This window comes from Gallinula chloropus, assembly GCF_964237585.1.
Source record: "Gallinula chloropus genome assembly, chromosome: 1".
Classification (NCBI taxonomy): domain Eukaryota; kingdom Metazoa; phylum Chordata; class Aves; order Gruiformes; family Rallidae; genus Gallinula; species Gallinula chloropus.
In genome coordinates, this window is record NC_140085.1 from 184,544,145 (window position 1) to 184,616,233 (window position 72,089).

Here is a 72,089-nt window from a genome sequence, read left to right on the forward strand (position 1 = left end):
CCTGCATCCTCCTTGGGTATGTGGCTTCCTACTGCAGCGAACTTCTGCCTTGAGTCACACAGCCCCTGTACACCTGGCAGATTGGCCACGTGGAATTTTATGGGAAGGATAAAATTGATGGGAAGGAGAGAAATGAGAGTCTAGACCCCCTTCTCCCCTCTGCCACAACAAAGAAGCCAGACTGATGCCATTATTCCAGCTGTGGCCCAAGGGAAATGAGGCAGCTGGACCAGTAGGACAGGGCAGGGCTGTGCAGGGACAGGCCAATTCCTATAGCATGATGGAGAAAAGATACACTTCAGTCTTATTGTCGTGAACAGGAGCTTCTTCTTCCTGAAAGGCAGAACATTTAAATCCAGCTGCATTTCTTCACACTTGTGAGCAGCTGGACTTCAGTTTGTGCATCAAATGGCCTGGAGTGAAGAGGTGCACATTAAGCAACTTTGATAGTTGGGCCTTGTCTCTTGACCTGTCTGCCATGACGATTGATACTCTTACCTTTACTCTTCCAGACAAGCCTTTTCCCCTGTATTGGGTTTGTGTGGCCTGCAAACCCAATCCATACCCCATCAAATCAAACCAACATTCTCAGAGAGGATATATAACCGCCCAGGTCTGTGCAGGGTGGTATCTATAAATCATGAGCAGCCAGCTCTAGGCAGTATCACTGACAGCCACTGGTGTGTAGGTCTTTATAAAGTCACCCACAAGCTTTTGCTACGTCACAAAACTCTGACTGAGGCATATCAGAGCTGAGGACAACAACCATTAGATGATCTGTCACCTGCACAGTGCAGCTTTCCATGGGGGATGAAATTACAGTGTATCTGCTGCCAAGACAGCTTTCCTGTTCTGTTAAGGTTCTTTTCCCCACTGCTAGCTATGTGATGCTAGCAGAACGCTACCAGAATGTGTGGCATCCACAAAGTCACACATCCTCACAGTCAAACTGTTACCACAGCTGGACAGAGGTGGGATAAGTATACCTATGCTCTCATCCCCCTTGCACACTCTTATGATCCCCAGCTTTCTTAAATATCAAAGTTGCAGCTTGAGATCTATCAGGGAACTATCATTAGAGGTTTGCCCCATCCTTATGCTTTTCTTAAACATCTGGTTTTGGTCACAGAATGAGACAGATACTGAGCTAGATGGATCTTGGATATGACCTAGTAGAAGCTATTCTTATAGCCTCTAATAAAAGAAGACTGCAGAGCAGGCAGGGATTCCAGGAGGCACTGCTGTTTGAAGGCAGGGCACTCACACGCTCCAGTGATGGGCAGACATCCAAAACCCTAAGGTAGATGGATGGCAATAAACTCTGGAGATAAGCAGATGGCTCCCAAGCTACAGAACGAGTTCATAACAACAAATACTAATGGTCCTAAGCCATTTTATGAACTTCTCACAAAACGCCAGAGCCAGCTATTACATGTCTGAGCTTCTAAAACATCAAAGCTATTTTCTTAAAGTTGATTTATACAAGCCAAAAGAAGTTATGTAATTTTCAGTTAAAACTTGCAGACCACTGAAATAGCATCCAGATTTTTTTCACTAATTATCCTTTCTGGCTAATATATTCTTGGGCCAAGTTTCTGCCCTTCATACTTTTACATAGGCCAGTTATTGCTCTGTGCACCCTTTTGGTGCAGTTTGAGAGCAGTAACGGAATATGGGCTGCTGTGGTCCTGTCCTCTGCCCTGGAGGAGCCACACACTGCCAGTCATGCCTTTCTGTCCCTCGCTGTTGCCTTGTCACTGGCAGTTGTGCAAAAAAACGGCGAGTGTCTCCAGGAAAGTAATTTGGTTGAAGATGAACCTCTTCTTTCTTTTGCTGGGCTAGTTTTCAGGTAGATCAGCTCCTTTGAATCTTCCAGGTAGTGTGGAGGTGAGGATGTGGATGTGCATGGGCAGGGACAGGAGATAAGGGCAGAATTTGCAGCCCCACTTCAGCTGACAACTGGCTGATGAGAAGCTCTGCTGCTAGCAAAAGTAGGAGACACCCTGGTTCTGTCGTGGATGCAGATTGAAGGTTTAGTTCATACTTTTAATTTGAGCCATAAACTCTCGGAAAAGGCCACCCTGGTACAAATGGATCAACCAGAAAACAGGGATGGTTTACATTCTTCCAGCGATTTGCCTGCTGTGAGAGGACATTAAAGAACTACCTGGCCCATATGCATGGCCAGAGTGTTTCCCTTCCTTTTAAGTCCCAGTGACGTTCTTTCTGTGGTTCCTGTACAAGACTCTGCTTTCCTTCCTTGCCAGCTTTTAATAGAAATACACATTCACATCAAGGTCGATTTCTCTTTCGCACCTGCCTCTTGCCATCCTGATCATCAGCGACGATGATGCTGAAGCAAAACGCTCTCGACTCACAGTTCACTGACAATCGTTGCCTCCTAATATTCTCAGTGCAGGTACAGACATCGTGTATATACAAGGTTGCTCCTGACATGACAGAAGGGATATTTTATTTCTTCTCTCACCATATCAGTAAAAGGAGCATTTATAGCCTCAGCCTAATGAGGGAAGGGAGAGGAAGGCTGTACAAAAGCCACTGGACACAGGAGCTCCTACACCAGACAGAGCAAATGGGACTTTGACACCTCCCTCCACACCAGTAAATTTATTCTTTTTTTACAGATAACAGAAGTGAAACAGAATCGAGTATCTTCTAGCAAAAGTTATTGAAGTTTTATACATGAGATCTACTTCACTATGTTTACCACAGCTTAGATTATGCATGACATAAGCATTCTTGCTATTCTCTTGATAAAATGGTTGCTAAAACTCACAACTACTGGATGAAGAGTTCTAGTAAAAACATTTAAATCTAATTGGACCGCCAGATTGTCAATCTTACGATTAAAAATTGGTATCACAGGTAATTCAAACCTGGATTTTAAAAAATGTGGTAGAACAATTAAGAAATAAAATCTCCCTTGGAGGTCCAACAGTGTTTAAAATGTAGCTGCTTTCTAGAGTAAAATGTTTTACTGTCATGAGCAGCTGCAAAGGAAAAAACCTGAAGACCGTTTTCCCTTTCAGGAGAGTCTCCATGTAAAAGCTGCTATAATGTTTACTGCTGCTGCCATAGGAGTTTGATCCTTTCTCTTTGAACATCAGTGGGTACAGGATTGGTCCTTGAAAATAAACATTTCCTCTGCCTTGTAAAGCACACTATTTCATGAAAAAAAATCATTTAATAGGAGTTGCCATGGTTACCAACATAGCAGTGCTTTTGTGAATATGATTATTGTTCACTGAGTATATGTGAAGGGTTCAGGATGCTCACCAGAAACCAGAACTGTCTCACTGACATCATAAAAGTGACACCAAGTCCATTGTTTGCTTTCCTGGTAACTTCTCACACGTGTGATGCCATATGACACTTGCTAGCACTCTGAAACATTTCCACTGTGCTGTAATGGATGTGTGCCAATACACTCTTAACACTCCATGGAGGGAGAAAACAAACACTTGAGCATCACCTAACAACCACTCCACTTCAATCATTGCCTACTCAACTCATCAAGTCCACAAAAGACAACTACATCCTGCATCCTTTGGCTGGCACAGATCGGAGTAGCTTCTAGCCAAATGGGCTAAGAGTAGCTGGAAATATGTGTAAAGTTGTAGGTCTACATCCAGCCATTGAGATCTTGAAAGCAGCTCTCCAGTACCAAGTCCCACATGGCCTTGTTTGGATTGTGCTGATGCACTTTCTCTTGCAGGAGAAAGTGAAGGAGAGGTGAAGTGTAGCACCAGCAGCTGATGAGAGGAATTCAGCTGCATGACCTTCACATTCCTCCATATTACTGTGCCATGCAGGCCTTGAACACCAGGCTTTCCACATTCATGGCTGTCCAAACTGGTGCTAAGCTCTTCTATGTTCCCTCAGATCAGTGAGGGCTGGGTCAAAATTTGGTGCAAAATCCCACTTCTATACTTGACCAGTCTGCTCACAGAACCTGGGTACCGATCCATTTATTGCTTGGCATGGAGCCACAGTCCTAAAGGCCACACCTGGGTGCTGATCCTGGCACCTACATGAAGCAAACCCACTGATTACATCTGTTGAAAGATCTGTCTGAAAGGGATCATCTGCAACGTGTGGGCAACAGGAATTCCTTGAAGTCCATGATACAGAGTCACCTTGAATTTACATCCCCTGAGAAGGGCTTTCCACCTCCCAGCTTTAGGACTGTCTAGTCTCCAACTAGATGATTGCCCAGAGATAGGGTGCAGCTCTGCTCCCCCTTGTACTCCATTGAGTTTGGTGCTTCAAGATGATACAAAAAAGGGACTCCAAATATTCAAGTTTTTATAGAAGTTGTTACTGAGTGCTAGAAGTTTTCAATAAAAATTTTAATATACTAGAATTCAAGTAAAAAGGAGCAATTTGCTTATAAAATACATATTTGCTGCACTGTACCATGAACTTTGGTAGGAGTGTGCATGCTAGGATTTTCAAATGAAACTTAAAAGAGTGGGACCTGGGAATCAAACTCCCTGAAACTCTACTGAAAACCCTTGCCTTGGTGCTTTGAAGAAACGGCTTTTTATTGCATAGTTGTATTTTACCTCAAAGTTGTAGAATTTTAGGAGGTTGTGTGTCTGGCTTGAGACCTACCACAAATGAAACTGACCTCATCGTAACCTTTAAAAAAACCCCAACAACCCAACAGTCTATGTGAGAAACTGCCACAAGTATTTTGGCAACATTCACCAGTCTGAAAGTCAGTCTTTTAGGGCTGACCTAGCATGAAGACAGAACCACATGCCAAGCCATAACTCCCCTCCGCCTTCCAAAATTGCAGTTGTCTCTGTTTGGTTTTTTTTTAATCCACAACCCAGTGTCTTAAGTCCAGTAGTGAATGTTAGCAAAGTCTTGACCCTCAGAGTGCTGATTTTCTCCAGGATGACTAGAAGAGAAACCCTTTTCTGTAAATGCCAGATCCCATAAACCGAAAAGTTCATCACTGCAAACACCTCCAGTGGGATGGAAAGTGCCAGGAACAGAATCCAGAACCCCTTATTAGAGGTGAGATTCTGTCTCCAGAGTCAGGTAGCAGAGGATGGAGACAGTGTGATTATAGTTCAATTTGGAAAGTTTTAGTTGGGAATGAAAAATCACATCCTTTAGCGCCTTAGAATTTTCATCTATGGTCCTGAATCCTTTGCTAAGCAAGGTCCATGCTCTGCCTCTCAAAACTAAGAGGAGTCTTTAATTTATAGTGTAGTGCCAGAAGGGACTGCAGTGGCAGCTGTCCCATTTTATTTTGGAATTGCACAGAAAAGGGGAGAAATCCAAAATGCTGCATGAAAAGAACTGAATTGAGTGGGGTTTTTTTCCACCAACAGCACTACTGCAATTTCAGTCACATGAAAAAGGACACATTTTTCTCCTTTCTCCAGTGAAGTTCTGCCACTGTACAGAAAGAAACATAAGGGAGAGGCTAGAAATATCCCATAAGTGATACCACAATCGGTAGAACATTCACATGGGGCAATGATCAAAACAGTTCCTTCTTTTAGCTCACTCCTCTTTGGGCTGGAGAGACAGACACACACTTCTGCTTATGCTCCCTCCTCACAGCTGGTGCAGGAAAGATGATAGCCCAGCAGGCAGAAAGAACTCAGGGAGCAGAAGAGATATTGAAATTTGAATCTAGCTGTGGATTCATCAAGGAAATGGATGCTTTTGCTTCCCCTTCTGTTTTAGCACACATGTGATCTGATGTGGTTCATCTTTCAGCTTTCCACCCTGCCTTTCTTCAGCAATCCCTCTCCTGTACCATGCCCTCAGCTACTAAGGCCATTTATGTGAGTGATGAGGAGGAGGTTCTACTGCCTGCGTTTCCTTCTGTGAGGACAGAGTTTATAGCAGCTGGAGGCTACAGTTAGGTGGTACCCAGCCTAGCTGATATGAGTTAAGGCAGTTAATTTCATGCAATCAAGACATACAGAATCACAGAATGACTAGGTTGGAAAAGACCTTTAAGATCATCAAGTCCAACCATAAAGCACCAGGCACATTTAAAATTTCCTTTGGAAGGCAGACACCTCCTCCTTATAAACTGCGTAGGACTTCTCATACTAACAGGTTTGAACACAGCCATAAAAATTCACTTTATATCCTCTTTTAAGTACCTTAAACCCTATTTTAGATCTGGCCCCAGGCAACTAGAAGCAAGAGGACTTTCTGCAGAGCAAGCATTAATTTAGGGCCTCGGTGTTAGTCTGTTTTCAACAACAGAGTGGTTTACTTGTTTGTTTTCTTTGAAGATGTCTTCCAACAGTTTTGTGCTCAAAAGTCTTTGTGACCACAGCTATTAAATGTTATTTAATGAAAGGCTCAAGACTGGAGAAAATTTAACCTAGGAATATTTTCACCATATCCTTATCTTTAAACCAACATCACAGCTTCGTAATTATAAGAAGGTCATTAAAACTTTTAATTTTCCAACAAGCACTACAGAGGAGCTAATGTGAAGCACAGGTAACAGAAAATCTAAGCAAAGGCCAGGACTGAAGACCTCACTCATTAGAATCTCTGAAATGTTTGAAATTTAATGCAGAGAAGTCTCCCTTTCACTATAATTATGTGAAAGACCAGAATAAAACAGAGAGAGTTAAATGAAGCAAATATATAAATAAGAGAGCCTAGAGTTTGTGGTAGCTTTACTTACTATCTTAATTGTACATTTCCTTCAAATGTTTCTTTTTTCCCTCCTTGGGGCAGATGGAATAAATTAATCTTAAATGCAGCATAAAATCTATTCCAGATCCTCTCATATGCCAGTGCTTAAACATAGCTAACTAGAATAATAAAAGTCAGAGATGGAAAAGATCTATTAGCTGACCACCTAAAATTTTACATACAGAAATGTATCCATTTAACTAAACCTATTTCTAAATATTTAAGGAGGTTTGGTTACATCTTAAATCAGTTCAACAGTGGCTAGAGTCAATTTATTTCACTTTGAAATCACACTTAAAAGCAAATGGAAGTGATCTGCTTTTAAACACAGTGGCACTAGCTAAATAAATGCATTTGTGTAGACTAAGAAGCAGAGAGACAGCATGGTCTGTCCAGTTCTGGTAACACAGATTACCAATACCCCTTTTGATGGGGCTCAGGGTCCTCCACTGCCATTGCAGCTGATGGACAATAAATATTTACCCATTCCTAAAACACAGGCCAAAGCTGGGAACCAAGGTGTCTCAGTTTTGCCTCTCCATAGCCTTGCTAATGTCTTAACATTGTATTACGTCTGAAAACACGTCAATGATCCAAACGTGAGCAAACTGAGAACCAGCTTGTGCCATGGTTATTTTCATAGCCAGGCACAGCAGTTTGGTCTCAGTCCTAAAAAGAAATCATATGCATTTAATTTTGTGAGTAAATTGGTTTAGATGGCAGTCGACACATCATGAAGCAGAGAAGTTTGTTTCTCTACATTCTGAACCACTACATAGGTGCCTGTACAGGACTGTTCTGTACGAGCATTTTTAACAGCATTTTGCTCAAACTAGCTACTAGCAACTTGTGGAGGAAAAGACAGAAGAGGGATTGTAATTAAAGGGGCTTATTCCATACCTAAAGACTAATATTTATGGTACTGTTTATGTTAAAACCTCCACATAAACTGAAAAATCATGTATACCGCTTTCATAATGCCCTGCAGGCAAACCTAGCCACATACTCTAAACAGATTAAGCATCAGCTTTCCTATACAATTTTTTTTTGTCTAATTCTTGATGGGTAATAGTGGCTAAAAGCTGCTTCTTCTAAAGATCACACAATAGACTGACTTCCTGTGATGCCAAGAGGACCGCATGCCAGCCCAGCATCTCTCCACGCCAGCGCAGTGGGAATTCACCAGTTTCATAATAAGCTTTTCTGGTCTTGGTGCCTACTGGTTTCTCTTACAATATGCTAAAAACATCCTGACAGCCCTTCCCAAAGTGTTCTCCTTCCCTTTGATTTTAAAAGCATCCTACCCACAAACAGATTATTTTAGAGAATCGGGGCCATACGCTATTAGAGACAGCAGTGACATGAACAACACTCAGCATGAGCCTTTTAAACAGCGTTAGATGTTACTATAAATTTCTGCTACTTTATGCCTATATACAGCTTAACATACCACTGACAAGCATGAATGTATCTTGAAGTGAAGGACATCAATGCCATGCAGTGCAGGCATAGCTAAACAAGTTCTGGTGGCAAACTAAAACAGTTTAGCACTTCTTATGCCAATGTAAGATTGTCTTGTGTGGCATATTTTTACATTCCAGTCCAAGAGCAATGAAACTGGTTAAGGGTCTAAAGTCACTCTCAGGAGCAACTGAGGGAGCTGGGGTTGATTAGCCTGAAGAATAGGAAGCTCAGGGGAGACCTTACTGCTCTCTACAGCTACCTGAAAGGAGGTTGTAGCCAGGTAGGTGTTCGTCTCTTCTCACAAGTAGCAAGTGATAGGACAAAAGGAAATGTCCTTAAGTTGTGCCAGGGAAGGCTTAGTTCATATATTAGGAAACCTGTCTTCACTGAAAGGGTTGTCAATCACTGGAAGAGGCTGCCCAGGGAAGTCACCATCCCTGGAGGTATTTAAAACACACATAGATGTGGTGCTCAGGGACATGGTTTAGTGGTTGGACTTGGCAGTGCCAACAATTTGACTTGGTGATCTTTAAGGTCTTTCCAACCAAATGATTCTATGTTTTTATGTATCAAATATTAAGATTCTCACTTTTTTTTCTTTCTTGTACAGCACAAGGAGTAAAATGTAGAAGAAAAATTATATATTTTTTTACTTTTGATAACTTTCTGCAAGTGTCCATCTCCTGTGACTGGTAGTAATTTAGTAGTTTGAAAAAATTTTATGAGAAAATTTCAATTCACCAAACCTGATATTTTCCAGAAAACGCTAATGGAGGGGGATTCCCAGTTTTAGGCTAGATTTATTATTGTAATTGTCCCACAAAATCTAGACTGTGGGGAACACAGAACACCACCTGCCAGTTCTGTGCTTGAACCTGATCCAGAAGAGACACAAATGCTGGTCTCCCACCTGGGAGACACAAGCTTACAGACCAGTTCTGTCCCCTTCTCTTGCCACCTGCTACAGCCTGAATGACCAAGTCGATTAAAGAAAGGCTAATTTTTTTGTCTGAGTGAGGGAAAGGTTCACACCACCCATCTGGGGGAATATTTGCATTTGTAGAAGTGATGGAGAAACAGAGATGTATTTGTCTCCAAATACAAACCAGGTGGGCACACACAACATGGGCAGAATAAAGGAGTTTTCACGCTCAAGTTTCCGTGCACTCTCACATTATCAAATAGGACTGTCCCGTTACCAGTGGGCTTTCCTACATCAGCATTTCTTCACAGACAGCATTCAAAACCGCTTTTTTTTTTGCACCACATCACTTTTTGTCATCGTTATGGAAATTCTCATGAGGCTGGGAAGCCATCCCCTGCCCGCTTCTGTGTGCCATGCCCAAAGATTACATTTGATGTAACGAGCAAGTGCCCGGCAGCACCACGGGTGACTGAAGAAGGCTCAGCGCGGCAAAAGACGTCATGTCCAAGGCTGTAACCGCGGATACTCCAAAAACATATGGGTACCGACTCTGTCTCAACTTTCACTCGTTTCGGGGCGCCGCACCGCTCAGCCCTTCTTCCAACTGGAAAAACAAAAGTGACATAACGAAGGTGTTGAAGCAGCTTCTAAAATACGGCTGCCCCATCACTGTGGCCTGCGGGCAAGCGGGGATGAGAGGTTTTCCCTGCGGGACCGCGAGTATTTTGCGGGGACCGGGCGAGGCAGGCGGTCCCCGTCCCCTCTGGGCGGGCAGGAGGGCGGCGGGAGAGAGGAAGGGGGGCTCGGCGGCTGCCACGGGCGGGGAGGGGGAAGGCCGAGCCGGAGGAGCGGCTCCGACCCGCGGGCAGGCGGGCCGGGGCGGGCCGGGCGGCGGCAGCCGCTGCCTCTCGCACACGGCGGAGCGGCGGCAGACACAGGTCGCGGCAGTAGCCGCTCCCCCGCGGGAGGGCGGCCGGGGAACCCCGCCGCCGCCATGGAGCAGCAGCCCGGCGGCGAGGACGACTGCGTGGACTCGGGAGCCGAGACGGGCGGGTGAGTGGCGGGGGCCGGGCGGGGAGGCTCTTACCTTCCCCTCCGCGCCGGGCCGCGGCGGCGCAGCGCTGGGGAGCTCCCTCCCTCCCGCCCGGCGGCTGCACTTGTTGCCGGCGGCCGCCGCCGAGCGCGTCCCGGCAGCGGCGGGGCCGTGGTCGCGGGAATGGCTGTGTCCTGGGCTGAGCCTCCCTGCGACAGACGGGGCTGCGCCCCGCTCAGCGCGGTGCTTCCTTCCCTCCCCTCACCCCGGGACTGGGGGTTCTTGCGTGATCCCCTGGGCAGGCGGGGAGAGCTCCTGCCGCGGCGCATCACCGTGCCTGGAAAGCCTCGGGGAATGCACCTTCTGTGACGGTTGAGGAGGGGATCCTCCTCCTGCACAAGGGGAGGAAGATACTAAGAGACTGTGACCGTGGGCTTTAAGTTTGAGCTGCAAAGCACGTCGTGCTGCCTCAGCAGTGGGGCCCAGCGCTGTACTTTGTGAGCTGGTCAGGACTCGGTGCTGCACCATCCCTGTATCCCAGGATAACTTGTGTTAAGGATAGTCTGGAAGCCTGCCGAGCTACCTATGATGTCCCAGTGGCAGTGACATCCAGGCACATCAGGCAGATCTGAGTCCTTAAAAGGACCATCAGAGAGCCACTAAAGCAGGTTAGATTTGTAGCCACCCTAAAACTGGGTTGCCATTGTCATGGTACTCATCATACTGACCTATGGAGTGCTGTAAACTCTGCTGGCAGTTGTCCGACCTTTAAGTGTCATGTAAGAGTCAAAGGAGAACAACATTTTTTCCCCCTGACTTTGTGACCCCACTGTCAAACGTGTGCTGTTTGTTAGTTGGATAACTTTTCCTAAGATCATGGAGCAGCAAGGAGGGGGAATAGATCCCCATTCAGCTCTCACCTTCAGCCCATCTCTGTGGGAGAGTGATTTGCTTTCCAGCTTGTCCTACCTGCTGCTGCTGTGTCAATCTTGTCAGGAACAACAGACTTTGCTCCTTCTCTGTCTCCAGAAAGACAAAAGAAGGTTGCCTACCCCAATTGACCTAGGAGAGAATAGTGTTTTCACTCTCCTCCTCCCTCCTTTCTTTCCCAACTGTATTTCCCCCAGCTTCTTGTGTCTTCTATCTCCTTTGGTCCCTAGTCTGACTGTTCCTTGGGCAGAAGAGTGTACACATAGACAGATACTGCCCTTTGCAACAAGGTCAGACAGCATTCCTGTTCTTTCTTTGACTCTTCCTTATACCTACTGTAGCAGAACACGCTGAGATTCAGGGGGAAAAGGCAGTAGCCTAATGTCAGACACACTGATGAGTACAGCACGTACTGTTGCATCAGGGCACCACGCTGGCATATGAAGCTGAGAGGATTAACAAAGCTCTAAAGACAATTCTTTTCTGCAAAGTGGTGTCAGGTGCAGGGCAACAAAACTGAAGCAATAATATTGCAGGTTGAAAAAAGAAAGAAAAGGAAGAGGACATGGAATATGGCAATCTTTTTCATACATCCAGCTATTCATTCAAATCCTGGCTCTTCTGAGGTCTGGGAAGTTAAGGACTTTTCCCATCACGTTAAATAATTGTAGTGTTGTGGAAACACCCAATGAGGAGAGTTTTAAGATGTTTTATGTGACATGAGCTAAAAGTCAAAAATCCAGGCCTCTTTCCAGACAGTGGGACAACAGGATTTTAGTTCGTCTTGAGGGATTGTGAGTGAAAGGAAGACAAAATAATCAGTGAATCTGGGGCTGGTTCAAAGCTCAAGAAATCCTAGATGGCTTAAGTCACTCCTAGTTTGCTGTATTTATCTGGAATAGAAAAACCTGGGTTTCCTCAGGAGGGACACTTGCAAGGGTTAGGCCCAGCTGGTGACATTAGCCTTTAGACCTTAGTGACCAGCACTGGCAGCTGCTTGTGCCTGGTGCTGATGAGGTGCTAAAGCCAATGATTTTATGAAGCATCCCTGTCCCAGGCTTGACACTGGAAGGTGTAGGACAGCGGAAGGGGCTGTCTGAGGAATCTGAACAATGACATGTGGCAATTAATAACTGCGGTGCTCTGCACGGAAGTTTATTTTGAAAAGCAATAGGTCTCTACAGTTCAATTATTATTTTTAGTTCTGTTTAGTGGCTATTTTAGTCTGATAAACATGTTGCGTATGTCTCTCACAATGTTTATATTCCAGCTTTCTCACAGCACTTGCTTTTCCTTCTTACCAGAAGCCCTACTTTTTGCTTAGTCTCAGTCTCATCATAGCTCGGGCACAATTGACCTGTTTTCTTTTTTTCTTCAGTTATTCAGTGGTAATAACAATAACAACAACAACAACAACAACAAAACCCCTGTTTTGAAGTTCAGCCATCATCCTCCCAAAGTACAAGGAGGCACAGCTGTCGAAGTGACGCAGTAACAGGTCTGCGTCACACGGTCCCTTTCTTACACTCAGGCCACACCAGTGGGTAGCGACCCTGGTAAATCCAGGCCCTGCAAACCCCTGTCATCTTGATGATCAGATGTGATGATGATGTGTGAGCTCCTGTAAGGAGCCCGTATCACTGAAGCTGCTTACAGCAGCTAACCAATCTATTACATCAAGTGCTCTACAGGCATATGTTCCGTAAGGTTTTGCCGTGGCTTCCAGCTACAAGAGCAGCCAAAACTCCGTGCTGCAGGCGAGACTGGTTACAGTTGAAGCTTTCATTTCCCTAATCCCTTGGAAAATGCCTTCCTCTTACTGCGTTTGCCTCAGTCAGTGGGGTTGGCAAAGAGTCTACTGAACAAAAATAGTGTATTTTGAGTTCCTAAATCCAATAAGAATGGATTGAGCTGGTGGTGTCAAGTACCTAAATAAAGGGAGAGGAACATATAAGCCAATTAGTTTATATTGGCTGTTTATTAATGAGATTTGAAAGAGTTTGACCATCCTTGGTCTTAAAGATTTTGCCTGTACATATTGTGTCTCCTCAGGAAATTTATTTTTGGTCTTTTCAGTATAAAACCTTTATTTGATCTGCTATGGAGATCTTTTAGCCCAACAGTATGTGAGACAGTGTTTTCTGTAGTAATTAAGTATAGGGTTTGTCCTATAACATATGAAATTTTAGGAAGAAGAAAATGGTCTTTCTTTGGTCTCTGATTAGAAAGCAGAGGAAAAAACAAGTGGAAGAAAGAAATCGAAGGGAGGGAAATAAATATGTTTAAAGAACTGTTAATAAATTGTAAAGAAAACCAAGAGAAAACTATAAAAAATAATGCTAAGCTACCTAAAAAGAGTCATTAAAATGTTAATTTCAAATTTTCTTGGTTTTGCAAGCCATGCAAATTTCACTATCATTACTCTGAATAGCAGAGCAAAGTTTTTAGGGGCTGGAACTTCTGAAATGGCAAACTAAAACAATTTGAGAAGTTGTTAGTCGTGTCATTTTGAAGCAATGAGGCAAATTCTTGCTACCACTGATGTCACGGGCAAAGCATCAGCTGGATTCATTGTATTCAGGACTGAGTGAGGCACAGTGAATGTGGAAAACAGGTCGTTTCTCACACCTATAGTTTTAAATTATTAATTTCTAAACTTTTATCTGGTCCTGTAGCTGTGTTCAAGGATTACTTCTGTAGGGAATACTCCCTCCTATTTATCAAGTATTAACTAAGCATGGCACTTCAGTGAGATAGCTGGCATTAATGAAGATTTCAATGCATGTGACAAGCCCCAGAAGAGCTTCATCTGTTCCCTTAGACAGCTGTGAAAACCCGTATCTTAAATAGTTCATACTTTAAACAACTTACTAGTAGTGTCAAAGTTTACCTAAACCTTTAGTTTGTTCCTTCTTCACGAAGAAGTCATTTAAGATTTTAGGAACTCCTAACTTTTAAGAAATTATTTGAATTTACAACTTTTCCACATTTATTTGAAATAATTTATTTTCCTTTTTGAAGGAAGTGGGGAGGCATTACTGAAGTACATGGTGGGGGGAGGTCTGTATAATAAATTGGAAATCTAAATATTGAGGATGTAAACTGAATTTCTTAGTAGTTAATTGCTATTTGACAAATTTTAGGAGGAAGGAAAATTCTACTGTCTCTTTGGTAGCATACAACTGCCAAGTTCAATAGAGAACCTCTTCACAGAGAAACCTCTTGAAAAACAGATAAAAATGCTTGAAGCTCAGGGCATTGTACCACACAGCAGCTATTTTTAACATTTGTTTAGCAAAACCCATTACTCTTTGGTTCGAAACCCATTACTGTTTGGTTACAGTTATATTCAGAGAGGTTGTTACCTCCTTTTCCTTTTCTCCTGTGGTTCTCTCCCTCAAATTAATTTTGCAGAGATTATGTTAATTTTTTTACTGTGCTGTATTTCTTTGTTGTTTTTCCTTGTGGCTTTCACTAGTGGCATGTGTGACCCTGGCAAAATCACAGATTTTTTGACCTTCTGTTAATTTATCTGCTAAGCACATAAAAGAAAAAAATATCTCTTTATTGCAGTTCTGTAAAATGTTTTAGACTCTAAAGCAGAAAGTATAATTGCTAATAGGAGACACAGCAGCTGACACAAAGGTGGGTATCCTTGAAGGAAAAGGTATTAGGAAAATTGCAAATCGTGTGTGTCCTCGGTCAGAATGGGTTCTTAAATTATCAAATGGATCATTGAGTGGTTTGTTGGGGTGAGGGGTTTTGTCATGTCGCATGTTTCTAGCTTAAAGGGATTCAACATTTGTGACTTTGTCATCTGTATGGTAGTCCTTCAATATGACATGTCAGTCTCTTGTCACACACTTTATCCATTTATGAGAAACTCTCAGGAATAGAAAACGCTGCTGCTGAAGCCTATTTTAAGGCCTTTTTTACCTTGGGGTATCTCTCTTTTTTTTTTTTTCCCCTGAGATTTTCACTTCATATAAATCCATCATTAAAGATGTGCCAAGGTAGACAACTTGTCTCTGATTTGACATTCACATAATATAAATTTGAGCTATTTGTCACAAATTGAGGTTGAGGCAGCATTTGTAACCAGATTTAATTGGTGGAGTGAAGCTGTTTGGTTGAACCTCGTGTCAGGCAGACCTGCTGGCACGTGGCACTGGAGCTAAGCACTGAAAGTGGGGTGAAACTGGTGTGAATCACTTTCTGGTAGCCAGGAGATCTGTGCTAATACCCACGATGACTAGGTCCCGGGAGGCAGTGAGATTCACCCCTGATGGAGTAGCAGTATTAAACACCAGCTGAACCAGCTGGCAGCAAAGTCTTGTGGCTTTTCTTTTGTTTTGTTTTTAAATTGGTTGGAAGCAGCAGCACTGAGGTACTGGCAGACTGACTCCTGTTCTTACCTCTGCTGTTGGAGTGGTTCCAAAGAATGTTTATCAATACAGTGATAGGTGCTTTATATATATATATATATGTATATGTATATGTATGTGTATATATATATATATATATATATGCTGGCTGTAGCTGCATGAAGGTTATGAGTTTGGTATTAGTCTGCTTCTGTTGTTAAAGAGTGACAGGACCCTTGTAGGGTGGTACTTACAGCTGAGGGATGGAAATCCACCATCCAGCTTCATCACTGGGCTAGAAATCCAGAGCAAGGCATTTTAAGACAAGATGCTCTGAGTTAATCCATTCCAGTTGTCTTGACTACAGAAGTATGGTGAAAATAATGGATTTGCATTGGACCAATGTTAGTGAAGCAGATTGGAATCTGACCTACAGGAATTGGGTGAGAAGAAACTCAAGACAGAGCTACAGAGCTAAATCTTCTGACTCACACTTTGTGCTTTAACTGCTATAAAATCCTCCTGTGTGCCCCATGGAGTGCTTTCTGGGGGAGGGAAGGCAAAGAAGCTGTTAAATGCAGCTCTTAATATGAGGCAGTGAAATCTGAAACAACGCTAGGTAGAAAAGGCAAGGGAAATGTGAATCCAGCAGCTGCCGTTCTATCAGTCCTGGGCACGTGAAGGATGTAGACAGCAAAAGATCTAGTAAACTTTCAATGATTTCATTTTTTAGGGGGATTAAGGAGTCCTGATAATAGAGACCTTGGGCATATTGTGGTGTAGCATTGTGTTGGAATAACTCGAGAGACGTGTTCATTTTACAGAGCACACTGCCTTTGTGGAGATGCTGCCTGGCTTGGAAACCCTTCTTCCAGCCATGCCAGTTACAGCCATGCATTAAGCAGCATCTTGGGAGTGAGCTGTCCATATTGTTGAATACTTAAAATGGTTGATGGCATCAATTTGGGGCTCTCCCACTCTCATTCTTTCCCATGTGATTCTTGGGTGTGTTTTACTGTGGGCCAGGGACTTGTTTCACCACATTACCATGGCCCAGGGGCCATTCCTGGCAGACCACTTGCCAATCTGGTTTGGAGGCAGGAGGTTTTAATGGTACAGGTGCGGACTGTTTCATGGCAGTTGGCCTCAGTCCCAGGTGATTCTCTTGAGCACATTTGTTTATTAGCATAGATGTCACCACTCCAGCTATGTTAACGAGACACTGTGCCATGGCTGATCAGCATGCTGATGTAACCCAAGCACAGCATGAGGCTGATGGAGCTATGTCGCTTGTGTGATTCAGAGATGTAATGGGGCTGTGCTTCTAACCCAAAGAGGCAGGTTTAGGGCGTTTTTACATGCCATACTCATCACCCTCAAGTTGCTAGCTGCTACTTACTGGTATTCAGTGGGCTATTTCCCTTTCCTGGGTATTTTGAGGCTCAGTATCCCTAAGCAGCAATGAGTAGTGCAGGCTGATCACAGAGGATTGCTCAGGATTGATTGTGCTCTCTGATAACACGCAGTCCCGATTCTTCAATGGTGCTAGTGGGAACTGAGGTCCACATTTATCTCAAGTTTCTACATTCCTATTTTAATGTCTCTTGACATGTTCACAGCTCCTCTTTGCTGGTGGGCTGACCATTGAGCACAAATTCTTTGCAGACTGATGTGTCTTTTGACTGAGCGATGAGCCCTCCTTTTCAGTACCTCCCACTGGTTCAATACTCTTTTTGATCATTTTTTTTCCTCATTATGTGCCTATAAAGGGAACAGTCCTCTGTTTGTTCAGTTTCTGTCCTGAATGTCTCTTTCCTTTTATCTATAATGTAATATCTATCAGAGGAAATAGCTTGCTGCAAGACCATGTAATTGGCCTGGAGCCTCTGAGCCCCAGTATGGCCCCAGTCTGTCACCATTAAAGCCCATAAGTGCTTTACTCTTGAGTTATCCTAATGGGAAAATCCTCTTCCAAGGGAACTGATAGAAGATGACATTTGGGATGTTTAAAACAGGTATGGAAAGAATGGGAAGGAACAAAGTTGCTTGATGTCCAAAGAGTCTACATGACCCGGGAGATGTTTATTTTGCTACTTAATTTTTCTAATGTATGATCTTTTCAAAGGAAATGTCTGTTGTGTATACTAGTCTAAAAAGCTTGAAAGACTTGTAAAAATTCAATGTTTAATATTCTAAGTAGCTGACTATAAGGAACAGAAAATGTATTTTGTAAGCCACTTACCGGTGCATGTCATGAATCTGAATGGTTTGAACTAATGTTTTGAATACATTAAGAATTTGACTAACACTGTTTTTTTTGTTCTTGAGGACTAGATTTAAAACAAACTCTAAGAAAGGGAGAGTTGGAGGGAGGACAAAAGGTGATGCAGGTTGGCTCTGAGAGCATAGATTCATATTCATCCCATTTGGTATTATGCACATAGCTGAGGGTCTCAAAGTCGGAATGTGTTTCTGTAGGCTTCATCTCTAGAAAACAACAAAGGAGAGACACACTTCAGGACTCTCTTTTTATTGCCTATTGGGGGAGCTTAGGGAGGGTACAATCTTCATTTTGGCATCCAAGGTTGACAAAAGCCTTGGAGCCTAATTATCCTTTTTTTTTTTTTAATTCTGTGTATGTCGGTTATGCAACAAACATGAATTAAATATTAGTTTGAACCATATTTGAATTACAAAAAAACCCCAATACAATTCTAAAGCCTATTAGAACGTGTCTGTGCAATTAGTCTCCAAGCACACTGTTGTCTCCTCCTTTCTCACTCCCCGTCTTTTTATTTTTCCTCTTGTCTCATTTTTCATGTCCTGCCTGTATATAGACTGCCACTTCCTCAGTTCAGGACTCATTAATTCCCCGTGTCCTATAATGTGCCTGCAGCGCTTTGGGGTAATGAAATAGCAGAGCAAAGCAATAGAAAGCTGCTTCTACTTGCAGTAAGCACAAGGCAAAATGTTGTCTCGCTTCTCTCCGAAACACAAGCGGTACGGATTCCTACTGAATCAGCCGCCAACTGCTGAACACAGACACAGGGAGGGACAGCCCCGGGCTGTTTGCAAACAGAAGTGCAGGCTGAATGAATGAATCCTTGCTGGGGATGCTTGGAGGCAGCTGGATATATATTGTTTGCCTCTGGGCTTGTGAAGAATGACACGTTACACAGTTTTCGCACCCTTCCAAACATACATGGTGCCAAATAATATCGCCAGGGCCTGCTGCTGAAAGTACCATGCAGCTTTATGGCCCACACAGCACTATTCAGCCAGACCCTGGGATTGTTTTCCCTTTGGTCCCTGTCCAGAGTAAGACTGGTGGTGTGTACATGGCCTAGAGGTAGGAGGAAGAAGGTCTCTTTTCTCTTCTCCTCTCTTCTTCTCCTCTCTCCTCCTCCTCTCCTCCTCCTCTCCTCTCCTCTCCTTCTGCCTTTCAAGCTATACAAGGATCCTGGGAGAGGTTGGCTGAGGGATAGCATTTTATTCTCAGAGGGGATGCTGTGTGGCAAGTACATATAGGGTGACTGAGAGGGGCTACTAATGACCTAATCCTGCGGTCTCTGCCACGTATGACAAAGGTGTTTCCTTGCTCCGTGGCATTATTAAGTTGTCTGGGGGTGCAGGATTTAGTAAAGGGGAGAGCAAGAGTGTGCTGCAGACCCCCACCAGCATCTTTCTACCCAGCACTGCACAGACCTTTTTCAAAAGGTCTGATGACCTCCTGGTGCTTGATGGTATCAGTAGATTCTTTTTAATTTTAGTAGTGTGAAAAACTCAGATTGTGCCATCTTTCACTCGTTCAGCAGGATTGAAGAGTTTGGGGTAGTTCCTCATGGTCTTCGTCTCCTAAAGCAGCAGTCTTAATATCTGATCTGCAGAACACTAAGTGCTAAGCATGGGGCTATGAAGTACTGGGATGCCTGCAGCTGCTTTGTTTCTTCTGCAGAGATATGTCTATATTAAAATAGAAAGTGGACACTAAAATTATTTGGGGTTGATGTCCTGTATTCCCTTGGACGCCTGAAAGCCTAGAGTATGAAGGCATCCTGAGGATATGCTTGGACAGTCTATATGTTCAGACCAATACCTTGGGAGTCAAGGCTCACATGTTCTTTCGATTTAAAGCAATATTGCAAAATTCTTGCAATTATTTATATAAAGCAAGCATTTAGGTTTGGATCCAAGAACTGTGTTATGGCTCCCCAAACAGTTCACCTCTTATGTTCAGGGCACCGCAGGACATATATGAGAGACATTAATTGTGGCAGAGAGCTCTGGCAAGTGGGGGCCCTTTTGGGGACCCAGCGAGTAGGACAATAGAGGCTGTGTGACTGTGAACTCCAAAACCAAACACTCGGAAGTCATGGGTAGGGCTTCTGAAGGAGAAATTATTTATATATATATATATATATTCAGCATTGGCATATTTGTTTTACCTTCATATTTCTGAATCTTTAGGATGTAAATGGGTAAATGGACCATGTTTATGAGTTCTAATCAGCCCACAATGGGGTTTTCAGGAGTTTGGGGTTTGTGTTGGGTTGACCTTGGCTGGAGGCCAGGTGCCCACCAAAACCACTCTGTCACTCCATTCCTCAACGGGATGAGGGAGAGAAAATAAAACCAAAGGTTTGAGGGTTAAGATAAGGACAGGGAGAGATCGCTCACCCATTACCACCAAGGGCAAAACAAACTCAATTTAGAAAAAAAATTAATCTAATTTATTATCAAGCAAAACAGAGTAGAGCAAAAAGAAATAAAACCAAATCTTAAAACAGGGAATGGGGTTTGCAGTCAGTTCATCGAACGTTGCTTCTGTCACTTCTTCCTCCTCAGGGGGACGACTCCTCACACTCTTTCCCTGCTCCAGTATAGGGTCCCCCTGCAGGAAACAGTCCTCCACCAACTTCTCCAACGTGAGTCCTTCCCATGGGCTGCAGTTCTTCATGAACTGCTCCAGTGTGGGTCCCTTCCATGGGGTGCAGATCCTCAGGAACAGACTGCTTCGTTGTGGGTCCTCCATGGGATCACAAGTCCTGCCAGCAAATCTTCTCCAGCATGGGCTCCTCTCTCCATACAGCCACAGGTCACAGCCTCCTTTGGGCATCCACCTGCTCCGGTGTGGGGTTATCCATGGGCTGCAGGTGCCTGGAGCACTTCATCCTCCTTCTGCACTCATCTGGGTGTCTGCAGAGTTGTTTCTCTCACGTATTCTCACTCCTCTCTCTGCCTGCAAAAAGCTGATGCTGGTTTAGCTTTCTTCCTTCTTAAATATGCATCTCAGGGGTGCTACCACCATCACTGATAGGCTCAGCCTTGGCCAGCAGCAGGTCCATCTTGGAGCCATCTGGCAGTGTCTCTATCAGACATGAGGGAAGTTTCTAGCAATTTCTCGCAGAAGCCACCCCTGTAGTTCCCCAGCCCCTCAAAACCTCGCCTCACAATGCCAATACAGGGTTATGGGCAGCTGCAAAATTCATCGCATGGCTGCTCAAAATACTGAACTGCTCTGACTTTCTCATGGGTAATCCAGTATGGTCTGATCCAGAACCAGTGGGCCTGTGGTTTTACAGAGAGATGTCTCAAAGAGTAGAAGGGTTTCCTAAAGCAAAAAGCTTTGTAATCTCAGTGCTTCTATTGTGGTAATAATTTGGTGTCTTGCCTGCCCCTTGTGTCCAAAGAACAATAAAATTCTGGTTTTTGAGTAGAGTTCTGTCAAAAGGAAAGAAAAAATCGACCGAGCAGCATCTAGAGAACATAAGATATCTAGGAGCAGAGTCAAAATTTAGTAGCATTCTGTTCCTAGCCTATGTCAGAAGCCACCTGGTTTTTCCTTATAGAGAGTCTTTTGAACTTTGTATTTTATGCTTAAAGTGCGGTAGCATGAATAGCCATTTCCATCCCTCAGTAAAAGCCTCATTGCTTTACTCAGTCTACATAGGTGTTTCCAGAACACATGTAAGATGACAGTTCAAAACTTGTTCCAGTTGTTATTTTAGTACAAAAAAAAAAAAAAAAGCTCAAAGAGCATTAAACTATTTTAATTTGCAATGTGAATTAGATTTGGTACATTTTCCATTATGTCTTTTCAATTTAATGTTGTAGATCCCTGTCTAACTACAAACTTTGTCTTGCAGGTCTGAGTACAGCCGCATGTCCTCTACCAGCAGTGAGTATAACTTTTGAGAATTTTGGTAAAGTGGGTTCTCCTATTTTCTTTTTTTCTGATTGCTCCTGTTTATTAACATCAACCTAAGGTGATGATGGAGTTTACATTGACACAGTAAAGTCCCCCTTCTTTCTCTTGTTGGATCTGTGTCAAGAAACAGCATATAAAATTCAACTGATTGGATGTTTATGACCAAAACACGAGCCATGTGTAAAGTCATAAATATTGGAGATCTGAAGTGTGCAAGGCAAAATGAGAACAAAATCTGTAAACGTCGTGTGGGCAGTGTGAATAGGTCCTCCAGCCAAATGAGTTTGCAGTGATGAATGTCATTAGAGCTAGGCAATGCAGGAATAATTGAATGCTTACTGTAAGCTGATGCCAGGGAAGCACTTGAGAGAAAAATCTGTGGTGTGGTTTTTTTGTATTTCAAAAATGATAGATGTTATAGTGAGTGTCACGGACTTTCTTGATGGTTCTGCCAACAGTCAGTTGAATTTCAGGTTATCCAACTGATAAAAGATGAATCATGTTGTCTGGAATTTATTTTTTTTAACTAATTAATTTATTTATTTTTTTAAACAAGGGGTATATTTTCAGTCTTCTATCTAACCACTGCAATAATTTTCTTAGTTGTAGGACATACTGTATCTACAGCCCTTTGAAATGCCATAATGCTTATTCATGCACAGCTACTGGTATCTCTGTCTTGTCAGAGTGCAAGGTGATGCTTGTCTCCCTGATCCACGTATAGACCTGAGCTTTATTTATACCGGGCAAGCAGACAAAAAATTCACAGATGACTAATCATGTTTTATAATCTGAATCTTTAAGCACCATGCAAATCAGAAAGGAAGAAAGCTGTCTTGTTTGATTCTTTTTTTTCTCATTCACTCATTCTGGCTGAACCATGGAGAGGGTTATTTTCCATCTCCCATGGTCTTCAGCAGAGGGCTTTTATTGATTTCAACAAGAGCTGGATCAGACAGTGCTTGTAATGTCTGGCTCCTGAGCTGATGTGACTCACAGGGATCTCCCTGTCTTTCCTCCATCTGCTCAGTGTGTGTCTGAAAATGAGAATTCAGTGCAGCTTTTTCCTAAATCCTGTTGTTTAAGTAGATTTCTGGTTTCCCACTGTCAGGCATGAGTCTTGAAATGTTTTGGAGGCCAAGTCCAGGCAATCAACTTATCTGTGTCAGTAAAAGCATATTGGATTTGACAGGTTTCTTCACACATGTGCCCCGTCCCCGCCTCATCTCACAGTTTTGGGTCATGGCTTGGGGAGTATGCTGCCAGCTTCCTCCACCTTTTGGGTGGTGACTCATAATAAAAGCTCCCAGTGAAAGTGCTTATTTGGCAGGTAAGTTCCCAAGACAAGGTGTAAGTGAAGTATTTCTCCTGTAAAATTCTGGTTGCGATCTCTTACCAACTTTGTGTGACTGCTGGGCTTTGTACAGGTAAAGGTATCCCATTACATTTGTCAGTCCTTCTTTTTGTTAAAGAAGCTTTTTCTAAGGGCAAGCATTGGTTGCGTGGCAGCTACTATGTGTCATGTTAACTGTGGTCACCCCAGTGTCTTGCTGGCCACAGCTGTCCAGAATATGTGGGGATTACAGTTGTATTTCAACACCAGTAATTTGTCATTGCAAGGATATATTATCATTCCAGCAAAGACACAAAAGTTCAAGAGACAGGACAGTCTGTTTCTTTCTTTTTTCTGCTTCCAAGGAGAATTATGTTGATACAGCTTCACAAGTAGCAGTTTTTAACTGTGCATTTGGTGGTGTTTGTGTGGGCGGTCTGGTCAGACACTGCAAGAGTAACAGAAACAGCTACAGCAAAAAGTAAAATTGAGATGCTTTCATGTTGGAGGCTTTCAGTCAGGGGGTCATAGTACATTTGAAGGAAAGATTATTGGGGAAGAGCTATTAGAAAAAAAAAAGGTGATTTGGCCATTTTAATTTCTTTGGGGACAAGATTCAGCAAGTGGTATTTTTCATAATGTAGAAAGCTGTCTATTCAATGATGCTGTTAAGCACTAACATAATGCAAAGCAAGCTGTTGTAAATTAAAAAGCAGAGAATCTCTATTGCCTACAGCTGCTTCATCTGAAGCTCCTGTTCTAATGAAGTGGATTTTATCTAAACCAGAAGGATTACAGGCTAATTTGGTTTTACAGGGGTCATATTCGACGGTACCACTCAATAAAGGAATAAGTTTCTAAATTTCTGGATAAACTCCATTGGACAACAGTTTTCCACAGATGTGCCAAAGAAAAGGATAAGAACAATTGAGCAGGTGAATTAACTGCCGCTGCCTATGTCACTTGCTGCGGTGACAGGAGCTGAACAAACTGCAGGACTTTGCACCAGTGCAAAAGTACGTGGGGACCTTTGACCCATGGAAGGAGAGACCTCACCCCTCGTCAACTGCTATTTAGCAATGGGAGGATCATTCTGTATGTGCATTATTTCTAGTACTTTTTTACCCTAAGCATGTGTTAGCAGTTATTGTGGGCAATGTACTGCTTGAGCAGTTCAAAGGCCAGCCTGGTGGGTTGGTTGGACCTTAGGTCTTGCGCAGCATCTTTTCTTCTTTGCCCTTGTGTCTCAGCTTTGGGTAACCCAAAAATGCGTTATGCTGGCAGCATTCATCTAAAATTTGCAGTTTTGTACAGCAAGTACTTTGGGGAAGAGTACCAAAGTTTGCAGAGGGTTTTTATTTCTGTAAGAAAATGCAGCAGATATCTATTCTAAATTTCTGCTGTGCAGGCTGTGGCTGTTGTCAGGGTGACCGTGTGCCACTTTGTCTTGTCTTATCGAGCAGAGTAAATAGGCCAAGCAAACCTGCCTGCTGAGTGCTGGGTTTTGAGATATTACAGCTTTGAAAGGTTCAGCAGTGTGATTTTAAGCAAGAGAAGTGCTAAATTAATTTTTACCTTTTTTCCCACGAATTCTGATGTGTATAGCCCACTTTTCCCTTTGTTCTTTAGGAGGAGGTGTGTTTTGTCTTACTAGAATGTCTTGCCCATTTTTGTGCTCATCATTAATCTAGAAAATGTATTAAAGTTCTTTTTGCTCATATGTTCAATTACTTTTTCAATTACAGTTTTCAGTCACCATTAGGAATCCCTAATCATGTACAAGAGGGAATTGTGCTTTATAAACAGAGAAGAGACCTTTGCCCAAAGTACATCATACCAAAATATAAAGACCATTGGTGGCATATGGATACTGACAGTTAGAATCACAAAGAAAATAATAATTAGTGTTGGTCGGCACAATAAGCAATAATCTCTGCATAGCAACATTTTAATTTCCTTCAAATTGCTTTGAGCTATGTGTTTCAGGGATGATTTTTAACCAGGGAGGAGTTTCGATCGAGACTGATTATTTCCTCCTCTGCATGGTCTTTGGATTTATTGATAACAGTTCTTTGGAAAGACTCTAACCAGAAGTGGGCATTTTGAAGCAAGACTTTTGTGGTTCATAACATTTGAAACACTCCATACCTAGTCAGCACTAAGGCAAATGTAACTAGGTGGCTTTAAAAGTAATAGTGAAAGTGTGAGATTTTTATTTTTGACATTTTTTAGCTAGGCAGTCAGCAGGGAGCTGCCTGGATACATGGTTGTACTGTGCTGGCTAAGCTGGTAAGCCAATGGTATAACAAACACTGTGGGACAGGACATAAGTTTGTGGCCAGCTTTAGAGCACCTAAACCCTGTAGCATGTGGTGGTTCATGCAGCGCTTCTCGGTCAGGTGGAGGGTTTGTCACTCACCTGCTTTGCAGTTGGAAAGCTGCTCCCTTGACTTTCATTTATCAGCTGGGACATAATTAAGTCCTTCTGGGGGTGTTAGGTTGATTGTATTCTTCCATGACAAACCTGGGAGCTAGGATATTAACATTTTATTTCTTTTCTGTTCATGCTTCCTAACCCATGAAATTTCACCCACTTGCTGGTTCTAAAATTAAACACAAGACAGTTCCTTTCAAAGATTTACAAATATATGCATAACTGAAATGTTTCCTTTTTAATAAATTTTACCTTTAATCTATTTTCTGCTTGGTATTTTGTTGTTCCTGTGCTAGTATAAATTGAGATCTTTGGGGTTTGGATTTGGTCAATATATTCTAGGTGCCATTTGCATCATCCCCCCTGGGCTGGTTTTGGACTCTGTTTTCTCTACAAGTGGCAAGAGGCCTCTTTTTTATGGAGGGCTGGTAAGGGCAATGTTTCTCTTATGCTTGATTCCAGAGGCAGGGTGAGGTGTTAAGGCTGTATGTTACCCCCATGCACCAGCTGTGTGTGGAAATAGGCTGCTCCAGTGGCACTTTGGATGGTAGATTTTATTTCCTGAGTGTTGATTGCTTTTTGTGCTGGATCTGGCCATGGGGAACAGGAAATCACCAGCACTACAGTGCTTGCTGTTTCTGAAAAGCCCTTTGAAACCCCGTGTTTGTGTACACGCCCTGAACTAGTCCAAGGTGACCTACCCTAACTGATGTCCGTTTCCTTTCATGTTCCCAGTACTTTTTAGACACCTAGCAATTCTCATTAAAGCCAGTTAGGATAAGTTTATGGCATGTAGTCAAGTGACAGCATTCAAATAAGAAACAAATGGCTGACCAAAAGATAGTGCTGTCCTGAATTTAAGGTAAACCTTCATTTTCCTGAGGCCACATTACCTTTCTTTGCTGGTTTGGTGTTGCATTTGTCTGCTCTCACTTTCAATAACTCTGATTACTTCAAAGGTTAGGGGGTTGCTGCCCCCAGTGCCAGCATTAGAAGTAGAAATTACGTATCTGTATGCACTGTCATTCTGAGGACTCATCAAAAGCTACTCAGGAGCCAATCTAGTCCATCAGGTAGGTTGTGAGGAGTCAGTGGTAGGCCACTTGTCCAATCCATGCTCAGAGCTTGCCCTGGCACAGCTACAGGACACCTTTCATACCACTTCCATACCGTGTGCATGTAACAACGTGCTGCCTCTCTCTTTTGCTCTTTCTGGCTTGCCTGTTTTTCTCTTTTCTCTTCCTTTTTTCCTGCTGTTACCTAGCAGGAATTTTCCTTTTCCCTCTCTGTTCGAGTTAGTATATCGTGTCATTAGAGGGAAATGTGAACATGAGCACTGGGACAGGCTGCCCAGGGAGGTGGTGGAGTCTCCTTCTCTGGAGATATTCAAGACTCGCCTGATTGCCTATCTGTGCAGTATGTGCTAGGGAGCTGCTTTGGCAGGGGGGTTGGACCCGATGATCTCTCGAGGTCCCTTCCAACCCCTACGATTCTGTGACTGTGATTCTGTGAAAAGATATCCCTGAGTGGAAAACTCGAGTCCAGCCTGAGCACTGTAGAGGAGTGTGAAGTTCTTGTCTCCAGAAGTTTGCCCATTTCTGTTACCAAATCCTCCAGGGACTGAAGGATACCACCTGTCGAAAGGGGCACAAATGGAGCTTTTGACAGAAGATGTTAGTTGAAAGGTAATGGGAACTCAGGGAGTGTAAGGATTTGTAGTACTATGGAGACATATAGGTGACTGGCTACAGTGCCGTATGGAGAAATGGCCTCCCATTCCTTGTAGTATCATTTGCTTTCACTTAACTGTTAAAGGTGCTTAAAAGTAACCAGGAGCAGGAATGGGGCTGGGTTTGATTTGAGCTTTCAAACATCTTTCACAAAGCAAAAATTTCACCAAATGAGGTGCAACAAAAGTAAGTGTAGAGTCTTGCACCTGGGAAGGAATAAATGCTTGAATCAGTACAGGCTGGGGGGTGACCTGTTGGAGAGGAGCTCTGTGGAGAAGGACCTGGGGGTCCTTGTAGATGACAGGTTGGCCATGAGCCAGCAGTGTGCCCTGGTGGCTAAGAGAGCCAATGGGATCCTGGGGTGCATCAAGAGGAGTGTGTCCAGCAGGTCAAAGGAGGTGATCCTCCCCCTCTACTCTGCCCTGGTCAGGCCCCACCTGGAGTATTGTGTCCAATTCTGGGCTCCCTGATACAGAAAAGACAGGGATGTCCTGGAGAGAGTCCAGAGGAGGGCTATGAAGATGATTAAGGGCCTGGAGCATCCCCCCTACAAGGAAAGGCTGAGTGATCTGGGACTGTTCAGCCTGGAGAAAAGAAGACTAAGGGGGAACTATCTTAAGTATGGGATGCAGGGGGAAATGGTCAGACTCTTTTCAGTGGTCTGTGGGGACAGGACAAGGGGCAATGGCTGCAAGTTGGAGCACAGGAAGTTCCACACCAACATGCGGAAGAACTTTTTCCCAGTGAGGGTGACAGAGCCCTGGCACAGGCTGCCCAGTGAGGTGATGGAGTCTCCTTCTCTGGAGATATTCAAGACCAATCTGGACGCCTCCCTGTGCAACCTGTCCTAGGGAGCTGCTTTGGCAGGGGGCTTGGACCCAGTGATCTCTCGAGGTCCCTTTCAACTCCTATGATTCTGTGATTCTATGAATATTGTCTATGCTAAGTTAGTTCAAACCAGTTCTGATTCAGGCATTGCCGGACTGAGTATCTTCTAAGTATATTTCTCCAAACAACTTCATTTAATAAGTGTGAGGATATAATTATATTCTTTTACTCTGTAAGCTATACAATATTGTTTCTTATTTCCACAGAGAACTGAGATGCTTTTACAATTGCTAGCAACAACTTGTATTAAACACAATTGGAAAAAACAACTTAGAGTGGGCTTGCCAGCATCATGCTGCACTTCCAGAAGGTGTTATTATAAAAAGAAGACTAATTAAAGTGTGAGGGAAAATGGAAGAGGAAATTGTACCCAAATCATGTAGAGCTCTTTGCCTGCAGCATCTGTCAATGTTGCAAATTCAGGTGCTTTATATAGTGGTGAAATCTGAAGTGTCAGCTCCGGTGAAAGGTACAGTGAGCACCTTCTGCATGTCTTACCTGGCCCATATTATGCTGCTAGAGGTAAAGAACAATGCTGTTTCCCGCTGTGACTGTGTGAAGAAGGAAAATGTTGATTCTAAATGCCACCTAGCAGTCTTTGGCTGTGCAAAACGTGTTTATGTAGCTGCTTGTCATCAAATTCCACTGTGATGAAGGAGCAAATGCTCGCGGCAAAATGAAAAAGTACAGTACTGAACCATGGGAAGCTGAGGTTGCAAAGCACCTCTGGAGATTGTCTAATGTGAGCCTTCTGCTGAAAGCAGGGGCAGTGAGAGTGGAGTGCTCAGGGCCATGTCCCATCATGTTTTGGATATCTCCACAGCCTCTCTGGTCAACCTCTTCCACTAATGAAGATGTTCTTTATTTGTGTTCAAACAGAATTGCCTGTGTTTCAGTTTGAATCATCTGCCCAGAGCAACATCATCAGGCCCTGTTATCTTCAGTCCCTAATTTGCCCTCTCAGTTGCATAGTGAGTTAGATAGTTGCTCAGTCTTGGGACCAGTCTTGTTTAATCTCTTTATCAATGGTCTGGGTCAGGGGCTTGAGTGTGCCCTCAGTAAGTTTGCAGATGACAACAAATTGTGTGGGAGCATCCATTTGCTGGAGGATAGAAATGCTTTGCAGAGGGATCTGGGTAGGCTGGATTGATGGGCTGAGGCCAATTGCATGAGCTTTAACAAAGCCAAGTGCTGGGTCTTGCACTTTGGTCATAACAACCCCAGGCTTGGGGAAGAGTGGCTGGAAAGCTTTCTGGCAGAAAAGGATCTGGGAGTGTTGGTAGATATCCAGCTGGATGTGAGCCAGCAGTGTGCCCAGGTGCCCACGAAGGCCAATGGCATCCTGACTTGTATGAGGAAGTGTGACCAGCAGGGCCAGGGAAGTGATCTTACCCTTGTACTGAGCACTGGTGTGGCTGCATCTGGAATACTGTGTTCAGTTTTGGGCCCCAAGGACATTGAGGTGCTGGAGTGTGTCCAGACAAGGGCAATGAAGCTGGTAAAGGGTCTGAAGCACAAAGTCTTATGAGGAGTGGTTGAAGGAACTGGTGTTGTTTAGCCTGGAGAACAGGAGGCTAAGGGGAGAACTTACCACTCTCTACAACTACCTGAAAGGAAGTTCTGGTGAGGGGGGGGTTGGCCTAGTGACTAATGATAGGACAAGAGGAAATGGTCTGAAGTTGCTCCAGGGAGGTTCAGGCTGGATATTAGGAAAAAATTCTTCACTGAAAGAGTGGTCAGGCATTGAAATAGGTTGCCTAGGGAGGTGGTAGAGTTGCTGTCCCTGAGGGTGTATAAAAAATGGGTAGACAAGGTGTTTTGGGAGATGGTTTAGTGGTTACAGTGATATAAGGCTGACAGTTGGACTTGATGATTCTGTGATTCTATGGCCATTGTATACTGTTTTCTGACCATATATCCAGTTGGGTTTTTTCATGTCATATAAATAGAGCAGATAAACTAGGGTGGGTTGGTTTTTTTTTTTAAACAAATCAGGTAAGAATGACTGTCTGAATGTTTTTATAGCTCCTCTTTTAAAACCACATAGGCAAATATTTCCACTTTCTCATTACCAAGCATGATTCAGAAGCATAGGAAACCTTTGATAAACCCTGAGCCACACAATTCTTGTTAAAAATGTACAGGAAACTTTTCAGAGAATGTTAAATTGGATTATTAGGTGATGTGGGTTGAATTTCCCTTTGTGTAAGTGTTACTGCTGCTGTCCCAGAAAACTGCAAGGAGCGAGGCAGCCGTTTAGTGGGTCTTTTGCCCTGAGCAATGGGTTCCAGGAAAGGTCTTGGCATTCCACATGCAGCTGGTACAATGATGAGAATGATCTGGAAGTCGTTGAGACATCTGAATTGTTAAAGCCCAAAGAGGGAAACTAAAAAAATAAATCTGGCCCATGGCAACTCATAATTCAGAGGAACTGAGTGGTGGTGGTGGGAAAAGCCATCTGACAGAACACTTCTGAAGGCTGCAGCTATTAAGACAGTTTCTACTTCTACAGTGTGCTGTTTTGGCAATGCCAGCAATTAGTGTCCCCAGTTAATGGCTGCAGTACATTATCATGGTGTATTTTCTTTAATTTGAACTTTTAAAAATAAAAAAAAATTAAATTAATTTATGCAAGCTCAGTGAGGAACTGGGACTCTAGAAGATCTTTGAGGACCCTTTCAACCAAAACTATTCCAGTACCTAAAGGAGCCTACAGGAAAGCTGGAGAAGGGCTTTTTGCAAGGGCATGGAGTGACAGGACAAGGGGTAATGGCTTTGAGTTGAAGGAGAGTAGATTAAGGTTAGAAATTCTTTACTCTGAAGGTGGTGAGGCACTGGAAGAGGCTGCTCAGAAAAGTTGTGGACACCCCCTACTTTGCAGTATTCGAGGCCAGGCTGGATGGGGCTTTGGGCAGCCTGGTGTAGTGGATGATGTCCCTGACCATGACAGGAGAGCTGGAACTGGATGATTTTTGAGTCCAAATCCCACCCAAACCCTTCTGTGATTCTATGAAATTTGGTAATCAGTGTGTGCCATGTTCTAGAGCAGTAGATGTCCACTGCCTGCCTCGTTTTTGTTGGTACCACATATTTGGCAATTAATATTTTGGGAAAAAAAATCTCTTATCTCAACTTCTAAAAGGTTCATGAAATGTTTGCCAGGTGATTCCTGGCTGCCACCATATGGGATTAGAATGAAATGCCAATGAGAAAATACGCTTTCTATTACTCTTTCCCTTTTCCATCAGACAGTCTGGTTATCAGACATTATGGGGTAAGTCTTCTGAACTGCATGTTACGGTCAGCTGAAAGGATTATAAAATTCAAAACTGTTTTCCGCTACTGTCAAGTCCAAATGGCTCCTTTGCTGTGATGATAATGTTGTTGATTGTCTACAGAAACACAAGCACGGCAATGCTTCACCATGCCTCAGCTTTGGATCCCTTCTTTTCTTTAGGTGCATCTTCAGTGTATAAGCTTTGTTGTGATTCCTTCCATGGCTGCATTTCTCTGCCACCTCTTTGTGATACCAAGAAGGTTTGTGCAAAAGCACAAATTAAAAACAGGGGTCTGCCATATTAGTTCTCTGCCACTAGAAGGCACAATCCTGATTACTCCTTGTCTAAGGGCTTCTTCTCAGTCTGTTCTGCAAGCTGTTTCAACTTGCACCTAGATCTGACACATGGGAAGCACTGGAAACACTTAGCTGGGAATAGCAGGGGAAAGAGTGCCAGCAGCAAAGTCTTAAATTGTCTTAAGCCCATCATAAAATCACACTCTCAGTTAACTAGAGTACGTTGTGTGAGGTATGGAGCTCATTGTTGGACCAAATTCATCAGCTGCTCAAGTGTACAGAGTTTCTTGGGGTTTTTTTAAGGCAACGTTATTTCTGCCCTTTTATTGCCTTACATTTTAAGAAAACACAACGCTTGAAATCAAAGGACTCTAAACACCAAGTAGTTGGAGGCAATTTAGTTGCTGACATGCATTGTACAGCTTTTGATTTATTGGTGATAACAGAAAGGAGTCCTCCTGAATTAGTGCACATTGCCACTCTGTGCAGAATCTGGTATTAATACCAAAGGTCCGTGTCTGAGCCCTTGCCAAGCACAACTACCCGTGTCTTTCTTTAGGAAAATTTTATGATTGGGAAGGATGTGCATCTTTTCAAGGCTTAACTCTTCTGAAAGGGAAGACTGCTGCTATTTGGGATACTGCTCTCTCTGTGTCTCAGCTTCAGGCCCTTTTCCCCTCCCTACCCCTTCACCTAACAAGTAAGGCAAGGTTGTTTGTTTTTACAATATAAAAATAAGAATAGAACAAATTAATGTAAGAGTTGAGCATTAATAATCTATGCATGTTTCCTTTATTTCTCCTCTGAGCTTAACTCAGCTGCAATTTAGGCTGCTCTTTAAAGTCCCATGTTTTACCCGTGTGGCACAGACCCATTCATGCCGGCAGCATCACCATACTCACTGGGCCAAACCCTGCAAGCAGCAGCCTGGTGTTGTGATGGACTTCCCCACACAGGGGTTTCTGGTTATAGTTTCTTCCTGTGTGTTTCTGAAAGACACAGAATGACCATTCCCTGCTGTTCTCCACAGATCAGGAACACTTTTCAGGGTGCCAGAAATAAAATTCCTTACTGTTTCTCTTACGGGTATCAGGTCGCCTGTGGGGATTAATCTTTATGTGATGAAGCCATTTGAGCCCCTAGATGGGCAAGTAGAGGTAGATTATAACTTTTGAGTGGAGACAGCTGAGACAGTGAAGACAGTTTTAAGAAGCCAAATCATGTGAGTCTGTTTTGTGCCAGGGACACATGTGCAGACTGAGACACCAGGTGAACTTTCAAATTATGGTGAACTGTGTGGGAAGGAAGGTGGGGACATGACAACAGTTGACATCCAGGAGAATATTTCTGAAGATGTATGGGTACACCACAATTTTCAGATTCTTTTAGCTACTAACCTTTCAGCAAGTTAGTAGCTAAATTTTTTCCATGCTTCTAGGCTTCATAAAGCCCATATGGAACACCTAGGCATGTCAAGAAGGCTGTAGTGTCAGAGACATGGGATTATACAGCCAAACCCACAATGTGTCACTCCTATCCCTTTCTTTTTTGCCTATTTTGAAGGTCAACATGATGTGAACACTTGCTATGTTTGCATGTGTGCCTGGAGAGGTGAAGGAAGGAGAGTGAGATGGTTACTTGTACATAGGTGTGAGGGAGAGATGAGAATTCACTGAGAACTGTAGTACAGTGATGGGTTTGAGCAATTGCTGCACCATCTAACAGCAAAGGTACCACATGGTGAGATCTGCCATTGCTTTTGCTTGATCATGTAGGGCCTCTCTGGACATTAGGAGTCAGTGTCACGATGCTGGCTGCATGCTGTACACGAAGGGCAGTGACACCTCAGAAGACTGTTCATATTAATATACCAGAAAAGGCTTTTTATCTCCATCAGGCAAAAATTTGGCTTAATTTTCCAACTTTATTTTATTTTTGCTCAGTAGTTGGGGTGTTTTTTTGGTCTTACAGCAACTGAATTAACAGCAGAGAGCCTGTATCATGGAGCAGATTGCCTGGTTTGCCATGCTTGTCAGTGTGCTGGTCTGCTGGGCATTGTCAATACCCCATCAGTATGGATAGAGGAGTGAGTGTTCTGGCATCATTATCTCTATTAGAGACCATTCAACTGCAGCTCCACAGAAAGATGGGAGCAGGAAAGAGGTTTCTTCTCTTGTCGCTGTGCCATGCAGAACATCCTCCTTCTTACTGCTTCTGAACAACCTTCGTGAGTTTGAGGTGGTGTGCAAAGCTGGGCATGCTGAGAAGCACATTATCCTGCAGCCCTGCATTTGTCAGATGCTATTAAACAGCAGGGAAAGAGAATGGAGGAGCTGGTGAATCTGTCACATCCCACTTGTTCAGAAGATTATTGATGCTGCATAATTCATTAAAGCATGACCTAGCAGTGGGTTCTGCTGCCAGAGGTGTCCAGTAACTGCTTCTGCTGCAGCTGTCCACAAAGTGATGCACCTTGTGTGTGGAAATAGCTTGTCTTTGTGTCTGCCCATTAGTGTTTCAGTTAATACACTTAAAGGAATCAATCTTGCCTTGGACTCAGATAAACTACAGAGGTCCTGTTCAGTAAGAAATGCTGCCATTTCAGCATTTCTTGGTGGTTTAGAATGGGATTGAGATAGGGGAAATACTGAAATTTTCTGTGCAACAGGAATCCCAGGAAATTTAAATTAGGAAATATTATCATGGCTTTTTCTGATGCTACGTATGTGATGAATTTTGGTTTTTACTTTCCTGCAGTTGAGATGTTTTGATTTATTAACAATGAACAGAAAGTGCTGATCTGTAATGTTTGGTTTTTTTATTTCATTACTTTCCTACAGCATTTATTTCCTGATAATTAAATGATGTTCCATGGGAGCTGCAGTTCAAGAGCTTGGTGCATTCATTCTGATCTTCTCCCATTGCCTGATTTACATCTCCTGTAGCGTGTCATGCGATTTGGTCAGAATGAAATGGGAAATTGTACTGCCTGACGTGGTGATAAAGGAATCTAGTCTGTTCATTGTAGGAAAGGTTCTGGTGCTGGTTCCCATGAAGGGAAAATGGGAGTTTGCATTCTTGTGTTCAGGTTCTCGATGCAGTGTTGGGGGTCAACTCAAAAATACCTTTTTGTCAAGTATTTATTGGCTGAATACTTTATCCGGGTTTTTTGCATAGAAGATTGGAAATGTAGGTGGCTAGAAAATTAAAAATATCTACCACAGTTTGGAAATGCACTTTCCCATGCACAAACTGGGACCAGGATCCAAGTTGGCCTAAAACTTCACCCTAGACTGCAGCCTAGCTCATGCACTTACTGGGTTTACTGAACCCTGTAGGTAACCCCTCATTAAATATCTCCTGGTGAGTCAGAGAGGCCTTGAGGTCCACCTCTTCTTTCATCAATGCAGTCTTAGGAGACCTGTTTCAGAGAGACAGGTGCTTACCTTCTTCCTAAGTTCTGCTATGGACTGGGTTTAGGCAGTCAGTGGGCTTCCAGCCAAGTCCACTGGAGAAACCAGATGTCATCAAGACTTCTCTACTAAAGGTGGTGACTTATCCTGAAATAAAGTGTCCAAGAAGGGACAACTCCTTGTGCAGGGCAGCTCCAGAGGAAATGCAGCCTGGGCCTCTTACAGTCTAAAAGAGGGACCAGACCACCATGTCATGGCCAGATAACCTGGTGGCCATTCTGCAGGAGCCAGGTATGCGAGAGTCCTGGGACCAACAAGAGGGAGATTTCTCTAAACTTGGGTTATTCAGGTGCCATGGGAGAAAACACTGCTCATTTCTTCCAGGGACATTTTACCTCTTGTGTGGTTTAATGTAAAATGCATACATGCTCCAGGGAGAAGGAATTGTAGCTCCTGTTCCCTGTACCTCCAGCTGAGCCTAGCTGCTTCCCAGCTGTTAGGGTTGCTGACCTGAAGATAATTCCTGCTTTGGGCCAGGAGCTCTTCCTTCTTGGCCAGCTGCAGCAAGGATGATGTTACAGATACCTGAGTCTTTATGGCACCTCTCAGGGGAGGTGGCTTCCTCCACCCCAAGGGAGCAGAGCACTTAACCCATTGCTTCCCACTTCACCCAGGGTGTTTGTGTCACTAGGTCAGTGCTGCTGTCATAGCCATCCCACTAGGCACCTCTGGCCAGGAGTGGGCTGGGAAGCTCTGGGTGCCAAGAGAGTTGTCCTATGCAGACACTGATGTTCCCTACAGAGTGAGGGGGAAGGAAAGGAATTAAGAAGGCAAGATCATCCTCCAGAGGTATTGCAGAGGCCTCAACCTCTCTCCATGCACTCAGCAGGGGACATGGGCGACTAGGCTAGACAGACAGGTACCTGTCCTGTCCGTCCTCAAGACAAGGCAGCTTGAATTTCAGCGAAGACTTCCTGAAATGAGGCAGCTGGCACAGGCAGACTTGAAAGGACCCACTGCTTATGTCAGATTGCCTTTCTAATTAAAAGATCCTGGTTTCTCAGCAGGGAAAGTACAGGGCAAGACTGCCATTCTGCTTTCCAGTACTTCCTTTTTTTTTTTCCTCTGCTCAGCAATATTGCATCTGCAACCAAATACAAATACCATGTAGAGAAAGATCCATCCAAAGCTCAGCCACAAAATTATCAGGCCGCCTTCAGCTCTCACCCTTAAGATGTCAAGTGTGAGAGCCGCAGAGTGTTTGGGCTCTTTGCTTTAACCTTTCATGGGTGGTTAATGCTACCTAAGAGAGAAGTAAAAAGTTTAGATTTGTAAAATACTCTTTGGATCCTGATAGTAATTACCTGTTAGCAACCTTAGTGCTTTGTCAACTCAACAAGAACTAATCCCCTTCTGTCACAGGCAAGAAAAGAGCTGTAATGGCTGTGAGAACTGCAAAGCTTATTTTCAAATAGATGCCTCAGCATTTTGATATTTTCTGTGGGATTAACTAGTAACACAGGAAGGCTAATATATATGCAGAGCTTTCATTTGCTTTTGTGACAATTTGCCAGGGGCAAAATTGAACTGTGTCATGAGAAATGGTGCTGTTCCCCCAGCATCCCCACCCCCTCCGCCTGGTTCATTGTCAGTTGAAGCAAAAAGACTTGTTAGTGTTAACACAGAAACAATTTGCAACGTATCTTCATTTTAGGGGAAGTTTCTCTTAGCTCCTTGCCTCATATTTCTGCTTTTCTTATGTTTCTTTTTTCCTTGCCAGAATAGAAAGGGCTGCCATTTTATAAGCACAGAAACCACAGGGTGAAAGGTATGAAAGCGTTGCAGGAAAAGTATCTTTGCTACTGAAGGTCTTGCTGTACTGATTTGTTGCACTTTTCTTGCTTTTTCCCCTTCAGCATAGTTGCTTCTGACTACAAAAAAAAAAAAAAAAAAAAAAAAAAAAGGATTATTTGCTTTGCTGTATGTATAAACCTGGCTCCTAATGATGGCTTTGTGCCGTGCTTTGGTGGTCCGAGGCTGACTCTGGGAGCATCTGGTAACGATGGGCACAGGCAGCGGTGGCTGCGGAATACTAATGCCTGGGCTGGCTCTCACAAGGTTCCACTTTTGAAAAATGCTTTCACCATTCGGCATCCCTGCCCCATGCTGAGCAACAGGAGGGCAGAAAAGCCATGCTATGGGATTTTTTTTTCTTTTTTTTTTTTTTTTTTCCCAGTGCAGAGCAAGAAGCCAACAGGAACGACCGCCCTTTGCTTCACATTGTTGTGCCCGGGCTTCTTTCAGAGCTGCAGTCATTTATATGCACAAATATCAAGCCTGTCACTTGTTGCAGGCTTTGATAGCATTTGTGTAACAAAGGAAACAGAAGGAGAAAAGAGCTGAACATCTTCTATTCCAGTCTCAGAAAACAGAAAACGAATGGCTGCGTAGCTATGGCAGTTTCTTTCTGGTTTTATTAGATCACTGTCCTCTGCAATTTGTTTTCCTTCCTGTCCTGCTGTCCCATGTAAAGGACCATGAGAAGACCTCCTCCCACACCTTGTCTTTCTTCCACTGTGGCTATCCACAGGGGATATCTCAAAGAATTACCTACCAGTAACAATTGCCACAGCAAAGCCTCTTGCCGTGTACTCACAGTTACTTTTTTTTTGCTTCATTTTCTTCTTTCATTAACCACCTGACCAAGTCACTCCACATCACCCATTTCATGCAGAGATACGAGAACTCTGCTGTAATTGTGTTTTTGATTATTTACCCGGGTTTTCTATATCTCCCCTAGGAAAAATTCATGCTTCCTATTTGCTCTGCAAACCAGATCTTTCTGCAGCCCCTAAACTGAAGCATGTTTCCTGGCCATCTCTGAAAAGCTATGCAGTTGCATCTAGCTTTTCAGTGGGTCTTGCAGCTATTCTGTATTGAAAGACAACTAAAATACACTACTTGTATAATGCTGCTTTTCCACTAAAGCAATTGCTGAAGTATCACAGGAATGTTATTCTGATGCCAGGAGGGAGGAGGGAGATGTCAACAAGAGGGAAAAGAGCATATGAGACAATCCCCCTATTAAGTGATCTGCACAATTAAAAGCTTGGGAAGCCTTTCTAAAGCTTCACACGTTTAGGCTTTGTGCCCAGGCTTGGGGTCTCAGACATGGAGGTGGTTTCAAAACACCACAGAAGGACAATCATTTCAGAAAATATATCCAGATTACCTGGATAATTTATTAAACTGTCTCACATCTCCATTCATGTGCATCTTTATTGGCACGTGACTCCAGCAGAACATTCCCAAGGCTAACTAGAGGTTTCTTTTTTCCACCTGAGTAAGTGTAAATTTTTGTGCTTCCTGCTTTTACCAGCCTTCTCTAATCTTATAAAAACCTTGAAGCAGTGGCATTATAATCTTGACGGTCTGAAGACCAACAGTGCAGGATTTGTAGGGACAAGTAATATCTTTTCCTGAAGAAGGACTTGTGTGCCTGAAGGCTTGTCTGTTTTTTTTCTGAACTGTATCAGTTGGTCTAATAAAAGATATTACCTCTCCCTACAAACTTTGCCTTACTTATTAAAACAGTTGCCTCCAGGACGCAGAACACTCTTAACTAGGTGGAAAACTCCAATGTCAAGGTGATAGAGTGGAGTTTAGTGGTGTGATTTCCATGCCCTGAGCCAATTGGCACAAATTAAAACAAGGTGGGGTGAACATTGTCCACTCTCATCATTCTGCACATCATTAGTGTCCCTTTCTCTACTCTATACTGTCCGTATTTTGGTCTTTCCTACCTCTCAGCTGTATAGGGCAGCTCTTTGCTAGCACAACAATGCACACTGGGTAACATCTTTGAATGCTACCTCAGTGGGAACAGCAGGTCTTATGGTATGCTTGAGGAAACTTCTCTGCCTTCTATTGCTATATCCCTGCATGTTACTTTTATTTTACTGCAGGTGAACTCAAGAGAGAGGGGAAAAAACACTCAGTGTGACCAAGTAGGCTGTTTTTCCTTTAAGGATGACCTAGATGTTGACAACTTGGTTACAAATCCTAAAGGATATTTTTCTTTTTATACTCTCAGGTGAACTTTCTGTGGAAGGCATACAAGATCCATTCCTTGTTAGCGTACATATTATCACAGACCCAGGTGAATCCAAGACTCTTCAGCGAGCTATCGATAAGCTTCTAGCCTGGATCCATCCAGACCTCCAGCTGTTCCGAGTCTCAGAAAGACGGGTGCCCAAGAAGCGCAGGAAGCCGGGTAAGGCTGGAGTTTCTCAGCCAGCCCTTGCCATCATTCTGTTTCTGCAGGAGGAATATGGAGAAGAACCCATCTTGCAGCTCCACGAAACCTTTCAGCGGCCACCTTGGCACTACCACCACACCGAGCGAGTGCATGGGAAGTTCCTCCCTTACATGCCATGCAGCCAGGACTTTTACACTTTGGCTCCAGAGACCCCTCTGTGGGCCATTCGGCCTGTGCACTACGGGAGGGAAATCATCCGTTTCACTATATACTGCAGGAGCGAGAACTTCGTTGACATTTTGAAATTGTACGAGTTAATACTGAAAAGACCAGTCTGTCAGAAAAAAGTGGACTTCTGTGTTTTTCCTATCTATTCTAACATGGAAATAGACATCCAGTTTTCTTTAAAAAAACTTCCAAAGGGGCAGGTGCCGGTGCCGACAGAGTCAGCAGTGATGGAGTTCAGAGTTAAAGATGTGGGGCAGCTTGTACCTCTCTTGCCCAACCCTTGCAGCCCCATCAGTGAAGGCAGGTGGCAGACAGAAGACCACGATGGAAATAGGATCCTTTTGCAGGTAAGTTCAGTCCATGGGAAAAGAGGAGCACGTGTATTGGTTTTATGCTGGAAAGTGTAACCTGCAGTGGCAGCCAGAAAAGGAGGCTTGCAAGGGTTTTTTTCTTGCTCTGTCTTAAGAGAAAGAGCCAGGACAGTACTGCTAAAGAAAGAACTTGAAACCTCCTGCTGCGTGTGTGTAACGAATCAGGAAAGCAGAGGGTGATACTACAGAGATATCGGTCAACCTCAGTTTATGCAAAGAGTGATGTGAGATGAGGTTTCTGTTTAAAAGAAGGAGGAGGAAAGGAATTATGAGCCCAAGTGGAGAAATGATGGTTGATGGGTGTAGTTTTGTAAGAAATACAGGCACAGAACTGACAGAGGTTTATAAAAAAGCTCTTGGCTATGAGATTTTTATGGAAGACAGGCAGAATTCCTGATGGTACTTGTTATTTTCTAGCATCACAGGGTGACAAACTGCATCTCTCTCTTGTACAGTGATTATCAAGATAGGGAGAGAGGTGGTGAAGGAAAAGAAATGCACCCTGAGGAGCAGTCTGACAGATTCATTCCCACAGACTCTCCTTTTGAACTAATCTCAAGTGCTCACAACCAAGTCCTAACAGAGAATTTATTTGTCAGGACATCTGTAGGCACCGTATCTGGGCAATGGATCAGCGTGCTGTGCTTCACCACACCACATCCAAGGGAGATAAAGGGGATAACAAGCAGCAGGCTTTTAATAGCTGTCTGCCCTGCAGAGGGGTTGTCTGTGGCCATCCAGAGCCAGGTTAATGTGCATTCCTGCACTGCAGAGGTATTTATTGCTGCTCAGTGTTTGGATCAAGGAGCACAGACCCTCACCTTCATAAGACTGTTGTGCAGATTTTGAAGAAGGGCTGGTTGTTTTTTTTAGAGTGAATTGTGTTTGTGAAGCTTGTCAAATTGTCTGACCTTGTTTCTGTGGAGGAGGCATTTTGGGTGCCATCCTTCAACTGCACAGACCTCCCAGCACGCAGAGAGGTGTGCACAACCCCTGCAACACAGTACCTCTGGGTTTGTAGCTCCTGTGACTGAAAATGCAGTTATACAGGGCATCTGTGAGTCACATATAGAGGCTGGTGAAGTCTGATGACACTTTGCAGATGTCACCCACAGAGACACCCCATGCCAGAGGTGAACAGCACACATGTAGGGCTCAGGAGGCAATTCAGCTTCCCTGCCCATCTGCCAAGACAGTCGCCAGTTTGACAGAGTTACTGCTTGAACTATAGGCATATCTGTGGTAGCCTGGGATAACTTCGAACTCGTAAATTTAAGCTTACAAGAGCCATCAGCAGGGCTGGAGTACCTCCCCTACAAAGACATGCTGAGGGAGCTGGGCTTGTTCAGCCTAGAGAAGAGAAGGCTGCAGGGGGACCTCATTGCAGCCTTCCAGTACCTGAAGGGAACTTATAAACAGGAGGGGAATCAACTTTTAAAAGGATAGACAATGGTAGGACAAGGGGGAATGGACTAAAGCTAAAGGAGGGAAGGTTCAGATTAGATATTAGGCGGAAGTTTTTTACAGAGAGAGTGGTGAGGTGCTGGAACAGGCTGCCCAGAGAGGTGGTGGATGCCCCGTCCCTGGAGGTGTTCAAGGCCAGGTTGGATGGGGCCCTGGGCAACCTTGTGTAGCTCCAGGCCTGGAGGTTGGTGACTCTGCTTGTGGCAAGGGGGCTGGAACTCTATGATCCTTTGGGTTCCTTACAACCCATTCTATGATTCTATGATCCTACACAGCAGCCACAAGTCACCTGCCTCCCTTTTCCCCAGTTCTTTTTTTCAGGAGGTTTCTGCTACATGACGTAAATTTTCAGAAATAACAAGTGCCAGGCAGTACAGAGGTAAAGCAAGACTTGCCAAACAGCAGGCTGAGGTAAACCCTGCAAGGAAAATCAGAATAAGATTTTAGCCAAATGCACCAAAAGAGAAGACCAAATGCCTACTAAGCATGGCCTCCAAGTGCCATGCTTTTAATTTCTGTTTTTGTGAAGATGATGATGCAGGAAGGAAAAACAGCAAATGGAAATGAAGCTAGAGGAATGGAAATTACCCTATTGGAAGTGTGCTGCAGCAAAAGAAGTTTAATATATGCAACATGAGGGGAAAGCAGAGCCTTTGGATCTAATTTATGTGATTATGAAGTCATGAAGTCTAGGTCCTGGCACACAGGTTTTAAACAAGTCCATCCAATCAGAAATGTACTCATCTGACTATAAGTCACCTGTGCAACACTGCCATGAAAAGAAAAGTGGATTCTCTGGTGTGTACCCAAATTCATATCCCCAAGGAGTGTGGGAAATATTTGTGCCATTGCACAAGGTTGCATGGGTCTCACCTGTCTGCAGGTACAGAAAAGGGCTCTCACCTCATTCAGAGAGACTGGAAGACTGGAGGGACTGGCTTACAAATGGAAACTGGAAGAGTAGGCTCATCTGACCCTAGCCAGTAAGTCTGAAGGGATCTCTGACCGAACTCAGAAAATATACCAGAAGGTAAACGGCGGGAATGGGAAGAGGCTGTTTCACTAAATGTCTCTTCTGGCTCAGGAACAAAAAACTGTCAATAAGTAAATTTAAATTGACAGTTGTCCATATTGATGACCAACTACATAACATCCACCCACCAAGTGCAATCATATTAATACTCTAATTCAAGACAGGATGGTCAGTTAAGGAAAGGGGTTTATAGGATGGAGTATGGGTTATAAGGAACACTGAATTTGGTGATCCTTATATTCTCTTAACTCATTCTGAGTTCAGAACAATTATATTATCTACCTTTTAAACTTACAGGACTACTTTTGGTATCTCAGGGAGTGCTGCTATTAACAACATTATGAATGCCACAATGCTGGTCATAAATTTAACTTCTTCCCAGTTCTATGAACCCAGACAATGACGTCCTTGTATTTTTTAGCCCGCACATCAGTTGGCATTTAGTAATCATCAGAATATTTTTATTTACTTCATATAGATACTGCACCTTTTTACAGATTAAAATTACCGATTATAGCCAAAGTGGTAGATTAACATCCCTATTAAATTACAGGCAGTGTTTAATGGTTGAATTTTTACTATACCTCCGTGATTAGACTAACAAGATGTGACTTCTGTGTTTTTCTTGGTGTGCTTACAGGGACTTGGATACTCGCCAGCCAGATTGATCTGTGTTCTTAACCCATTTTACAAATGCAATTACCAAGGGGCTTAGATAAAGTCCATGCAAGAGAAAATGAAGTTATTCATAGGCAGGATAAGTCTGTTTAATACCACAGGAACTATTCCTTCATTTGCAATGAAGCCCTTCAAAATAATTTTGTCACACTAGCTTTTCCACATTGGCAAGTTAGCTCCAAGGGTCCAGCTACGTTCCAGCTGAGGCAAAGGGTAAGCTTCAGTTGACTTTAGTGGGAGCAAGGCTCAAGAGCATGTTTGCATCCTGTGGGAAGACACCCACACTACTTCACCAGCCCTGAGCCCAGAAGCAGGAGCTCTGGGGAGCTCTTGTCAGAGGAGTGGGAAGAATATGTAAATAATATAGCTAAGAATAAACCATATACTGGTATACTGGATATACTGACAGTTTTATAAGTCTTGTCCAAATTCCTGGCTGCCTCTGGCCATAATCCCCACAGAGGCAGCTGAAGTGCTAATGAACTTGCGCTCCTGGCAATGCAACATGGGAAGCAGGAAAGGTTAATAACGGATGGGACTGGCTTTGGCCATGCATGTTTGGAAAACATGGATAGTGAACAAAGGGAAGGAAGTGCACAGATGGCTTCTTTAAATTGTGAGTGTATCTTTGGATAGGGTAGGAAAGGTAAAATAACATTTTGGCAAAATTTCCTAGCTACTCTGCATGAGGGGGAACATGCAGACATACTTGAGAGGAAGGTGGGCGACAGTAAATGAGTATCTCACCTATGCAGTGACTCAGTGCTTAAGTAAGAATTACTGACATTTTACATGCTGAAAGGTACCTGAACCACCCCAGAAGAGGTGTCCTGGCACATCAGACTCAGGACCTACGGAAGGACTGTGCCCTTCTGAAATGCCACACAGGCACCCTAGGAGATACCAGAATGCACCAAACATGTATGTTTAGGTACCTGATTCACCCTGTAATAACTAATTTCTTGCTGAAGTCCCTCCCTCTCCACCATCTTCAGAACCAAGAGCCAAACAACCTTGCCAGAAAGCAAAGACAAAAAAAAAAAATCCTAAGAGAAGTGTTGTTTGTTACCAGTCTATGCTAATCATACCTGAAACAAGGTATTCAGATGCCATGTTGTAAGGCTTTTATGCCAGTTGTTGTGCTAATGAACCAATGCTGTTTATGGGGTGGTTATTTTCTGCCTAGTGTTGCTTTATAAAGCATCCTTGAAATAGCAGTGCAGATGTTAACTGGTCACAGCTTTTAGTTAGAAGATTTTTTAGCCCATTTGCGGAGTTAACTGGTCGATGTTCTTCTTACCTCTACCAAGCAAGCATAATCTTGAGTTCAGAAGTGGTATAACCATGTTTAGGTAACATGGTTCCTTACCTGAAGATTTGGTTCTGAGAAAAGATTGTGGACCTGGCCATTCAGAATGATTGACCTGCTTCTGTGCTACCTGCAAACTCAGCTCTCTGCTGCCTTGGAGATTTTTCCATCACTTGGTGTACAAAAATGAATGTTCTAGATCTGTGGTCATTCCCTCATGGTTTCATGAGGTCAGCTGCAGTTGTGTATGTACAAGATCAGTATGTTACTGTTAACTTGGAGTCACCAGAAGTCAACTTGGGGCTGCAGATGTTTGCCAGCTGCATGCATAAAGGCATTCTGCACTAGGCATGTGCAGTGCACAAGGCCTGAAGATGGGAAACAGCATGAAGGTTACAAGCCTCCACGGACATCAGCAAAGAAGTTATACAGAAAAAAGAATCAAAAGCTTATAGTTCAAAACATCTTTGTTTATTCAGTGTATTATATACAGGTGTCTGTGAGACTCATGTACTCATCTCTTCATTCCCTTTTATCTGGGGCCACGAGGGGAACAAATGTGCCTTTACTTCCTTCAGTTTATTTAAAACATACATATCTGCATGAAAAGTATGCTTGTAGTCAAACATCACGCTCAAAGTAGATAGCAGAGATCAGGGGAAAAGGTTTTTCCATGATGCACTGCTGACCCAATGTGTTTTGGGGAGCAGAGACAGGGCCTTCTTACAGGGTGCTGGAGACTGGTCATAACTGAAGCGAGGAGCTGGGATGAGAGGACATGGACAATGCAGAAAATGCCCTTAGACATGTGGGCAACAAGAGTGGGTGTTACTGAGCTGTTGATGCCAAAAATTACAAGATCTGAGGTTTGGACAATAGTTTTCCTTTTCGTTTCCCAGCCTTAACTGAAACTAAAAGAAATATTTCATACTCTTGTAGCATGAGGAAGTTTGCCTCTCAAGCTTATCTTGTCCAAAGAGATGCAGATCTTGGAGGCTCAGGGCCCATGTCTGTTTCCATTGAGATGTTTAGGACACAAGTCAGTGTAGTCACGGTTGCATTTACTTCATCTGACCCACCAAACCCTGCCAAACCTGACCTGGCTCTGCAGTTCCTCTGTCCAAACACAAAGCTGTCTTCCTTCTACTTCCCTTAGTTTCCAGTTTGTGTGCTTTCATAATCATCCAGCGTTTGTATGATCTTGATAAACCATGTAACTAGTTTGGGAGCATTAGGTAATCTGCTTCCATTACAGGTGCCTCGGGCTTCATGGCACCTCTATCTTATGCCCCTGTCTGAAGCAGGCAGCAATTTAGTCTCCTGAAAACTGAAATGCTTTCATCTGCCTAAAATGTCAGCAGGCTCAGTAAAGAAATGGCTTAATGATTTGTAAAATGATGAACACAAGGTCAGATAGGATGATATAATGGATGCCTCTAGTCTTAAACACAGTTAAATCATCTCATCCCTGTTACTGAAAGCATTACCAATTGCAAGCTCCAGGAAATAAAGGACAGAAAGCGCAGTCCTGCTACTGCAGTCCTGAGTCACTACAGTTAAGTACAAGTAGAAGAGAAGAAGATGAGCAAGTAGTCCAGGAAGCAGAGAAAGTAAAAAGGAAAGACAAGAACAGACAAAGAGAGGGGAATTTTGCAGAGAACAGTTTGATCTGTAAGAAGGAAAATGAAGGTGAATAAAGAGCTTCAAGCTTGCTTGAATTAATAGCGTGGACAGAGCAGATCTGGACACAAAGAGGAAGGACACACTCAAGGAAAGCATCAAGGACAAGCAAGGATGTGTACAGATGGCTTTACAAAAATTACTTTTAGGTTCCATTGAAACTGGTAGAAAGGACAGACCCACAATATGGCCAATTCAATTTTAAAACAAATTTATACATTTTATATTTTGATATGCTGCCTTTCTGAATACGTTGTGCCTTGCAAGTAAGAGTGATGGTGATACTGAAGACTAACCTCTGTTACTTTTTCCTGTGTTGATTTTCTTTTCCCTGGATCAATCCCACTGGCTTTAATATAATTAAACAAAGACCACTGAACTCCTGTTTAACAGGGAAAGCAAAATCTGGGCTTGAGATGGTGATGTCATTGCTGTGTTGGCTGTTTGGCTGGGTTCTGACCTCAGCAGAACCTTGCCTGCAGTGCTTAGTACAGATAGTGTGTAACGAGATCACTCTCCACTTTCTTAAAAAGCAGATAACTTAAAATAGATGGCAGGAGCACCCATGAATTTTTTGTGTGTCATTTGTAGGCAGCCCAGGTGAAGTAGAAAGTGCATTTCTGCAAGGTTCACCCCAAGTTGTTTATGGCTTTCCCGGATATTTGTCATGAAATTCTTCTGCAGCCCATTGTAATACACAAAGACTCTAAATCCCCCCAGGCTTCACAAAGATTTGTGCAGGGATTATAAATGAGCAGCAAATTAGCGCCACATGAAAAAATCTGTATTGTTAGAGAGCTAATCTCAGGCGGTTTGGTCAATGGCTGGGTTTGTTGTATGTCTCTATGACGAGGTCTGACAGGTCTCTCTGCCTGTATTTGGAATTTCAGTCAAAATCAACATGGTGGTTTGCATCAAGTCTTTGTTCTTGCAGATGGGCGACCCCTTCTCCCAACACCTCTGCTGTGCTTGTGTCTGACACAGGCAGGATGGCTGTACCAGGCAGGGCTCTGCCAGGCTGCAGCCAGGTAACAGGCAATGCAGAAAACAAGCTGGGAGAAGGATGAAGATAAGGACTTTAAAAAGGAAGAAAAAAAAAAAAGAAAAACAAAAAAGCAGATGTAACAGCTTCCAAAGCCAAGGAAAGAACTGGAGAGGAGGAAAAAGCTGCTCTGCTGAGAAGAGTATCTGCATGTGAATCACAACATCCTCAAGACACAAAAATAGGTCTTGCTGTTTCCAGCATCCCATGCCCATGGAAGATCAGTGTCTCCCACTTACTTGCTTGTCGTGGTTTCTTCTGAGAGCAGTCACACATGGAAATCCAGTTTGAATTGTGTGGGACTGTCAGGTGCTGTAAGGTTGAAACGAAGAGGACCGATCCCATGAATGCACCACTGCATGCAGATCTCCCTGTGCCGTGCTGTGGTGATACGGGTGAGCGCAGCCAAAAACAGTCCTCTGACACAGGACTAAGAGCTAGTTTTGCCTGATTTTTAATCCTTGCTAAATCATTGAATCCTCTCTGTCATCTCTGGCAAGCTACAGAATGCAGATATAGAAAAGTCTTATTAGTCCACATAATCCAGTTCTCTACAATGTAGGATTAGCCTGTGATCTTTGTTCACTAGTATGTCATGAGATGGGGCTTCTCGATACTCTACTGCTGCGACGAGAGGGAAAAATGCTGCCAATCAATGGGATTGATAAAGCACTTCAACTTTATTGCAAGCACACACTTCCTTTTATACTATTACTACCACGTGTTATACTTGTCGTATTTTAATTGGCTCTTAACTAAAGGTTACATTTACATACTCCACCCATCTTGCAGCCTGGGAATCATGTCTCTCTCAGTCCCAGGAGCACTGAATCCTTATCACACCTCCTGCTCCCACATCCCATGGCCTTGCTACATGATACACAAGAATACACTGACTGATTGTTGATCCTTTTGTTCTCACCAAGACAGCGTGGGGCCTAGTCTTACTAAGCTGCACAGGCGACTGCTTGAACAGCTGCTCCATAGGCTCATGGCCTTGCTTCTCAAGCCATTCTGCAACACTCTACCTGTAGTATAGTTGTGCAGTCTGGTACTCTTACAGTCAGGAAAGTGTTCAGTTACGTTGCTTTTAAGATGAAAGTATGGAGAGCAGCATCGGTGAGAGGGACCTGGGTGTCCTGGTGGACAGCAGGATGACCATGAGCCAGCAATGTGCCCTCGTGGATAAGAAGGCCAATGGCATCCCGGGGTGTATTAGAAGGGGTGTGGTTAGTAGGGCAAGAAGGGTCCTTCTCCCCCTGTACTCTGCTCTAGTGAGACTGGAATATTGTGTCCAGTTCTGGGTGCCTGAGTTCAAGAAGAACATAGAACTCCTCGAAAGAGTCCAGCACAGGGCCAATAAGATGATTAAGGATGTGGAACACCTTCTTTATGAGGAAAGGCTGAGGGAGCTGGGCCTCTTTAGCTTGGAGAAGAGAAGACTGAGAGGGTGACCTTATTTATGTTCATAAATATGTAAAGGGCAAGAGTCAGGAGGATGGGGCCAGGCTCTGCTCAGTGATGGTCAGTGATAGGACAAGGGGCAATGGGTACAAGCTGGAGCATAGGAAGTTCCATGTGAATGTAAGGAGGAACTTTTTCACTGTGAGGGTGATGGAGCACTGGAACAGATTGCCCAGAGAGGCTGTGGAGTGAATACCTTGTATAAAACACAGCAAATACCTTGTATAAAATGAAATGTTCTTATCTGGCTACAGGAATGTTAAAAGAGCTAGGAAATAAAGTAGAAATAACAAAACCTTAAAACTACTATCTTACCAAAAGTAGATTTTTCTCGTCACTGGAAGCATATTACATATCTCCCCTCAGTCTTCTCCTCTCTAGGCTAAAAAGTCCCAAGTCCCTCAGCCTCTCTTCATAAGAGGAATGTCCACAAGCTAGAAGACTACATTTGCTTGGATCTCTGGTTTCTTTGAATGTTTTATTTGCCAAATTGTCAACTAAGTCTATGAAAACACAAGAAATTAGCATAAAACCTAGCCATGGTCAGGCAATCCACCATCTTCTCTCTGAGAGGTAGGAGAAACGTTCTGGAGATGCTTCCGTTGATTCAGTGTGCGTGGTGGTTGAGTCCATGTAGTGTGTCTGAACAGAAAAAAAAAATAGTACATTTTGGTAGTGCAAACAGCAATTTAATGAGTGTTTTCCTTGAAAAAACTCATCAGCAGGGTATGGCGATTTCGTTGTGTACTTTCAGCGCGTCATATTGTTATTGCTGGGTTATCCAGACATGTCAGTTAAGAAACAGCTGGCATTTTCTTCATGGAAACAAGCCTTTCATCTTGCTGAGTAATTTTTTTTAAACAAATTAGCTCACCTATTGCATAAACAAAACAATGTTACATGTAGAGGTCTAAAGTGATTTCTGGTTAATGTTTTGTTGACAATCTGAGTTATTTTATTTTACTCTTTTGTACTCAATTTCTTATCAGTTAATGAAACTGCTACACTATTGTGGTTAATTTACCAATCCATTCATTTACTTCTTTACAGCATTAAGAAAAAATGCTTATTATATTACACAGAAATAGGTTTTGAATTAACATACCTCATTATATGTACAGTTGTATATATATAGATACTCATCTACAACGCCTGTGAACTCCTATGGTTTGGCTGTCCTATAAATCACCTCTAGCTAGATGATAACGAATGAGCAAAACATTTTTTGCAGATGTGAAAATCCTTTTCTTGCCTATAAAGTCGCCGCAATAAAAACCAGAAGATGGTTATGACAGATCTGGGTCACTAAGACAATGGGATGTACACTAGCAGGATGTTAGAAGCAGCAATGTATGGAGTTCTTTTAGAGGCAGTGGATACAAAGGACCTCCTTGATGGCCAGGTCTGATCCCTTTTTGTCATGTCATATAATCCCTTTGGTAAAATGAGAAAGCTCCATCTTTATCCATTGCTCACCCTCGTCTACTGTTGTGATTAGAAACCTTTTATTAGTTTGTGGTTCAGTTTTTTAATGGATAGTTAATATTTTATGTTTAGTTTTTGTTTTTTTTTTTCTTGTGGCTGCATCTTTTTCGGTTTAAATTTATTCTTTTTCATATGAGCACGATTTGTGTCACGTGCAACATTCTGGATCCGGCCATAGCAGTGTTGTATGTAGTGAAATACTTTTTTAGCTCACCTGTGACTGCCCAGAATCATGTTTGTCACAGCTTTGTCACTTTGGTAGCGACCAAGTGACCAAGATAACTAGTACTTCCTCCTCTGTTGTTTCCAACCAACAAGTCCCATAACTGAGTTGTCCCACTGTCCCTTTTGGGACAGAAATGTAGCATTTGGCATTATGTGAGAAATTCCAGTAAGAAGAATTTACGTTAGGCTTTTTAAAATGTGAACTTCTAAAAGCTTTACTGAGATTAGTCGTGAAGAACTGTTGAGAAGATGATGAAGAACTTCATGATTGCTCAGAGATTAAAGGCTTAGTTACCCACACGTAAGTGTATAGTCCAACACGAAGGACACGTGGCCTCCAGCAGCTTCTTGAGAACACTGTCTCTCCATTTGTAGGTGCTGCCCCTGAGCAAATGCTGAAGTATCTGGCAGGTAGACAGCTGAATCCTGCCTTAGGAATGAGATTCAGGTCCAGATCCAGATCATAACCATCAGGTTAGATCTTTAGTCTAGGTGTCTACAAGAAAACTAGGTGTCCAAAGATGTCCTTAAAGTGAAAGAGGGTAGGTTTAGAGTAGACGTTAGGAAGAAATTCTTTACTATGAGAAGCCAGGTTGGATGGGGCTGTGGGCAACCTGGTCTAATGGAGGCTGTCCCTAGATTATCTTTGAGGTCCCTTCCAACCAAAGCTTTCAATGATTCATTAGGGGCTAATTAAGACAGCAAGTAAGTTCTGTGGTGCACTGTTGAAATAACCATATGTGAAAGAGAAAATGTGAAAAAGAAAATGTGAAAGAGAAAATGTGAAAGATTTGAAAGGAGGAAACTCCCATTGAGACAACAGAGAATGACACTGCTTGCTAAAGGCTTTTTAATGTTTCAGAGGAAAAAAATAAAAACATTTGCACCACAGTAAGGAAGAAATAAGAAATAATAATGATGGTAACACACATCTCCCATTTCTTCATTTTTGTTTTTTAGCTGTCCACTAAGGCAGTAATGTTGAAAGACGGTATGTGAATGAATTTAAATGAGTCAATAATAAGTGAGAATTTCAAGCTAGTGTAATTCAGCCCCCAAGGCAAGGCTCTTCCACAATTTGTTCTTGTTGTCTTCAAGGCTTCTTATGTAAATATTTGGGATTTTGGCAGGGTGCTTTCTCTTTGTTATTGAAGTGAAACATTTGCTGCAAGCATACTGAATGAAGTCTGCTTCATAATTATTTGCAGTAACAACTCAGCAATGGAGACTCACGCTTGTAAGACTGCCAATTCCCTATTAATGTGATCTCTTTTCTTCCTCTCCCGGCTGCAGCAAGCACGCAGTTGGTGTAGGAAGTCTGCAAAGAAGAACCAGCAACCATATCCATCTGTGTCAACAGATTCCCGCTTCACCAGTCTGCCAGCCTTTCTTCCTCAGAGCCACGAATCTGTCCCTGAACAACCAAAAGAAACAGGCCAAAACAAGGTACATCATGCAAATGGCCTTGGTCACCATCTTGGTTTCTCCCAGCAGGACTTGAGGCATAGTGATCAAGGAGATTTCACACACAGATCCAGCAGTGCCTCCAGCATTTCATGGTCATTTCAACGAAGCAAGTCTCTGTTCTGCTTGCCCACAGTGAACTCCTCAGCCTCAGATACCTTTCATTTCAGTAAACCATTTCAGTTTCTAAACGTTGGGTCACCTGCCACCAGGTTAAAAACATGGAGATGCAGCCCCAGGCTTAACATTGATGACTTGGAGGGTGCCCAGGAGACTGATGTAGACACAGGGATGAAGCTGTCCTTCTCAGACCTATCTGTGGTCTCTGCATACTCTGCCCTTAATGGATTTTGCGATGACTTGGAAGCCTCTCTTCCCCCACAGAAGCAAACTGTCAGTAAAACCAAACAGGCGACTGCCAGCGTAAGGCCTGTATCAGCCATGTGCAATACCTTTGAGTCAGTTGACAGTTCTCTTTCCTCTCTCTCTGAACGGTCTTCCAGCTCATTCATGTCTACATTTTTCTCCAAACAGCTAAAACAGTCCTCAAGAAGAGCTTCTTGTTCTCTGGGTGATCATGGTAGTTTTGACCCAGCTTCATCAGCTAACGAAGAAGAATTTTACATCTGAGGTTTCTGTGTCTTACACCCTTCCAGGTCAAATGTGTTCTACTTGTGAATGACAACAGTGGGCCCACCTTGAGCTTACAGAAGTTTCCTCACCGAGGAAAAGGTGATGCAGCAGATCATGCTAAGTAGTTGAAGCAAGCATTCAGATGCCTCAGAGATGGGTGTCCCCAAATTATGTACAGTAAAGCAGTCTGAACTTGCACCCAGTACATTTGTGCTGTTGAGGATGATCAAAGGCTTGTCCACAGCAGTGAAAGGTGGATGGTGTCTATGAGTGGTCCTGAGACTGGTGGTGAAGGAGACACCAGAAGAGACGCATAATAACCCAGTTTTCTGAGGCAGAAACCGAAGAGTAATTTGTGACCCCAAACTGCTTTAACTTTTCTGAGATATTCCCTTAACTCAGGAAACATGGGAAGAGAAGGAGGTCTTTCCCTTCTAACTTCTGATATCTGGCAGCACTGAGGTGGGGAGAAGCTTCATTCCTTCTCCAGGGAAGAGGAAGCTCCACTGTATCTGTTACTTCGACAGTTCAGGATGTGGAAAGTGCCAAACGGGAGACCTTACGGGGTATTTTCAACTTGTTCCCTCAAAAACCTCATCTTCTCTGGTTGGAAGGGAGCCATCTGAGCTGTTGTCTGACCCGCTCACGTAGACAGTGCTCAACCCAAGTAAACCATGTTTGCTACTTCTAACTCAGGCAGTACAGAGCTTACCCTTTTGGAATACAAAACAAGGAAGATAGCCCAGTGTTTTTAGGTATTGCTACACTACTAGTCTCAAACATATGGCAGCTCTCTATTTTTTAAGAGGTTGTTATTATTCTGTTAAAAGGAATTAAAGCAGAAACTTATTCTTCGTATTTCCGGTGCAAGCATACGTCTTCCCGAGCAAAACACATTTATTCTCAAATATCTCTCTCCAAAGGGAGAACAAGTCACATCTTACTGGCTTTTCAAGTGATATTTTTAAAAATTGCATTCCTGATAACCTGTTTTGCTCCAATTCATTTGATATTTTAAAATAAATAAATAAATTTTAAAAAAGCTATTTTAAGCTATTTATACTTCATCATTACTTTACCTTCATCAGGATTTAAGTTGTGTTTAGAGGTTGCATCATGCATGTTCTGAAAAGTTGCATTTTGGCAGAAGAGTGGCACTGATTGCAGCTCTGGTCTAGCCAGTGAGGAAGCGACTGTGTTAAAAGGTGTCTGTATAATGTACAGATACTGAAGAACTACCGTGATGTTATTCTGGTGTACAGAATCGAAACACGTTTCTGGAGAAGGGTGTTTCCTGTATTGCCAGGTAGTTTTACTCAGAAGAATTGGTGCTTTGGAAAAGCATAAGGAAGAAACCCAACACAAAAAGCACACACGCACTCTAAATAGCATTTACAAAATGTGGACCAGCTCCTCCGGGACATTTCAGTAAATGTAGTTTGTACAAACAATTCTGGAAGAAAGCCTGGGGGGAATTTAGTACAGGTTTATAGGGAAGGAGGGGGGAATCCATTAAACTTGTACCCTCAATCCAGAAGACCGCAGGGCTAGTCAGGAGTCAGGTTGCTGTTCCTCAAGGATTTTTCCTTTGCTGTCATTTTCTCCACACAGGGAAAGAGACACCAGGCTGAAGTCCAAGTCTCCTCTTCGTGAGATGCTGTCATAGCATGTACCAGAGGTAGACCTTGTCTTTTGTGCTAAACACAATGTATAAATAGGGAAATCTATTCAAGAACTAAGAGGACATGAGATTATTAGCCTCCTCCTGCCCTCCAAACTGTTTAGGCTTACTGCAGTTTTTGGGTAAACTGTTGAGAAATGTCTGGGACCCAAAATAGCATCATCGAAGGATTTATCATGGGGTGTGTGTGTTTACCTGCTCTTTACTGCTTCAGAGTCCACTCAGTCTTTCCTCTGACTTCTGTGACCTATATCATACCCCTCTGAACACAGCAGACCCTGATTTATCCAAAGTTGTACTCCATGTTATTGTTTGTCCCTTGTCAAAATACTTCTAATTACAACACAGTGAGGTCAGACAAGCAGTTTATCCCATCAGTTTATCCCAGTTCACCATAGGAGCAGCAATGTTTAGGACAGTCAGGCTCCACAGGTTTAAACTTATGACTCATTATTTTTTGTCATATTTGCAGCTGCACAAAAATAAATGAGGGAATAATAGCATTGTATATTTATGGGACAGACACTTTGTCAACACTAGCCACTTCCAGATATGACAACTGACAGGATAAATTTGATTCAAATCCATTAAATATATTAACATTCATTATTTAGAACATGGGGGCCAGGGAGGGGGGGGAGCCTTTTCACAATATTTTAATAATGTAGGTAACATTTGATAGGAATATGAAATCAAAAACTGGTTTGAGCTGATGTGCCTGGAATCATGCCAACTATCCAGACTCCTGACAAAAGCTGGTTGGGGATTTTAACGAAGAGGAGGCTTTGAAACATCCTTTTGCCTCTGGTGTGCCTCTCCAAGAAGGAGTCAGGCACATCTGGGGGACATCTCCTGGAGCGTCAGGAAGCACTGGTACTGGAGGTCTCCAAGCAAGCACAAGATAGCTCAAGTGTCAATCGTAATGCTCATGTGTGGCATTAACTGTCAGCTCTGCAAACATCTCCACTCCAGATTTTACCATCCTAATGGGAAGAAAGCCAGATGAGCTTCCATGGACTCTGAATTCGTGCTGTATTTCTGTTTTGTTTACTGAGACTTAACTAGAAATTAAAGTTTTAATTGTTTACATTCGTGGTGCTTGTAACCAAATTTTGGACTAATGGAGTGTCCTACTGTCAGGAAAAAACAGAGATGATTGTGTACAGAAAAGCTTTTTTGTCTGTAGCAAAGCAAGCCAGATTTTGAAGTGGTTCAGTGAAGGTGGGCTTCATGAATTCTCTTCCCATTATTTAAGAAGGGGCTGATCCCTTCAGGGAGTTGAATATATGCAAGTTCCACGGCATGTACTTACTGGTTTGGTTAAATTATGAACACTGTCCTTTAAGAAATGCAAGTTTTCCTTGAACTTACTCCACTTCTCACCCCTAGAATGCACTGCTTCTGTAAAATAAAATAGAGAAGAAAAGTCAGTTGTGGTTAACCTTCTGTGTGCTCATTTATGAAGTATTGTGGACTCGGTATTTTAACTAGGCTTCAAAATGACTGCAGTGACACATGCTCTCCAACTCCTGGCAGTGCATGTCGCTGAGATAATTACAAAATAAACATAGCAAAAATATTTTTGTGCTGGACTCGGCTTTGCCTCTGCTGACAAGATCTTTTGATTCTCACTGTGGTGTTGTAAATCATTTGCTCCACTAAAGCTGAATGATAAAACTGGAGCTGTGACATGTATTGGTAATCTTGTTTCATGTACATTGATCTTTATCATTCATTTACATTGATCTTCCCTCTTATTTCCATCAGAGTGTGGTGTTATCTATAATACATTTCTATATTCCCCTCATGGGATGTGTCTGCATGTCAACGCTATGTTGTACATGCAAAGCTATGTAGGTTTGGCTTTGTTTACTTTTTTATGGTTTTAATGGGTTTACAGTTTAACATTGTGGGGTTTATATATATTTATATGGCAGTTATAGAGTCATAGAAACATCAGGAGTTGGAAGAGGCCTCTGGAGATCATCTAGCCCAAAGTGTCTGCTGAAAGCAGGCACAAAGCTGCTCAAACCTCAAAGCTTTCAAGCTAAATCATGTTCAGGGTCTTGCCCAGTCAGGTTTGAAAATATCCAATGGTGGCAACTTCACCATTGTCACTGGGCAACCTGTCCCAGTGCTTAGCCACTGTCATGGTAAAGAATGACTTCCTAATCTGCAGTCAGAATTTTGTTTGAACTTGTGGTCTTTCCTTCTTCTTGTTTCACTGTGTACCTCTGAGAAACTCCATCTTCTCTGTAATGCCCCTATAGGTATTGGAAAACTGCAGTTGCTCCTGCAGCCTCTTCATAGAATCACAGAATCATTAATGTTGGAAAAGACCTCTAAGATGATCAAGTCCAATCATCAACCCAACACTACCATGTCCACTAAACCGTGTTGTGAAGAGCCATGTCTACATGTTTTCTTAACTCCTCCAGGGATGGTGACTCCATTTCTTTCCTGGGCAGCCTGTCCCAATGCTCAAAACACATCAGTTCCTCCACATCACATGTTCTAGCTCCCTGACCAGCTGAATTCTCTCCAGTTTGTCAGTATCTCACTTGTACTGGGGAGCTCAAAACTGTATAAACAGCCCTCTGGAGTGCTATCCAGCAGGTGCTTAGCTTGTGCTATAGTACCAGGTAAGTACATGGCAAGTGCAGGACTTGAATTTGTCTTCATTGAACTTTATGAGGTTCTCATTGGCACCTTCCTCTGACTAGTGAAGGCGCCTGTGAATGGTAGCCCTGCCCTTTAATGTATCAGCCACTCCCCCCACACACACAGTGGAATTCATCTGCAAACTTGCTGAGTGTGCATTTTGTCCCCTTACACAAGATATAGATTAAAATGTTGAGTAGTACTGGACTCAGTACTGACCTCAAAAGAATACCACTTACAGCTGGCTACCAGTTAGACTTTAAACTACTTTCCCTTTGAGCCTGGCAATCCAGTCAATTCTTAATCCGTCATTGTAGTCCACCCATGTAGACCATGTTTCCTTGATTTGGCTACAAGTATACTGTGGGAAACTATGTTGAAAGCCTTGCAAAAGTCAAGGAAAATTATATTCACTCTTCTTTCTTCATCCACCAAAGAAGTAATCTCAAAAATGTTGGCAATCATGTTATTCAGGTATGATTTACTGATGGTAAATACATTATGATGACCTTTTCACATCTCCTTTTTGTCCATCTTGAGCATGGAGATGGCTTTGAGGATTTCTTTATAATCTTCCAGAGGACTGAGGTTAGAGTGATCACCCTGTAGTTTTCCAGATTATCTTTCTTACCCTACTTGAAGTGTGTTATGACATTTTCTTTCTTCCAGACATCTGGAAGTTCATCAACCACCACACACAACCTTTCAAACTGATAGAGAACAGTGTCACATTCACATTGGCCAGTTCCTTTAGCAGTGTCAGATGTAGCCCATCCAGTCCCACAGATTTGCCAATGTCCAACTTACTGCATCGCTGACAGTCTTCTAGTGTGATTAGTAATTATCTCCTTCAAATTTTGCTGCTAGATACAGATGCACAGCAAGTCTGAACAGAAGACCTTGTGAGTGAAGACAGAAGTTTTTCCAGTTGGCAGGTTTTTCCAGTTACAGAAGACAGGAACTGTTCTAGTCTGTTCTGAACCAGTTTCCAGCTGTTAGAAGATTTTCTCTGCCTCCTTTTCGTGACTGAGTTGTAGGAGATGCTTACAACCAGATCCCTTTTCTCAGCTTCTGCTGATCCATGAGCTCTTGACTTTCTCTTCCCATCCTTCATAATATTGGAGTGTGTTAGTGTTTTGAGTGGCTGGTATAAGCAAGGAGATGAGCTCTTTTGCTCCTGTACAGAAGCTTTTTGAGGCCTGCAGTTTCATGCTTAGGTAGCAGGCACTGCAGTAGCCTAGCTTGGACACCTGAGCTGCCTTCATAAGAACACATCCAAAGGCTGTAGGCATGATTGTGCCACTCAGAAGGCCTGAGGTGCCATAGGTTGCACTTTTGTAAATGGGTTTCCTCTCTTGAGTTTGTCCAATGACTTTCTGGACCCATTTATCTTCTGTAGCATCCTGTGGCAGGAAGTTCCACTGCTACATGGGGAACTACCACATGGGAAGGTTTATCTCCCAAATCTGCCTTCTGCTAACTCCATTTGATACCCCCTAAATCTCCATTTGATACCCCCTAAATTTGCTCTAGTGAGAGACAGTCAATAACCATTTCTTGTTCACTATGGCTGAACACGAGCCAGCAGTGTGCTCAAGTGGCCAAGAAGGCCAATAGCATCCTGGCTTGTGTCAGAAATAGTGTGGCCAGCAGGACTGGGGAAGTGATCAGCTGCACCTTGAGTACTGTAGTCAGTTTTGGGTGCTTTACTACAAGGAGCAGTTCAAAGAAGAGCAAAAAAAGCTCATGAAGGGTCTAGAGGAGCAACTGAGGAAACTGGGATTGTTTAGTCTGGAGAAAAGGATGCTAAGGGAGATTACAGCCAGATGGAATGTTGGTCTCTTCTCCCATGAATTGATATGACAAGAGGAAATGGCCTCAAGTTACACCAGGGGAGGTTTAGATTGGATTTTAAGAAAACTGTCTTCAGTGAAAAGGTTGTCAGTCACTGGAACAGGCTTCCTAGGGAAGTGCTTGAGTCACTGTCCCTGGAGACATTTAAAAGATGCAAAGATGTGGTGCTTAGGAACATGATTTTGTGGTGGACTTGGCAGTGCTAGGTTAACAGTTGGACTTTGTGTTCTTAAAGGTGTCTCCAACCTAAACAATTCTACAATTCTATGATTTTTCTGACCTGTTGTATTTTTATAGATTGTTATAAATCTATCTCACTCCTTTCTGTTTTCTCCTTTCAAGCTGAGAAGTCTTAGTCTAGTTAGTTATTTTTCATGGGGAAACCATTCCATGCTTTTGTTCATTCCTGTTACTCCTCTGCATTTTTTTTTCACTCTGCTATGTGCTTTTTGAGCTAGGGGATCCATAACCACACATAGTTTTGGAGATGAAGATGTACTGTGGATTTACAGAATGGCTTGAAGGTGTTTTCCATTTTATTCTCTGTTCCTTTCCTAGTAATATGACTTGCTGCTTTGACTGTGGTAGAGCACTGAGCTATTCTTTTCATAGATCTTTATGTAGCCCTGAGGTCCAATTCCCAAGCACTAAAAGTCAGTTCAGAGCCTATTACCATGTATGTAAAATAAGATTCATTTTTTTGATGTAATTAATTTTAGAATTAGCTACACTGAACTTCATCCACATTTTTATTACCCAGTTGCTGTGTATTGTCAAATTCTTCTGCAGCTCCCCTAGTTGTCCATCATCTTTACTATCTTGGATGCTTAATAACATCAACAAACTCCCAGCTCACAAAGCTCCCCCCACCCCCGCCTTTGCAGGTTTAAGTCATGCTGAACAATATAAGCTTGAGTACAAATCCCTGCATGACTCCACTGCCAACCTCCTTCCACTGTCAGAACTGGCTATTTATTTCTACCTTCTGTTTCCTGCTTTTTAATCAGTCCTTTATTCACATAACCTTACCTCTTAAACCATCACAGCATGGTTTCTTTAAGAGGCTTTGATGAAGGACTTTGGAAAATCGTTCTTAGCTGTGCACCTATTTGTTGATGCCTTCTGAAGCCTCTAATAGATTTATGAGGTGTGATTTCCCTTTATAAAGCCATGTTGACTCTTCCCCAAACTAACTCAAAATTAATTCTGTTCAGATAATAAATTCCCTCTCACCTGAGCCTGTCATTTGAGTACAGAGCAATCCTCCCTGTGGCATCCTTTCCCAGCCAGGACTCAGCATCGTGTACATTGCTAAATTTACACAGAATCCACACCTCCTGAGCCAAAAACTGTGTTCTGATCACTGTGTGACCAACTGCTACATTGTGCTACCAATGGATTTCTCTTCTGTCGATTTATCTCTTTTCCTTCCTCCGGTTTCCACAGCAGCTCATGCAATGAACAGCACTGATTCCATGCCCTGCAGGAGAAGATAGGCATGTTTATTTGCAGCCTTCACCCAGATAATTTCACTAAGTGCTTCCTGTTCCTAAAGTCAATGCAGAGTTCTGGGCAATGTTACTCCAATACCCGGGAAGGGTCTTGTCACCCTGAGCCCAGGAAAGAACAGGTTGTGAGATAGCTGGGGGGAAATGTCTTGTGTGTGTGCGTGGGGGGGGAGGAATGTAATCGCTTAATATGGAAAGCTCTGCAAATCCTGTGATGGGAAATGTCTGCAGTGGTAGATGGAAGAGGGACAGAGTTCAGACACTGGACCATTAGGTTGTTTGTTGACTCTGGTTTGAACCCTTTCAAGCAGCTTTCTTCAAGACACTACCTGGTACCCTTCACCTCAAGGACTGTTCCCACTATGGAGGAGGCTATATCAAGCTCAGGCCCCTGTGTCTCCTCTGTCTCACCAGATTTTGCATCTTCCTACCCTCCCACATGCCCTTAGGCATCCCATAATGTGGCCAGAAGATCAAGAGAGGTGATTCTGGCCCTCTACTCTGCTCTGGTAAGACCCCACCTGAAGTACTGCATCCAGCTCTGGACCCCTCAACACAGGAAGGACACAGACCTCTTGGAGCAAGTCCAGAGGAGAGCCACAAGGATGATCAGAGGGCTGGAGCACCTCTCCTGTATAGACAGGCTGAGAGAGTTGGAGTTGTTCAGGTTGGAGAAGAAAAGGGTCTAGGGAGACCTGAAGGAGCCTAAAGGAAAGCTGGGGGAAGGACTGTTTGTAAGGACTTGCAGTGACAGGACGAGGGGCAATGGGTTTTAAACTAGAGCAGGGGAGGTTTAGATTAGACATTAGGAAGAAGTTTTTCTCTGTAAGGATGGTGAGACACTGGCACATGTTGCCCAGAGAGGTGGTGGAGGCCCCATCCCTGGAGACATTCAAGGTCAGGCTCGATGAAGCTTTGAGCAACCTGATCTGGTTAAAGATGTCCCTGCTTACTACGAGGAGGGGGGGTGGGGGTGTGAGGCAGGGATATGGGTGGACTAGATGACCTTTAAAGGTCCCTTGCAACGTAACAAAAAAAGACCTCTCATCTGGACTGCTACACAGTCATCACTTTATTTTGGATAGCAACCTCCCCTGCAAAATGGGATAATTGTGTCCTAGAGCTGTAAGGATCCCACAACAGACCAGGAGGGAAGCCAGGCAGCTGCTGTGTGTTATGTCTATGACTGACAGGACAGTTCTCAAAGCTGTGGGCACAAGTCAAGCAGTGCTGGGCTGGCCATGGGTCTGGAGCTCAGTACTCAGACTGCTTTTATTTAGTAATTTAAAGATGGCCACAGAAAGGGCATCTTGGAGAGCCTCACAACCTAGCAGGCACACCCTGTCTCTGCTTTGCATTAGGCATGGTTCACTTTAGAATCAGTTGTCCCTTTTAATCACTTTTCTCCTGAATATATGAGGCATAAAATTCAAAATAGCTTTGTGAGTGGAGGCAGTAAGCCCAATCTGCCCATCATAAATAAAAGCTGCTAACCACTCGTACATAATGAATTGGCAGTGGAGATGAATGCAGCCAAATAAAAGAAATACTCCCTCCAGCTCCCCGTGTGAGCGGCGTACCTGGATTGTGTGGTAAGAGCGCAGCAACGCAGCATGCTGGGGGGGTTGTGCACCTCACTGGGAAGCCACCAGCCTGCAAAAGTTGCTAGTGCCATCTCGTGGTCTTCACGCACAGGAGTGTCAGCACAAGGAGCTGCCAGCACAGGCCGGTGACACCCCTGGAGCACCCAGCGAGGGGCCCCACGGGCCCTGGCGCTGTGCCTTCTGTACCCCACAGGGGGGAATGAGACATGTTCCCCCCTCCCCAAGGGCCGCCGGGCGCTCTGCGGCCAGCATCCCTGCAGAGAGCGGGGCAAACGCAGCGGCACTCGCCGCGCAGCACAGCAGAAAGCAAGCCTTGCTCCAGCTAGCTGTGCCAAGACCTGCCTGCCCTTGCACCCTCTGTGCCCCGTCTTTCACTACGAGCTGCTGGCAGCGCCTGTGCTGGGCTTCCACCCCACCACTGTGCTTTGTCACCACCCTTTCCATCACATCGCTGGGCAGCAGAACAACCCAACAGCTCCATGACCCAAACGGCTCTGCCGTGTCAGTTCTCCGCATCAGAGCCACGGGGCAGCTGCTCAGGGCTGTGCTTGGGATGGAGGAGAGCATCTGCTGCCCACAAGCCCTTGGGAATGGCACAGTAAGCCAGCTGTCTGTCACAAATTCCTCTATGGACTTTAAAGGAAGTTTTCTCCCTCCTGGTACGGAGATAATCTGCTAAGTATGACCCAACTCCTGCCAAGACAACACTTCTTGTTAGGTCAGCGGTGCCACCAGAGCGCTCCTGAGGTATGAAGCACTCACAGACAGGGGCACCCAGAACTGCTGCAGTTTAAGAATGCAATAGTTAATACTAATTTTATTAATTAATGAATTCACTGCTGCTGTGAATTATCAGCCATTTTTTGCAGTTCCCATGTGCTATTGCATGGACTGATTTTTGTTTTCAAGCTGGCCTGTGATCAGGAGCAGGTGTTTGTTTTTTATATGGCTTGCCATGACACAGCTGTAAGTCCCACTTCTTCCTACTCTGGGTTTTGTTGGTCACAAGAAAGCAAAGCTTTAATTAATTACTCTGCTCATGGATTTTGACTACTTGCCAGTGTTCCCTTGTTCTGCCAGATAAAGCCACAAAAATGCAGCCTCTGCCCTTAAGTTTCTCTCCCAGCACTTTGCTGCCTTGCTTGCTTTCGAGAGCTGGTTGCTCTGTGGTTTTCCCACAAGAGGGATGAGGACACACTCCCACCCCACCACGTTTGTAAAAACTGTGCAGAAATTTTGAAGAAAGGAGTTTTAAGGGCTGCCCATGGCAGCAATGGGCTGTGCTGCTGCCTGCCTGGGGATATGATTGGAAGGCAAGAGCTGGAGATGAGAGCAGGGGAGTGCTGGGACAACTCAAAGGGAAGGAGGGGGAACAGAAAGGTAGGATCTGGCTGTGACCTTCCTCCCTTTCTCTAGACCCAAAATAGTGCACCAGCTCCAGACCTGTGGGGCTATGGAAGACCCAGCTCCTCAAGGCAGTGGGGTGAGATGTGGGGGTGGTGGAGGGGACCTGTCACCCCCCAGGGACTAAGGACACTGAAGCTGTCAGGTTGCAAACAGGTCCGAGTACACAGAATGTTTTCCAGGTTTCCAGGGCAACCTCTGCTCTGGTCTGGCAGGTTGGTTTGCTGTTTCAATTCCCTCTTTGAAGATGAGTTCCCTTGGATTCATGCTGGTTGTTCCCCACTCCTCTTCGCTGTACTTCCCTTCCTTCCCTTAATCTTCCCTTCTCTTTCTCTTACCATCCAGCTCATCCCTCTCCTTCACCAAACCCCAGGCCCATAAAAATCACATTCAGTACAGCACTGACCCCTCCTCAGCCAACACGAGCTTGGAGGTGCTCTGCCTGTTCCCATAGTCCCTGTCTCTTCAGAGAGGACCCAAGTATGGGTCTGCACCTGCAGCTCTGTGTCCAGAGTGAAGCAGGACAGGACCCAGACTCCTTTGCACTCCTCCATGGCATCCCCTTACTAAATCAGTGGGATTTGGTGCTTACCTTATCTCCAGCACACTGCAGCATATGGAGCTCTGCTTTCAGTGTCACTGGGAATCATTCAGTGACATCCACGGGGATGCAGCTGCAGGTGTGCCCTGCTCTTCTCCCTGCATGGAGGCTTGCTGTTATCTGTTCCCTGTACCAGGTCACCACCAAGTGCCTTTTCTGATGTTGTAATTTTTGGTAGACAGTCCAAAGAAAAGCTGGCTGCTCTCTGGAGTGACAGCTAGCTTCCAGCTTGACATGAATGAACAGCATAGCAAGAGGGAACAGATTTTTGCTCCGGGCCTTCTCTGCTGATGTGTTAAGCTTGGCAGCATCTTTTGGAGAAGAAGTGAATTATTGGAGTTGTGTACAAAAGGGGCTGGGGGGCGGCGGGAGGGAAGAGAAGAAGGATGTGTGAATCCATGTTGATTATTTTGAAGCCATAAACAAGTGGCATCGGAAAAGAATTTGACAACCATATGGACTTTCAGAAGTGTGAAATCTTCTGAAAATGATATGCAATCATGTAGAGACTGGCATGAAGAAAAGGCTTGAGGTATGGATGGATGGATGAGAATTATGGACAGGGGACTGCAGTCTCTGATACAGGAGTTAAAATTTTGGATATGTGAAAAGAATGGTATATAGGAAAAAGTATATAAAATTAAACTTAATTGTTACATAAAATAATTCTCCCAAATGTGATAGGAATAACAGTCCTATTTCTTATTGCTGGATCTTAGAACTACTCCTTAGGGAACTGTAGTCTCAGGGGTTCAGCAACAACTTTTACATGTAACTAATCATTGGTTTCCTGGGAAGTTCACCGAAGACACCACATTTTGCACAGGGCAAAAACTGCAGATACAAGAAAGCAGGTTCTGATGAAGGGCATCAGGCTGTTTTTAATGAGTCCAATAACTAATGCAACAGTGCTAGGTAGTGACATCATACCCTGACGTTGACTGAGAGAATGAACATCACCACCTCTTATCCCAGAGCATGGGAGGTGCTGGCATTGCCCCTGAAAGGCAAGTAGGAGGACAAGAATGTAGATTTGCAAGTACTTTGGTGTAGCACATCTCCACAGGCACTATATGTGTGTATGGTAGGGTGTCCCAGTTTTGGCTGGGACAGAGTTAATTTACTTCTTAGTAGCTGATATGTGGTTTAGATTTTAATATGAAATAATATTGATAACACACTGATGTTTTCATTGTTGCTAAGTAGTGATTACACTAACTTAAGGACTTTTCAGCTTTTCCTGTCCTGCCAGTCAGGAGTCTGGGACTACACAAGAAGCTGGGGGAGCACAGCCAGGACAGCTGACCCAAAGTTGCCAAAGGCATGACCGTATCATAGAATCATAGAATCACAGACTGGTTTGGGTTGGAAGGGATCTTAGAACCATCTTGTCCCAAATCCCCTGCTATGGGCAAGGACATCTCCCACTAGACCAGGCTGCCCAAAGCCCCATCCAGCCTGGCCTTGGACACTGCCAGGGAGGGGGCAGCCACAGCTTCTCTGGGCAACACGTGCCAGGGCCTCACCATCCTCACAGTGAAAAACTTCTTCCTTATATCTAGTCTAAACCTACCTTCTTGCAGTTTATACCCATTGCCCCTTGTGCTATCATTACATGCCCTTGTAAATAGTCCCTCCCCAGCTTTCCTGTAGGCCCCTTCAGGTACTGGAAGGCTGCTATAAGGTCTCCCCAGAGCCTTCTCTTCTCCAGGCTGAACAACCCCAACTCCCTCAGCCTGTCCTTGAAAGGGCGGTTCTCCAGCCCTTCAACTATCTTCACGGCCCTCCTCTGGACCTGCTCCAACATCTCAGTACATAAACATCATATGATGTCATGCTCAGAATATAAAGATGGGGAAGTTGCCAGGGTGGGGGTGGCAATTGCTGCTTGGCATCTGGCTGGGCACTAAGCAATTTCTTTTAATTTGCCTCACTTGTTTTTCTTGGGGTTTATTTCTCCTGTTGTTGTTTTCCTATTAACTACATTTAAAAATTAATATTATTGTTGTTGTTGCTGCTGTTATTATTGTATTTCAATTATTAAACTGTTCTTCTCTCACTTTTACCCTTCTCATCCTCTCACCCATCCAGCCAGGGTGGAGTGAGGGAGCAGCTGAGTGGTGCTGGCTGGGTCTAAGCTGTGACAGTCCTTTGTGGCACCCAGTGAGGTTGAGATAACCACAGATCAGAGGAGAGTGCATTAAATCAAAGTTTTGTGATAAAAAAGCACTCCACTGCAGGGTTTGAGCACCATGTGCAGACTCAATACCTCATTATTGTAGGTTTTGTGGGTACATATGCAGGTATTCTTTATTGCAGCGCTGGGCAGCACAGGGGATCGCTCCTCCAAATATGTGCACCGTAAAGGGTCAGTTACACAGCTTTTATAAAAGACATACATGCATATTCATAATACAGGCATATTCATAGGGTTTCCAAGGAATGGGTAATTCTTCCATTATGAGAGCCTATTATCACCCACCCACCTAACCCAGCCAATAATTTCTCACTGGGCTTCAGAGATGTTTTTATGGCCATTTACTTCATCTACTCTTCTCCATTACATGTCCTTTTGGTGAGCCTTACCTTTTGTCTTGCTAACAAAGCCACGGAGCTGTTTCAGCTGACTTGAGGACCCCTCCTGTTCTTTTTCCCTCTTTCCTCTTTATCACTCCCTTCTCAGAGACGAGCTGTTTCTCCCGAGGTATCACAATGCACACAACGTGCTTACGCGGGAGTCCTTTAGACAGAACCTCGCACACCCTTTACATAGTTTGTTGCTGGCCAGTATTTATCATGTTCCCCACCTCACCATGGAGAAATGTGCTATTGCAGCCTGAAAGTAAGACTGCACTATGCCAACCACAGGAGAGTCACCAAATGTGCTGTTGCCAACACAAGGAATTCATGCAATGCAGCGTTACCACCTGCGACACAGCCACAAAAATCAACTGTTACCGCCCACCGGCAACTCACTAAATTCACAGCTACAACCACAGCTGGGTCATGGAACACACTGTCGCCACTCACAAGCCCATGTAGTACTACACATGTGCTAGTCAATCACCTGCTCACTTACCCCTCTCCAGGTAATGAAGGGATGAACATGGTTAATAAAAAGACCTCTGTGAAACCAGCTGTAGCTGGAAGGTAACAAGAGCCCCGAATAAACAATCTGTCCTTGAATGATTGTTAACATACTAACAAGAAAGCTATGAATAAGGTCCTTTAGTTTAGAAGAAGAAAGGCCTTGAGGGGGAAACCTGGTAGATAAGTAGAGCTTTGAGGAGGACACTTTGCAGGTACATAGAAAAGGGATTCTTGCTATAATTGAATGTATGCGCGCACATTGGGCCATCCATGATCTTTAATGAACTGAAGAGTGTGATGGGATGAAGCTGTGACCCTTGAGGAAGACACGGATGAAGAAGAGCGCCCCTCAACTCAAATTAGTTGAGAAGTGGAAATACCACAGAAGGAAGAAAGAAGGTGGGACCCCCAATTCCCAGAATAGCTATGAATATGTATTAGATTTCCCAGAAATCACAGAATCACAGAATCACAGAATCTTAGGGGTTGGAAGGGACCTCAAGAGATCATCGGGTCCAACCCCCCTGCCAAAGCAGGCTCGCTATCTCATATTACACAGATAGGCATCCAGACGAGACTTGAATATCTCCAGAGAAGGAGACTCAACCACCTCCCTGGGCAGCCTATTCCACTGCTCCGTCACCCTCACTGTGAAAAAGTTCTTCCGCATGTTGGTGCGGAACTTCCTATGCTCCAGCTTACAGCCATTGCCCCTAGTCCTGTCCCCACAGACCACTGAAAAGGGGCTGGCCAAATCCCCCTGCGTCCCAAGTCTAAGATATTTATAAACACTAATTAGGTCTCCCCTAAGCCTTCTTTTCTCCAGGCTGAACAGACCCAGCTTACTCAGCCTTTCCTCATATGGGAGATGTTCCAGGCCCTTAATCATCTTCGTGGCCCTTCTCTGGACTCTCTCCAGGAGATCCCTGTCTTTTTTATACCAGGGAGCCCAGAACTGGACACAGTACTCCAGGTGGGGCCTGACCAACGCAGAGTAGAGGGGGAGGATAACTTCCTTCGACCTGCTGGACATACTCTTCCTGATGCATCCCAGGATCCCATTGGCTCTCTTCGCCACCAGGGCACACTGCTGGCTCATAGCCAACCTGTCATCAACCAGGACCCCCAGGTCCTTCTCCACAGAGCTCCTTTCCAGCAGGTCATCCCCCAGCCTGTACTGATACAGTCGGTTGTTCCTCCCCAGGTGCAAGACTTTACACTTGCTCTTGTTGAACCTCATCTGGTTTCTCCCAGCCCAGCTCTCCAGCCTGTCAAGGTCTCGCTGGATGGCAGCGCAGTGTTCCTGCGTGTCAGCCAATCCTCCCAGCTTTGTATCATCGGCGTACTTGCTGAGGGTGGATGCTATACCCTCATCAAGATCGTCAATGAAGATATTAAACAGGACTGGACCCAACACCGAGCCCTGGGGAACACCGCTAGTCACAGGCCTCCATTCAGATTCTACTCCACTGATCACGACCCTCTGAGCCCGGTCCGACAGCCAGTTCTCGACCCACCTCACTGTCCACTCATCTAACCCTTGTTCCCTCAGCTTCTCTATCAGGATGTCGTGGGAGACAGTATCGAAAGCTTTGCTAAAGTCAAGGTAGACGACATCCACTGCTCTCCCTCCGTCCACCCAGTTGGTGATGACATCATAGAAGGCTATGAGATTGGTCGAGCACGATTTCCCCTTGGTGAATCCATGCTGACTACTCCTCATAACCTTCTTCTCTTCCAGTTGTTTGGAGATGGCATCCAAAACAAACTGTTCCATCACCTTTCCAGGGACAGAAGTGAGGCTGACTGGCCTGTAGTTACTGGGATCCTCCTTCTTGCCTTTTTTAAAGACTGGAGTCACATTGGCTATTCTCCAATCTTCAGGCACTTCTCCTGTAGTCCAGGACCTATTGAAGATGATAGAGAGTGGCTCCGCAATCACCTCCGCCAGTTCTCTCAGCACACGTGGGTGTATCCCATCTGGACCCATGGATTTGTGTGCATCCAAATGCGTTGAATATGTATGCAATGTTTGTATACAAACAAGCTACACCTACAGCTTGGTGTGCCTTAGGAGGAATGATCCCCTAAGGACCTAGCACTGCAACAAAGGACACCTGCTTAAGTTATGTTGGGCTTTGACTGTTAAGTGAAATGCCATCTTTCGGTAAAGGCTCTCAATTCATTACCTTCAGCATCATCCTGGCCAAGGGGGAAGGGTCTCCTTGCCGGCCTGCTGTACAGTTGAAGCAGCTCCCAATTCTCAACCCAGATCCAAGGGTTTTTATTCCTTGATCTACATGACAGGCTGCAGGACTGTGTCTGAGTGGATAATGCCACCTGGGGCGATTGTCATTAGCAGTGCTCCCCCTATCTTTGTTTATTCACAGGTGATGGTCACTTGTGTATGCTCTTTCTTTTGCATATCTTTGTATTGTTTGGGCCCACTGAAGCCAAGTGGGGGGACCCTCTTGTCTGCCTTTTAGGCAGCTGTATAGTGGTTTAATTGGGAATCAAGACATATTATTTGTTGAAGGAATTCAAAGCTCAACCCAGGTTTCTATTCTTTGAACTACCCAACACTGCCCTGCTTAGTCTCACCTTACAGGACAGCCCATGTTTGAGCTATCTACACAAGTCCCCATGGGCTGTCTCTGCAGAGAGCCTCAAGGCAATCCAAGGCTGAGTCGCTTTCACAACCTTCCATGAGTCACCTGGTGCACTAGACATTACCCAAACCTGCTTACCAACTCTGAGCAGGGTGATCTTCACAAGTTGTTATATGAATTTATAAAATTAGCTAAACAGTCGCTGATCACAATGGTGTTTTGTTTATTTACATGGTTGAGATATGTAAGCCCTTACTTGGTGTTTACACTCCCCACAGTGCTGTTTATCACCTCAGGGAGGGATCAAGGCTACCATTTCATGGCTACTGGTTTATGATATGGAAAAATTGCTGATTGTGAGGCTAATGTGGTATTTGTACTCAGCATTGCTGTCATCTCTGTGTTCTGGAAGCCTTTTCATAGATAGAAACTATTAATAATTAAACTCTTTATCTTTTCTTCTCTATGGGGAAACCAGAGAGGACAATTGCTGCCTGCCTCTCACCCTTCTCACACACCCCCACTCCCATCACCTTCCACTTCTTCTCCAGGGTAGTTACAATAGCTCTTGAGAATTCTGAATATCCTTGGGATGTTCAAACCACCATGCCTCCCTACAGACATCACTGGTCTTACACCAAGGGGAAAGTATCAACAGAAAGATTTCAGAGCAGCTTCCCTCAACTGACCAGAGAAGGTGGTGGGAGGCAGGAAAGGAGGAGCTCCTGGAAGATTCAGGCATTATGACTGCACAGCAGATCAGACAGGGGAGGATGTGCATGTGTCCTCCTTGTAGACTAGCTCTGGTGTTCCTCCACTGAGGTATCACAGGAAACCTAACTTGGAATCAGCTTAAGGTTGTTCCATAAAGAGCACCACTAACAAGTTTTCTGGGGGAATGTTTTTGCTTTTTTTGTCCTTCAAGCCATTTCCTGTTTCACCCATAATTCTCAAAGGCTTTTTCTGCTTTTCCCCAGTGTGGTTTGTGTCCCAGCAGAGTTCATGTTACAGAATTGCCTACCTCTGTTTTGCTTTGTGCCCAAAACTAATCAAGCACAGAATCTGGGGCATCCACACCAATAGCTGATGTTTTGAGTTGCTCTTTCCATTCTGCAATATTTCCATTAGACCACAATGTCTTTCAGAAGTCTGTACACACACAAAAATCTTCACACATATCTTTATTTTTTCCATATCTGTCTTCTAGGCACACCCTTTCTCTATTTCCCCTTGCCTTTCATTAGGCCATGTCAACGCCCAACAATCCTTTGTTGCTTGGTGATGTTATCACAGTCCCATGGGGTCCTTCCACCATTGAGGGTGGTACTTGAAGTTGGTTCTAAGTGGGACCAGCAAGGAAGTGTCACTGATGAGAATGTGATGAACTGTAGACAGAAACATAAGGTCCATTTGCTATTTGAAAAAGAAACTCCTGAGAATACTTTCAGATGCTATGATCTGCATTTTCAGACTGTGGAGTGACAGGCCTGAAGAAAAGCATATGAAGACCCTCTTTATTTCTTTATTTAATGAGGTACAGGGTTTAGCTGAGGAATTTAAATGATTGACTGATAAGTATTTGGAATTCTTGCGGGTCATAGAGATCAAGGCAAACGGATCAATCTAAAATAATTACTTTTGACACTGTGACAACTTCTAGCTGTTTCTTTTTTCCCCCTAAACAAACTATGAATATTTTTTTTTCTTGAAGGAAGAGGCTCATTTTCCAAGGAACTGCAATATTACATGGCCCTGTATCTGACAAGAGCACTTACAGACAGTTGTAGCTGTTGTATCTCTAAAAGAAAGAAAACATTGAAAAACAACAATTTCTTGATTTCATGACTCATTCATTCATCAGCTGGTCCTTTGACACTTTTTCTTAATTAATAGAGTTGTTATGAGACAAAGCAGCAACAGAGACACATTAAGCAAGGAGGAAAAAAAATCCATTGAGAAATAAATGTTTTACATTCAATTACCACAGTCATGCAGTGAGCATATGTGCTCTGCCACATCTCAACTGGAATCATCGCATCGCTGTGCCCTTGAAGAAGTGACCTTCAGAAAGAGCAATTAGCTTTTTAATGATTTTTCTTTTGTATTATTAGTAATGTTTCTAATGAAACAGGATAGTTTAATAGATTGTGTCCCCTTCTAGAACAAAGATTGGACATTTTCAAACATACATACTTAGGGGCTGGGAATATAATAGTGTTGAGGGTCCTACATTGAAAGGCATGTAAGGACAGAAGTGCAAAGAGAACACCTCCAGAAGAAACACCAGCAGCACATGCCTTCTGCATGGCTTCACACAAGACCCTCAACCACGTGGTACCCCCATTTTCCCAGAGAAAAATTGAAAATAACACTGTGTTACCAAATCTAGGTCTTATGCAGTGCTGCTTCCTACAGAGAAACCTGAGCAAAACAACATTATTTTGTCAAAGGGCCATTGCAGCAGGCTATGGTTTAAAGGAGGTGAAGGCTGGGCATGTTTTCTGTAAGAGCTGGGCCTGTGTCAGAGCCCTGAGAGCTCAGCTTGGAGCCCCTCTCTTCTGCCAGCTTCCAGTTGTGTCAGAAAGACCTCATGGTTGGGTACAGAGCAGGCTGCACAATGATATGAAAGAGTGCAGCTTCCCAATATTACTGCCACTCTGGGCATTATTTTAACTCTTTTGAGCTCTAAGAATTCCTATGGCTCAGAGAGTGATGATTCAGAGTACAGGCAGGAAAAAAAGA

General features: G+C 43.7%; 1 protein-coding gene across 1 annotated transcript; it reads left to right on the forward strand.

Moving 5' to 3' along the window:
* Positions 1-10,088: 10,088 nt before the first annotated feature.
* Positions 10,089-52,332, forward strand: FAM124A (family with sequence similarity 124 member A; the record flags this gene model as incomplete). Its single annotated transcript, XM_084275738.1, has 4 exons — positions 10,089-10,147; positions 21,568-21,599; positions 39,095-39,834; positions 51,532-52,332. The coding sequence occupies 4 exons, from the start codon at positions 10,089-10,091 to the stop codon at positions 52,330-52,332; spliced, it is 1,632 nt and encodes a 543-aa protein (XP_084131864.1).
* Positions 52,333-72,089: the final 19,757 nt, after the last annotated feature.